At 43.5% G+C, this 72,089-nt stretch overlaps 1 protein-coding gene across 1 annotated transcript; it reads left to right on the top strand.

The window, feature by feature from the left end:
• The first annotated feature begins 48,669 nt into the window (after positions 1-48,669).
• LOC134406607 (uncharacterized) lies at positions 48,670-52,457 on the top strand. The gene is made up of 3 exons (XM_063138114.1): positions 48,670-48,877; positions 50,753-50,899; positions 51,865-52,457. The coding sequence occupies exons 1-3, from the start codon at positions 48,670-48,672 to the stop codon at positions 52,455-52,457; spliced, it is 948 nt and encodes a 315-aa protein (XP_062994184.1).
• Positions 52,458-72,089: the final 19,632 nt, after the last annotated feature.

The raw sequence follows: 72,089 nt of genomic DNA, 5'->3' as shown, positions 1-72,089 counted from the left end.
GCAGGTGGCAATGGTGGGGGTGGGGAGGTTGAGGAAGGAGAGGGAGGTGAGTCCAATGGACTCGTGACTGGCCTTGTGCCAGCTTTTCCAGGCAGGTGGGGGGAGTGGCCCAGTGCTCCTCCGAATTGGCCCAAGGTACCCCAAGGCTTTGGTACCAATCTGCTTCAGCCTCAGGGTGCCTTGGGCTAAACCAGTACCATAGAATCATAGAATCATAGAATAGCAGAGTTGGAATGGGCCTACAAGGCCATCGAGTCCAACCCCCTGCTCAATGCAGGAATCCACCCTAAAGCATCACTGACAGATGGTTGTCCAGCCGCCTCTTGAATGCCTCTAGTGTGGGAGAGCCCACAACCTCCCTAGGTAACTGATTCCACCGTCGCACTGCTCTAACAGTCAGGAATTTCCAATTTGGAACTAGGCCGAGGCAAGCTGAACTGGCCCACTTCGCTTTGGTTTTGGGGATTCAGCCCAAGGTTGTGCATCGCCCTAGCAGTAACGTTTGCCCTTCGAGATCCAGCCCTCAGCTTAAAGCCCTCACTTTACCCATGCCACTGTCTGTCCTACTTTACAGAGGACAGATAGTTCTCTATTTGAAGGTGTTCTCTGGTCCAAGTTGGTCTAAAGATAAAGAATCTTAAGAATCTGAGGAAGCAGGGGCCTTGGAGTTGTCCTTCCATAGTTAGCACCTGACCAGTATTCTGAGCAAGATAGCACACAGGTCACCTAGTCACAGGCTTCATTATTAGGGTGAGAGCTATTATATATATTTTTATCAAAATTGTAGTAGCTGTTTCTAAATCTGCACCTTACATATATAAATATATGCAAAGTTTCTGCAAATCTATGTTTGTGTGTTGGCCTGTTCTTTGGTAATGCCTCAGTGGCCACCCTACTAGCAGCTGACATCAGGGACTGATGCTGGGATGGTAACCCACACTCAGGTTGGGGTGGGGGACACACAGCAAGAATATGATTATGTAGTGTTCATCTTCCTTCTTCCTTCTATATACAAAAAAATACAAAAAAAATACAAAAAAATACAAAAAAAAATTATTCTCTATTTCTTCTCTCTGTTACTTGGACTGTGTGTGTGACTGTGTTATTGTGTGAGTGTGCTGTGTGCACTGTTTGTGAAGTGCAACAGCCACAGATTAAGCATTTCAAATCCTGTTTGGGCAAAGCACACACACTTCTTGTCCCATTTCCCTACATAATATTCTTATACATATTCTTATATTCTTATACATATTATTCTTATACATGTTATTATTAGTATTAATATTTTATTCTTATACATATTATTAGTAATATTAGTATATTCTTATAGATATCATTAGTAGTATTAGTATAATATCATCATGAGAAGAGGGAGCAGGCGCATGTCTGTGGTGGGGCGTGCTGAAAGCAGTGTTCAAGGCAAGGCTCAGGCTGGCACCAGTAAGCAGGCTGCCTCTCCTGCTGTGAAAATCAAACGGGCAACTCCTTGGCTGGCTGCTCTGCAACAGAAGCAGGAGAAGCAGCAGGCAGAGCCACTCTCTTCTGCAACTTGTGCCAGGCGTTCTCTTTTTGAGGGTGGGAATGGGAAAAGTGCCCGTTTGCAAGAGGCAGGTGGCAGCAGTGCCATTAGAGGAGGAGGAGGAGTATCCTCAACTCCTTCATTATCATTTGAGCCCACGAGCCCACTGATGGACCTGTCTCCAGACCTCCTAGACGAGGTTCTTCTCAGCACAGTGGAGGGGCAGGAGGAGGAGGAGGAGGCGGTGGGTGCTGAGGAGGAGCAGCAGCAGGCCGAGGCTATCTCCCCAGTCTCATCTCACACCTCTTCCGCTGCAACCCCTGTTTCTGTGGCAACACCAGAGAGCTCAGGCGGGCAACTGGTGGTGTCACCAAGGAAGCAAAAGACAAGTATAGTGTGGACCACTTTGAGTTGGGAGAGGATCTCCGCTTTGCTGTCTGTGCCCACGGCAAACTCACCCTAAGCAGGGGTTCATCTACAGGGCATTATGGAACCAGCAGCATGAAGATGCATCTTCAGAGGCAGTACCAGTCGATCTTGCTGGGGAAAGAGGCGGGCAAGGTGACTGGTTCCAGGGGAAAGCCGAAGGCGGCTGCTGCTGCTGGCACTGCCACTCTAAGCTCTCTATCTCCCATCCCCACAAGGGTTAGGCAGGCAACCCTGCCGGAAATGGGGTGGGGGAAGTATGGACCCACAAGATGGCGTTTTCCAACGCCCACCCAGATCACCACCCGCATCGGTGAGATGGTGGCGTTGGACGACCAGCCATTCAGCCTCGTTGACAACGCAGGCTTCAAGAGGCTGATGGCGCTTGTGGTGCCATACTATAAGCTGCCGTGTCGCACCACCCTGAGCAGGTGGGTGGTGCCTTCCCTGTACCGTTCCTGCAGGGAGTTAGTGCTGGGTCATCTGTGCCAGGCAGAGGCACGGATGGTGCACTTCACCTCGGACATTTGGTCCAGCGAGGGCGGAGTGCACGCTTACCTGTCCCTGACGGCTCACTGGTGGGCAAGCGTGGGGCAGGAAGCATCCAGCACTAGAGGGACTGGCAAGGAGGGCTACTGCTGGGCCCTCCTCCATACGCAAGTGATGGACCAGTCCCACACGGCAGGGGAGATTACGGAGGCTATGAACCGCATGGTGGATGGGTGGCTAGCTGGGCAGAAGCTCGCCCACGGTTACACGGTCATGGACGGGGGAGCCAACATGGTGAAGGTGGTGCGCGACAGCGGATTCGAGGGCGTCCGCTGCATCGCGCACATCTTGAACCTGGTGGTGAAGGATGGCCTTGGGATGGGCAGCAAGGCCAACCTGGGTCCCCTGTCCGGTATCCGTAACCTCCTGGAGAGCTGCAGAAAGGTGGCAGGGCATTTCCACCACAGCGTCAAGGGCAGTCGATTGCTGCGGGAGAAGCAGGAGGAGTTGAATCTCCCGCAGCACAGGCTAGTGCAAGACGTGGTGACACGCTGGAACGCCACCTACCTCATGCTGGAGCGTATGGTGGAGCAACAGCGTGCCATCCACGAGTTGTTCAGGGTCAGGGACATGGGCGTCCACCCAGCCCTGGGCAAGCAGCAGTGGGACGCCATGTCCCAGCTGGTGGTGGTCCTCAAGCCGTTCCTTGAGGCCACCGAGACCCTGAGCGCTAGCTCTGCCCTCCTCAGCCAGGTGATCCCTGTATGCAGGCATCTCCAGAAAAAGATGGGTGAGTTTCTGGAGTACAAGGATCCCGTCACCGGCAGGCGCTTCGAGCCCGAGGTACGCGAAGCGGTGACTAGGCTGAGGGATGGCCTGATGCGGAGGCTGGAGCCCATCCAAACAGACAGGGTCTACATGTTGGCAGCCATGTGCGACCCTCGTGTGAAGGATGGGCTTTGTGGGCCAAATACCAGGCAGCACTGGGTGGAAATGCTGGTGGGTGAAGTGCGGGTGGCACGGGCCAAGAGGGTGGGGCAGAGTGAGGCAGAGGAGCAGGCCACCACTCCCTGCAGCGTCAGCAGCAGCAGCACCAGCAGCAGCCTCACCTGCATCCCTCCCAGCAGGAGCACAGGCCAGGGGTTTTGGGCAGAGGCTCTGCACGCTGTGGTTGGGCAGAGACCCTCCCCAGCCACCGGCCAGGATGATGCTGCAACCGCCGTGCAGCGTTACCTGGCAGAGCCCATGGAGGACTGCTCCATGGACCCCCTGGCCTACTGGTCATCCCGCTGCCAGATTTGGCCGGACCTGGCGCGGGTGGCCATGGATCGACTCAGCTGCCCACCCACCAGTGTTCCAAGCGAGAGGGTGTTCTCTATGGCGGGCGACATAGTGACCCCTCACCGCTCTCGCTTGGAGCCGGACTTGGTGGAGCAGCTGGACTTTCTCAAGGGCAATCTGCCCCTGCTGGGATACCCCACCCTCAAGCCCTCGTGGGAGTGACAGGCAGGCTCCCCTCCCTTTAATTCCACCCCTCCTTCGGTTGGCAGGCAGACTACAGTTCAGGCAGGCAGGCAGGCTTTTTATTATTATTATTATTATTATTATTATTATTATTATTATTATTATATTATTATTATTATTATTATTATTATTATTATTATTTAGTGGCTGTGTTTCAGTTCACAACATCAACTCTGAATCATTCGATTCGTCTGTCTCAGTAAGGTCATGCCTTCTTCGTCTTACATACATACAGGCAGGCAGGCTGTAGTCCTTCTACAATTCAGTTCACTCCGTCAAATTCAGGCTATCTCTTCTCTTCCTCACTACCACAGTAGACGACGTAGCAGGCAGCACTGCCAGGCTGGATCTTCCCCTAAAGGAGAATACTTCCTGCCTGGTGGGCATCATGAGCCTCTAAAAGCTGTAGGCAGAGTTCGTCAGCGTCCGTGTGTGTGTGTGTGACTGTGTGAGGGCAAAGCACCACACTTGATTTCATTTCATTTCTGTGGCGTCTGGTACAGCTTAGTCAACTCATCCGGATAGTTTTCCACCCAGTTCCAAAAGACTCCATGATTGACTGCACGTGTTTGGGTGAGGTGCAAGCAGGGGGCAAGGCAATGCCTGGCACCACCACCACTAGCCAGGCTGCCTCTCTCGCTGTGGAAATGAAACGGGCTAGTCCTCGCCTCACTCACCACAATGAGTTAGTGTTGGCTTTGAGAAGCGAACGGACACTGCAACTCATGGAAGTCTCATCCAAGCCCTCTTCCTCGGTAACGTTCATGGCTTTGAGAAGCAAGCTGACACTTCAAGTCATTCACTTCCCCAATTGAGGGAGGTAAACTCCAGCAGTCCACGGGTCGCCCTTTGGAGTGCCCTGGGAGTGGAAGACGTACTCCCTGATCCAGAAGTATGGTTTTGAGAAGCAAGCTGTCACTTCAACTCATGAGCCTCTGTGCAAAAGCTGTCATTGTGTGTGTGGTTGTGTGTGTGACTGTGGCTGCCTGTCTCACTGTGAAAATGAAACAGGAGAGTCCTCGCCTTTGAGAAGCTCACTCACACTGCAACTCATGGAAGTCATTGACTTCAGCACAGCCACTACTGTGGAGGCGGTGGTCCTCCAGGATGTGGGTGATGAGGAGCAGCAGCTGGCCAAGGCTCTCTCTGCAGTCTCATCCAACCCCCTCTTCCTCGGTAACGTTCATGGCTTTGAAGCAACCTGACACTTAAAGTCATTCACTTCCCCAATTGAGGGAGGGTCCACGGGTCGCCCTTTGGAGAGTTCTGGGATCAGATGCACTATTCGTGATCCAGTCTGGTGATTTTGAGAAGCAAGCTGTCACTTCAACTCATGGACTTCAACTCTCACAGCATACTGTGGCCTTGGCCGTACTCTGAGAAGCCACTTTTTGAAATGCGCACTGTGTTTTTTTCCCCTTTCTTCAAAGTCAGTCCTGCACATCTTAGCTAAAGTCTTAGTTATTGGTATAACATTGATTAGCATAGAATCAAACTTCAAGGTCTTCATGTCCGTGGCTCAGGAGTCTGAAATATACTTCTGGGGCTATTTCAGATATGAGTCTGGGGTCTTTTTAGGGGTTCTTCTTGTAAATCTTCCCAAAACCCTCACTCAAGCCACCCCATTCCAGATCAGATCATCCATATCTCACTTGAAGTAGCCTTCTTCTTGCAGCATAATTTAACCCTTTTAGCACCAGATTAACACCGCCCAATAGCCGAAGCTCTCTGGGCAGTTCACAAAATTCTAAATCCAAGGTGATGGTCTTCAGTAAGAGGAAGGCAAAATTCATCTGGTCTATGGGGGGCGGGGAGAATCTCCCAGGTTGACTCCTATAAATACCTGGGGATTTGGTTCCTGGAAACCCTAAGCTGGGGCACCCATGTTAAGCACGTAAAGACCAAGGCCGAGCAGGCAGCTGGTGCGCTTGCTCAGTTTCACTACACAAAGGGTGGAAAATTTCTACCAGCGACCATCCGGGTTTTTCAAGCCAAAATGGTGTCCCAGACTTTGTTTGGGTCACCAATCTGGCTACCTTATTGCAAAGGATCTTTTGAAAGTATCCAACACCTCTTTCTAAGGTTAATATTTGGTGCCCCAAGAAGTGTTTCTGGCGCTGTTTTAAATTTGGAAGCAGGACTTAATTCGCTTAATTGTCTAGCGTGGACCTACACTATATACTTTTGGCTTCGATGCCACTTAGCCACTACTTCCAATTCTCTACTCTCACTGATCCCGCTGGACACTGGTAAATCCCACTGGGCAAAAACGATTGAAGAAAAAACCTGCACTAGCGGGCTCTCGCCTCCTCATCTGCTAGTAATGGACCTAGCAAAGGCTAAATCGATTGTTAAACAGCGATTAGCGGATATTGACCGGCAGGAACTACAGGGAGCTGCCTGTGGCCCATGCTCCCCATACTCATTAGGCCTAACTAGACACACCAATAAAGATGGTCCTCCATATTTATGCTGGTTGACTATTCCCAAGTATAGGAGGGAATTTACCTTGGCCAGATTTAATGCCCTTCCTTCCAGGTCAGATATAAAAAAATATCTGGAAGGCAGATAAAAAAAAAATTTTTTTTGCAAAAGATGCTGCCCTTATAACGAAACTGAAGTAGAAACCATTATCCACGTCTTTTTTTTTTTGTAGCTTCTATGATGATATCAGAAAAGAGCTGATACGCCCTTTTATACAGGCTTTGCCTGGCCGCTCCCCAGAGACCCTGATGGTGAGCCTCCTCCAGGGCCAAAATCAATCAATCACTATACAGGTTTCCAAGTTTCTGAATCTGGCCATTCTCACCAGACCACGTATGATTGCTTGAATTTTTCTCCTATGTTCTGTTAACACATGTCCCATCCTTGCTCTGATCTTACTCCCTTTTACCCTTGATTTTTATGTATTAAAATGTATTATTAATGATATGCTTAGGTTATCTTATTGACCTTTCACTTGGAATGACTGTACCTTTCTTTTTCTGGTCCATTGACTGTAAATAAAGGATTGATTGATTGATAAGAGTTCGCTAGGTGGGGATCTTGGCCTGGCTTAGGAATGGTTATTAAGCGCGTGCGTTTCCAGGATTCTGGAATCTCCCCACCTTCTAAAATAAAATTAAATAATCTCACTAAATAGGGAGTAAGGGTGACTTTAAAAGCTTTATAATGTTGGAAAGTAACTCCTCTCCAGAATAAGCAGAGTTCTGTTAGAAGTTCTCTCAGTAGAAACGCAGCAAAGACTCAAATAAGCTCAAACACTTTGGGCTTTGCTAGACCTGCCGGCTTACACCGGCAGGGAGGTGGGGCCAAGGCACGCTAATGTTAGCACGCCTCGCCCAGGCTTCCAGACGGCGGAGCCGCAGGGAGGACACAAGCCCTGCAGCATCCGCCATTTTTTTTGTTTGTTTAAAGGGGCTACGGGTGGCTCGAAGACTCTGGGAAGGTAAGTGGCTTTTTTATTTTTTTTAAAAAAATGGGGGGGCGAAGGATGGGAGGGTGGGTGGCATGGGGGGAGGGCGGGTGCGATCGCACTGCCGTCGCCCGAGCAAGCAGCCGAGCAGCGCTTGCCCAGGCAATGCCCGGGATGGGGCGGCATTGCCCGGGGAAGCGCCGCTCGGCTGCTTGCTCGGGCGGCGGTGGCGTGATCGCACCCGCCCTCCCCCCATGCCACCCACCCTCTCATCCTTCGCCCTCCCCTCTCTTCCCCCCCGCCGATGGGCACAGCGCTCCTATGAGCGCTGTGCCAGGTCCGCAGCTTTTCACGGCTCCCCGTAAGCGAGGAGCCGCGAAAAGCCGCGGAAGTCTCCACACTTCCCCCAGCCCCGGCCTGAGGCCAGAGCTGGGGAAAAAGCACGCCATAAGCGCATTCGCTTATGGCGCGCTAGACCAGGCCTCACTGCGGCCTGCCGCCGGATTCCCCTGTGCGTCATCTGGACGCACAGCAGGGAAACTGGGTTGGAAGGCGCACTAAGGCCTGGTCTAGCAAGGCCCTTTGTTAAGATAAAACAGAGCTTCTTTTTACTGGCATAAAAGTTGGTTGAATAAATTAGTTACAGCACACACATACAGCACTCACAACAATCACATCAGATAAACAGCAGTAGCAGTAGGTAGGATAAATGATACAATACAGAGCCATATATAGAGAGCAAAAACTGTACAGTCATCCCAGCCACTAATTGACTAATTGAATAATCATCCCATGCCAATAATTCAATAATTGCATTGTGCAGTTGGTGGCCTTGACATTTAGAAATATTTCTTCATGTTTCTTCATATCTTCTGCCACTGGGCATCCTAAAGCTAAGGAATAAAGTAAAACCTGATCCATTCCAGGATCTAACACCCCTTCTTTTACTTTATGAGACAGCTTTATGCAAATACATTGTACAGTTATTTACATTTACTCCTGCCTGAAACCTAACGTTTCACATAGCTCTCTGTGTCTTGTAATCCCTAACGGCTTTGTGAACAAGTCAGCAATGTTTTCCTTTGACTCACAATAAACAAGCCTTAGAGTTTTATTATTTATGTGTTCCTTCACGTTTTGGTATTTAATTGCAATATGCTTGGACCTAGCTTTAAACATGTCTGCATTTGCTAAAGCTATACAGGACTGTGAATCACAAAAAACAAGAATTGGTGTTTCAAAAAGAATTTTGAAATCTTTCAGTAACTGCACAAACCAACTGATTTCACCACACAATTCTGATAATGCTCCATACTCCACTTCACAGGATGAAATGGACACGTATGCTTGCTTTTTGGACTTCCAGGAGATTAAAGCTTTGCCAAACATTAACACAAGTCCTGATGTCGATTTTCGATCTTCCAGGCACCCTGCCCAATCTGAGTCGACGTAGCCCAAAAACTGTTTGTCCTGTTCTACTGACAGCTTTAGACAAAAATCTAAAGTCCCCTTTAAATACCTTAGAACATGTTTTGTTGCTTGCCAAGCTGGGACTGTTGGCGAAGCAACGAACCTGCTGAGAATAGCAGCTGAAGCAGCAAGATCTGGCCTAGACCACAACACCAGATAAAGTAATGTGCCCACCACTGAATGATACAGACTTGGGTCACAAAAACTTTCCCTTTGCAAATTCTTGCGTACATCAACTTCTAAAGGACTTTTGACCCCTTTGCAGTCTTGCATTCCACAAGCTTCTAGCAAGTTCAAAATTCTGACTGAGCATAAAGCTTCTGTCCTTGGCTATTTTGACTTCTACACCCAAGTAATTTTTTACTGGACCTAGAGCCTTTAAACTATACCTTTTTTCAAGTTGTTTTGCAACTTCCTGGACTTCTTTAACAGTGCTACATACAATCAAAAGATCATCAACGTAAACAATCATGGCTTTATAATTCTTTCCACTTCCTTGTGTATACAGACAAGGATCTGCCAGGCTCCTGTCAAATCCCATTTCATTAACCAAAGTAGAATTTAAAATGGGATTCCAGCATCTGGCACTTTGTTTAAGCCCATAGATTGCCTTTTTCAGAAACCAAACTCTATTTCATAACCTTCTGGCTCCTTTATGTAAATCCTTTCGTTCAGTGGAGCATTCAGGTAGGCTGTTTGGAAATCGTATTGGTAAACTACTAATTTTTCTTTTCCTGCAATAGTTAAAAGCAACCTTAATGTCTCTGCTTTACAGATGGGAGAAAAAGTTTGGTCATAATCAACATTTTTAATCTGATTAAAGCCCCTAGCAACCAGTCTGGCTTTGAACTTTTCACCACCAGATTCAAGCCTCTTCCGTTTTAAAACCCAAGGACAAGATACAGCCTTTTGTCCTTCAGGCAAATCTGTCTGCTCAAACACATTATTGTCCTTAAGACTTTGCATTTCACTTTCCATTGCTGATTTCCACTTTTGTTTCTCTAAGGGACCTAACGTCTGGAAATCTGCATAAGACGGTGGCTCGTATCCTACATAGAAAACCTTTGAAGCAAACCTTTCAGGTGGAATTCCTTTGTTCACCCTCTGAGCGATTGTGGAACAAACATCTCCTCCTCCTGAGCTGTTTCAAATAAGCTCAAACACTTATTATTATTATTATTATTATTATTATTATTTATTTATTTATATAGCACCATCAATGTACATGGTGCTGTACAGAGTAAAACAGTAAATAGCAAGACTCTGCCGCATAGGCTTACATTCTAATAAAATCATAATGAAACAATAAGGAGGGGAAGAGAATGCAAACTTTGTTAAGATAAAACAGAGCTTCTTTTTACTGGCATAAAAGTTGGTTGAATAAATTGGTTACAACACACACATACAGCACTCACATTCGCTTATGGCGCGCTAGACCAGGCCTCACTGCGGCCTGCCGCCGGATTCCCCTGTGCGTCATCTGGACGCACAGCAGGGAAACTGGGTTGGAAGGCGCACTAAGGCCTGGTCTAGCAAGGCCCTTTGTTAAGATAAAACAGAGCTTCTTTTTACTGGCATAAAAGTTGGTTGAATAAATTAGTTACAGCACACACATACAGCACTCACAACAATCACATCAGATAAACAGCAGTAGCAGTAGGTAGGATAAATGACACGATACAGAGCCATATAGAGAGAGCAAAAACTGTACAGTCATCCCAGCCACTAATTGACTAATTGAATAATCATCCCATGCCAATAATTCAATAATTGCATTGTGCAGATGGTGGCCTTGACATTTAGAAATATTTCTTAATGTTTCTTCATATCTTCTGCCACTGGGCATCCTAAAGCTAAGGAATAAAGTAAAACCTGATCCATTCCAGGATCCAACAGACCAGACCATCCCCCCCAGACCATCTATGGCTGGTGAGTTCCCATTTTTAAAACATTTTTTTAAGCATTGATTACCAAACTCCATTTTATGAAATAAGTGGAAAATAAAAGGCCATTCCAGACGGTCAAACATTTTATGGTCTCTTCTGTCTCCTCAGCTCTTATAGGTTTTATGTTCTATAAAAAGAGTTTTATGTTCTACTTTTAATTTGGGGATAGTCAACCTGTTTAAGAACGTGTCTATCTTGGCCATGTCAGGGTTGTCCGTAGTATATAATTTTTTGGTAGAAATTTTCAAATGCCTTACAAATTTCCTCATTCTTATAAAGAAGGTCCCCCTGAAGTGACTTGATATGTGAGAACTGAAATTTAGCCATTTTTCTGCATAAGGCTTTGGCTAAAAGCCTAGAGCTTTTGTTGCCAAATTTGTGATAATAACAATTAAGAAATGTCAAGGATCTATGTACAGTACGTGTGTCTAAAGCAGAAAGTTCACCACGTTTACCCATCAGTTGTCTGTATGTCCTTTGACTGCCGGTGTGTTTATGAAGCGCTTCGAGAAGAGAAATGTCGTACAACAGCCTGGTGGGTGCTGCCTCTCTCTTCTTCTTTATCTGTGAAGCCTCTTTGATGCACGATCCTCGAAGAACTGCTTTCATAGAATCCCATAAGATATCGGTTGAGATTTCTGGCAGGTCATTGAATTGGAAGTATTCAGAGAGATCTTTTTGCAGTTGTTCTCAAACTGATTGTTTAGTTAAAAGATGAGGGTCAGAAATAAGAGTTGGTGCAATCTTCTGAAAGTGTCAAGTCAATCCAAATTGGGGAATTATTATTATAATTTTGAGCGTGACAAAGCAGGCTGTCTGATTCATGGTGAGATTAATTCCAAATAGATTAATTCCAAATTCCACCCACTAACCCTTCACAAGGCAGCATCTGTGCCAGTCTACTTGTGCATATTCTGTGAGGGTGTGAGAAGGAGGTGTAAGGACAGCCCCACTGTCCAGATGCTCTGTGCTCCATAGAAAGGGGTGTATATTTATAAAATGTATTTCTTTTTCAACCAAAATCATACTCAAACCACCATAAAGCCACTTGAAGAGCATGGTATAAAACTGCAGCAGAGAATTACAGACATAAAACAGCCTGATATGCTCAGCAGAAACCAGCAAAAGCCAATTTAAATATTTCAACTTGCTGGTGGAAGATAAATAGAGAAGGAACAAGCCTGATTTCTTTGGAGCAGGTGTTCAACAATGTCAGTACCACAACAGTTCAGATGACACGCTAATCAACAGTTGTTTCCCATTCTGTTCCTATTACCCCCACCCCAAGTTTATTAGCGTGTCGTCTGAACTCAGCCAGTATCTCCTCATTGGAAGCCCCACCCTGCATGACCAACGATGAGAGATGACAGAAGTTCTAGTCCAGCAACACCCGGAAGGCCACAGGTTCACAACCCCGGCTGCAAATGGTGGAATGCTAGGGAACATGGCTTCTCCCAAAGACCTTAGTGAATGGAGTACATACAGGAGAAGGTATTCTCCAAGATATACAGGACTCAGGCCATTCGAGGAGGTTTAAGGTAAGCACTATTTAGCCAATACGATTGTGGCAGTGTTGCAAAAATACAGGTTCTACTCATGGTGAGTGCCCAATCTCCACCAAGAATGAGGGGATTTGAGACGTGAGGTATAAACCAATATATTCTGCAGAATAGAGATGGCGTGTGAGCAATTGCCCCAAAAGACACATCGCCTGCCCTAAAGCAGGCCTTGAGCGTTTATATACACAGTCTTCGGATGGAGGCTTACGCCTGCGCTCTAACAAGGTCTTTGTCTAGCTAGAATGGAAAAATACTGACAGTCAAGATAATGCCTCTAACAGAGAGTCAAGCATACACAAGGTGGGTGAAAGGTTATACAAAGATGGTTCATCCAGCTACTTCTATATACGGATCTGGCTTTTGCTGATGTGGCACGTCAGAGTCAGGAAGTGAGCAAATAACAGATATCTAAGGAATGTCTCAAGTCATGAAGATGCCTGGTCCTAAAACAAACAGGGCAAGAATGAAGGGGCCTCTTTTGGGTATCAGCAGCATTGCAGTTGCATCAAACAGCATCCTAGTTTATCTATTCCAGCCAGCTGCTATGCAAGATAGCAATCTTAGGGCCAAAAGACTTGTTGTGCTAATCCTGTAGCATGTAGCTGAGCCTAATTGTTTTATTTACTCACTGTCAATTAACACTCCCCCCATTTCCCCTTTAATTCTCCCCCAATGGGGTAATTTTTTAAAATGACAAAAGTTTCCATTGACTGCAATATTTTCTTTTATACCATATGTTTTTAACAGTCTATGCTATGTTTTAAATCAGTATTTTGTGTATTGTATGCTTGTTGTTGTTCCCCCCCCCTCAACCCAATTGGAGAGGCGGGTAAGAATTATTATTATTATTATTATTATTATTATTATTATTATTATTATTATTTCATTTGGCCATGTCTTCTAGAAGATTTGGCCATGCTGAATGTGAATATTGTGGAAGACTCAAGCTAACTTGATGTCACAATTATCTCAGAGCCTGGGGAGGTGTACAGTGCCCCATCTGGTCATGTTTCTTGGGATCAGTTCCAGTTGTTGCAGCCTGATGATGTGGACAAGACGCTTGATCAGTCCATCCTACCACATGTAAGCTTGACCTTTGCCCATCCTGGCTAATTCGATCTAGCAGAGGTGAATTGGTTGGGTGAGTCCAGGGGTGGTAAATGCCTCCCTCTTTCAGGGAGTGGTGACGGCTTCCTTGAAAGAGGCTGTAGTGCACCCTCTCCTGAAGAGGCCCTCCCTGACCCAGAGGTATGTGAGAACTACCGCCCCATCGCTATTATCCCCTTTTTGGGCAAGGTGCTTGAACATGTGGTGGCCGGGCAACTTCAGACGTTCTTGGAAGAAATGGATTATCTGGACCCATTTCAGTCTGGTTTCAGGCCAGGGCACGGCACTGAAACAGCCTTGGTGGTTCTGACTGACAACCTACCCCGGGTGAAAGACAGGGGGAGTGCTACCCTGTTGATCTTCCTGGATCTCTCAGAGGCTTTTGATACCATTGATCATGGTATCTTACTGGACCGGCTCTGCCAGATGGGAGTAGGAGGCACTGTGTTACAGTGGTTCCGTTCCTACTTGTAGACTGATTCCTAAGTACTTGGCCAGTTTTGCACAAGCTAAGCCTTCTCTCTGCTCACTTCGAACCTATCTACTGTACAATTGACAACTCTTCCTTGATAATCACCAGGTCAATAGCTCCATGGGAAAATGAACCAGGATGTTATCCATGCAAGAAATCAATATCTCTGATGTTCAGTTTTCATTTCCCCTCACATAGATGTCACTTAGGTATGGAAAATTTCTGGGGACAAATTGAACCCTTGTGGAATTTGGATGAATTAATACTTGCTGTCCGTGGTACATGAACTCAAATTTGTACCAGCAGGACAGATGCAAAGGCACGCTAAAGTACGCATTAGCTAAGTCAATGACTTAGTACCAGTGGAATCCTGCAGAGACCACTGTCACAATTTTATTATACTTAGCCACCGCAGTTCTTCCTGAGGGGTGGCTGCATTTAAGGCACAGTAGTCTACCATTATCCTATAAGTTACATAGTGGCTGTTGAGGGTGAGCCAATTGGGAGCATTGCAAACTAATTGCATGGGCACTAAAACTCCTTGCTCTAGTAAGCCATCAATTGTCTTTCCTATTATTTCCTCTGAATCAGAGGGTTCTGGGAAGGTGGATCTTCACCCTCTATGAGGACTTCTCCTTCCACCTTGCCAAAATATGAGAGGTTAGATACAGTTCTAAAGTCATTTAAATTGGAAAGATGGAAAGCTTCTTTTAAAATGCACACACAAAATTCCATAACCCGCTTCAAAATGGTTGGCCTTGCCTTCTGTTGCAAAATGAAATTTATGATGATTAACAGTGATTGCCGTGACCTAGTCACTTCTCAAATCTTTCATTAATGCACACAGTACTCAATAGTAGATGAAAGAGGCAAATTTGCAATCTTGATAACAGAATTTCTTTATTCTATGGACTTTATAAACAAAAGCAATTTATATTTAATTATAACAATTAATGAACAAAAACACAAATGAACCAGACTTCAAACCACTGTTGGTTATGTGACAATGGCATCAGTTATCCACCACTAACTTTATAACAGTCTCTGGCCTGTTCAGACAACACACTAAGCTATGATGGTTAAGCATTTGGAGCTAACCCTGACAGTTTAGCATGTCACCTGAATGGTTTTTCCTAACTGTGGTGGCTACATAACAACAGTTGAACCATGTTCACTAACCACTTGCTGCAAAAGGGTTAGTGGTCCTAACATAGCTTAGTGTGTTTATGAACAGGCCCTCTGTCACAGAAAATTCCTTTCACTCTGCAGTTGGGTTGCACTATCCTATCTTCTTCTTTTTAGTATAGCTGGAGTAACCAGATACAAAAGAGATCATGGCTCCTGGAGGTTTAACTGTTGCAATGAAGAGGGAATTTCACCAGCTGCTGCTGTGATGTTCAGCTGCCTTATATGTTATAAATGTAAATATATACACTATACAAAGTTATTGTTTATATTATGTATAAGTAGGCCTCAAGGTACTTACAATTAGTAGAGGGGGTTTGAATGCATGTGTGTTGATTGGATGTTTGAGGGGGAGTGCAAATTGGCTGAGTAAAAGTGGGAGGAACTATATAGTTAAGTGAGTGAGAGGAGGGGTTCGATGAGTCAGTGTGAGATGAGTCAGTAGAATATGAGAGCTTGAGTGTTATGAGATACAGAGCTTCATCCCACCAGCGTTATACTGTGCAGTCACTGTGAATTGCGTACAAAGGATTCCAAAGTTTTCCAGCTTATAATCTGCTTTTATTGTGAAGTACTCCTATGCATCCTGCTTTAATTGTGCTTCTTAGCCAAAAGAAGTGAAATATTTTGGTGTGCAGAAAGTACGGTTCTTCCAGTCATGCGAAAGCACATCCCTCAAATTTTAACATGTGTTTTCATCCATCGTTTTCAATGTGGTGTACTGTGGGCGTGTTTTCAAGGGGCATTATGCCAATTCCAATCCTTTCCTCCTCCTGCTTCCAAACTCCCCGCTCCCTCCTGGCAGGGAAACAGGAGCGGCTAATCCCAGAGTTGAACAAACAAAAAGTAGCAGTAACAACCCTCACCCACATATATACAAATCAAGTGAGACAGACAGCAAGGGAGGAAAGGAAGGTGGGGGGAGGGACTCTTTAGCTCTCTGTGTGTTTTTAACTCTTCAAAGCATGTGGAAGTCACAGTGGGCAGCACCCCCCCCCCAAAAAAAACCCTTTAAAAACCCCAACACGCAGGTTTCTGGAACCTTAAACCATTTTGCACAGCAGGCCGCTCAGGAGCAAGCAGTCCCAGGCATCCAAGGGGGGAAGCCGCAGAGGTTTCCCTTCCTGCATACCCTACTGGCTCCCGGTCATTCTTTGTATTGATTTCTTGTCTGTTTTGGGAGTCCACTGCTATACAAGCCACTCAACTCTTTTTCACCATCGTCAAAATGAATTCTCTTTTGCAATCCCAGAGAATGAGCCCACATTGTATTAACAACAGAAGAATGGCTTCCTCCTGAGTAGGCACTTTCAGCTTAAAAGAAATGTGGAAAAACCACCCTACTTGCCAGCAGCACCCTCATTTTTAAAGTTAAAGAGATCCAAATTGGCACAGTGGTAGCTCTTAAATAGGTCTTCCAGCATACCCAATTTAAATCAGATTGGGTCATCTGTTGATTTGTTATGATTTTTCCAATTTCCTCCCTCAAGCCCTTCTGAGCTTATAGCCCAGTAGTATGAAGGAGCGGTGTTCCACCCTTTTGATAGTTCAAAAGTTTTATTCTGAAACAAAGCTTGTGAACTTTTTAAAATAAATTTTAATTATTTTGTTTTAACTACCACAAAAATCCCACGTGTCTGTTTGGCATTTATCATCTGAAGTTTATACATTTAGCACCCACTCCTGACAATAATTCACCTCAGCACATATAACTCACAGCACATTATTTTATTATTGAAATCCTTCTCCATTTTAAACCCCTTTCTCCACATAGTTTGGAGGAAGGTGGTTTTTATCCCTTGCCTCAGGCGTATCAAGCGGTGGGGCTTGGCTTGAGCAGGGAGTAGCTGCGGCCGGGTCTGTTGTTCAGAGCCTGTGTTGTGGCAGGGCCATGTTGTGGACATCAATGATTCACCTTGTGACGTCTGTTCCATTTGTAGCAACTAGTTCACTCATCCTTAAGACCTCCAAAATCATAAGGGTGAAGGCCGCCCTGCATCATTTCACCTTGAACTGTAACCAACCTAACTTAGCAGTGATCTGGCCCCACTAAGCCAGCAGAGTAACATTGTAGGCCTCCCCCATTGGGTGTTGTTGATCACCTCCCACACAAGCCTTCTACTGACCTTCCAGCCCCTAAATAGGTTCAGGGGTCGGGCTCACTATGAATGTTACAGAAAGGTAAAATGAGTTGCTCCTTGGATGTACAAGGTTTGAAGTGTGCCCTGGTTCTACACGCTGTGAATACTGAAATACCATCAGTTCTGGTGGGCACCAGATGCTTGGTCGCATTGGTTTTTTTGGTGGTGCCCACAGGCCATCTGGGGAAGGGGTCTGGGCTGACTTCTAGTGTCCCAGAATGGAAAATCTCTCCTCTTGGAGGTGAGAGAGGGCTTCTGCTATATTATTATTTACATCTGGAACATATTGTGCTGAAAATCTTGTGTGAGCCAACAACACTCTACTCCTGTCATCCTGGAAGTGAAAGGGGCTTCTGCCTGGTGTTTGAGCCAATCCCAATACGGTAGCATATAATAGTTTCCAGTACTTATGTATTATCTTACCTTTTCCTGCTTGCTAGGAACCCAAGGTGGCTTACATGTTGCTCCTCCTTTTCCTTTTATTCTCACAACAATCCTGTGAGGCAGGTTAAAAATCTACATGGGGTTCCCAGGTAGTCACCCTTCCAAACACTGACCAGGACTAGACCCAATTAGCTTCATCATGGTTGCAGCATCCCATGCCTTTACACCATGCCCAGGGACAACGAAAAGTCAACAACTGGCCCAAAGTCCCATGGCCATGTGGGGGACTATGTCCTAGATGTCACTCTAACCAGTATACCACACTGGATTCAGGGCGCGTGCTAAGTCAGCTGCGATCCCTTATCCCATAGTGGTCACTGGATTCTTGGGGGCCCTTAAAGGCCCCTGCCCTGTAAACCAGCAGACATGAAGCCTGAAGATATGGTCCCAGGCCACTCTCACCACCATGGGAAACTTTGCAATGTGCCCCTGAGCACTTTTCCTTGATTGAAATTGCAGCATACCCTACACAGAGTATCCCACTCAAACTGAGGCCTGATCGATCAAGAAGGACTCTGGCCTGTGCTTTTTGTGGGGCCATACTGTGAACAGCCATGATCAGTGGTCCAATATATTTTGCATTCCACCACCCTGGAGTGTAGAACCCACCCCTGCAGACTGGGGAAGTGAGCCTCCATTGACCTTGGCTGGTGTTAGGGATCCCTCCTCCATGAAGAGTGCCCACCTGATGTTCTTTCGCTATCTGTCCCCCTCTGTGTTTCTCTCTTGATTTTCTGGCTCTTCCTGACCCTTTTGGCCTGAGCCTTCTGGACATTTCTTACTTGCTCAGTTCTATGGCTGATATGTGGGATTCTGTTGCCCAACAGCACAGAGGGCTGTACTGCCTATGCGGGCTGATTGCCTGAGCATTCAGAGAAGTCATGGATGGGAGATGGATATATCTATCTATCTAAAGAAGGTTAGACAGAGTGTCAGCAACTGGCCGAAGAAACCTTGTTCTTCCTTTGTGACACAAATTATCAACAGGTGCAGCCTTCTGCTATCTCTTACTCTTATTGCAGAATGTCAGAGTTGGCTCAGGGACCTACTGCATGGAAGGCTGGTGCTGTGCCTATTCACTTGCCCTTGCCTCCTCATCTGAGGTGGACTTTGTACTGAGCCTGTGTCGGGGTCTGGATTCTCTGAAGCTTATACCCCTTTGACCCATACCTATAATGTTTGCATAAGAACATGCGAAGAGCTGTGCTGGATCAGTCCAAGATCCATCCAGTCCAGCATTCTACTCACATACTAACCAAGCAGCTGCCTGCAGGGCTAGAAGCCAGAAGACCAGTCTGGCAATAACTAAATAAGGTTGTTTATAACCACCATAACTCAATAGGTTATGGGCCCAGCCCCCCCCAAAACAACCAGCAAGTATAGTGGCTACAGCAAGTACAGTAGGACTGAAGAATTAAGCCGTGGTTGATTAAATTCCTGAGCGTCTTTGTTGAAAGTCGTAGAAACAGACAGCCAGTAAGCTATTTCATATAGCAGGTGTCTGAAAAATCACACGGAGAGAACTGGCAAGAGTGGTTTGAATTTAAGGGGGCGCTGAGGAAGCTGAAACTGTATAGCTGGTCAGGCCCTAAAAGAAATTAAACCACTGAAGGGGTTGTATATCAGAAACAACCTGTTAAATTGAAAGTATGGCACTAAACGTTGGGAACACTGTCCCTATTGAATTACTTACAGACGAAAATTACATGTCATGGTCATTTAAAATAGAAATGAGCCTGAGAAATCTTGGTCTGTGGGAAGTTGTAACAGATGCCCCAGCAGAAGATTTGAATGCAGCAAATTTACAGGAGTGGAGACGTCGCACTGAGCGGGCGAAAGCCCACATTGTTTTGTCCATAAGGAATGACCAACTGTCGTATATAAGCAGAGAAGACACAGTTGATGTTATCTGGACTAAACTAAGAGCTGTTTATGTTAGAGATACCGCAGGAGCTAGAATAAGTTTAACCAGAAAGCTCTACCGTACACTTATGAAAGAGGGAGAAGATGTAAAAGCCCATTTGCAGAAATTAAGAGACTGTTTTGAAAGTCTAAATGCAGCAGGCTTACCTCTGAGTAACGAAATGAAAGTGTATGTGGTTTTGTCGAGCTTACCACCGTCTTGGGACGTGCTGGTGACAACTTTAGAAGCAATGCGGATCCAGGACATGACTTTAAATTTGATATCGGGCAGATTGATAGAAGAATGTCAAAAGAGGACTTTGAGAAAGTCAGCCCAAAGCAGTTCAGGCGACAAACCAGACACATTTTCAAAATGGTCTGGGTATGAAGGGGTTAAGGCTTTGGTGAAGAAGGAGGAAGATGAGTCAGCGTTTTCAACTTCGAGAAAGCCCAAACCTAAAAAAACTCTACGGTGCTTCAGGTGCCAGAAATTGGGGCATATTCAAAAGGATTGTAGAGTTAAATTACAATCAGAGCCCAACAAAGAGGAAAAAGGGAAGAATAAATCAGTGCAGCTAGTGACGGCAAGGAGTCAGCTCTGCAAGCAAGCGGAAGAAAAGAGCTTCCAGTGGCTCATAGACTCTGGTTCTTCTACGGTGATTTCGAATAGACCTGAGTTCTTCCGGGACTTCAGGGACTCTTCTGAAAAATCTATCACGCTGGCTGATGGCCAAAAAGTCCAAGTGTCTGGTGCAGACTACCTTTTTTGAAGGAATGCTTTGATAATGCATTGTTTGTTCCCAGTTTAAATTATTCCCTTCTAGGAGTGTCAAGTTTAACAGAAAAAGGTTTCTGTGTGTCTTTTGAAAAAGACAAATGCTTTATTCGGAAGCATGGACTCCTAAGAGGAACTGCAAAGCTGCAGAATGGATTGTATTTTATACAGGACAATCCAAATGAGGAAGAAACTCCAGAGGTGCAAGCAGGTTGTATGGAAACCTATGAAAATGTTCCTAACCATGACAATTGCATCCATGTTTTACATAGGAGACTTGGACATTCAAGTTTTAAAGTTCTGAACAAAACTCTGAGTTTTTCAGAGGGTATGAAAGTTCAGAAGTGCAACAAATACCTAGATTGTGCGATATGCAAAGTTGCCAAGTCTAAAGTAAGGAATATTCCACGTGTCAGAGACTGGCGGAGTCAACACGTTCTGGGACTGGTCCACATGGATCTGACCGGCCTGTTTCCAGAGAGCTATGGAGGAGCCAGATATGCTTTAGTCATTCTGGATGATAAAACCCGTTTTTCGTGGGTATATTTGTTAAAACACAAATCTGAATGTTTAGGCACGGTGAAGGAATGGGTTAAATTCATAGAGAGAAAACTCCAGAAGCAAATCCGGGAGATTTTGACGGATCGTGGAGGTGAATTTCAATCGAATGACTTCAAGCAGTTTTGTAAAAAGACTGGTATAAGTCATAAATTATGCAGCCCGAGGACACCTCATCAAAACGGCAATGTTGAGAGGCGCATCGGTGTGCTGAAAGAAAAAATGGAATGCCTGTTGAAAGACGCAGAGGCAGAGCCACAATTGTGGGGAGAAGCATTTGTGACAGCTAATTACCTTTGCAACAGGACTTGGACTAAAACCATAAATAACATTCCTTTCTTTTTGCTTTACAGCAGAAAACCAAATCTACAGCACTTGAGAACTTGGGGGAGTTTTGCTATTGTAAATGTTCCAATTTCACAGAGACGTACTTTTTCTCCGAAGGGAATCAGGTTAAGATTCGTAGGATATTGCCACAACAACTGGCGGTTCCTGTGCGAAGGGGGAAGGATAGTGGTCTCTAGGTCAGCTAACTTTAGTGAGGCGAATTGGAAAAGTGTGCACGACAACCTGGAAGTGCTGGTAGAACTAGAAAGCAGGCAGGAGCCTGAGTTATTGGTTAACCGTCAGAGTATAGAGGCTCAAGAGTTAGAAAAGCAGGAAAAGCAGCAGGAAGAAGCTCCTAGATGCAATCAAAGAGTTAATAAAGGCGTACCACCTAAACGGTACGGCTTTGAAGCTTGCTGTGTGAATGATGAACCTAATTCTTACTCTGAAGTAAAGAAGTTGAATTCTTTAGAGAGGCAGCAGTGGGAAAGTGCCGAGCAGAGGAAGCGAAACAGTCTTAAAGAGACAGGAGTCTTTAAGGAAGAGACGAGTTTGCCAGCAGGGCAAAAATCTCTAAGCTGCAGGAAGATATTTAAACGCAAGCAGTTTGAGAAGGGGTGAAGAAATTCAAGCCTCGGCTGGTCGCCAGAAAAGTTAAGGAGGCAGTTTGAAATTGAATTTTCTTCCAAATGTTTAAATCTTTTGTTGTTGGAAAGAGTTTTTCCTAGGATTGAAAAAGGATCAAGCAGGTGAAAGAAGTTTTTGCTAAGCAATGTGAATGCAGGATTGCAAAGGGAAAAAGCCCCATGGAAATGAATATGAGAAGCAACCTGCAAAAGAAACAGCTTTAGCAACTTCAGGCTTGTATCATTTGGTGGTGAGAAAATGTTATGTTCAGTGAACAATTTGTTTGTCTGTTTTTGTTACTATTCTCAGTGATGACGTTTGAAAAGATAGGAAGCAAGAGTTTGTGACGTTTTTCCTATGAGGCTAAGTATTGTGCTGGTGTATGGTAAGGTTACTTGGCTAATCCAGTTAAATAAAGGACTTTTAGGTCTCGGTGGAGAAGCCAGTGACAGTTAAAGTTAAAGCACATAGCCACAAATTTTCAAAACATGAAAGAACACAAAACAAGTGGAGTTTATTGTGTAGTTTATTGTGAGTCTAAAGAAAACCTTGCTGACATGTTCACAAAACCACTAGGTCCCACCAAACACAGGGAAGTTTGTGAAACTTTAGGTTTCAGGGAGGAAAAATGTAAATAACTGTACAATGTGTTGTTAAATCTTGTGTAAACATAAGAAGGGGTGTTGGAATCCTGGATTAGGATTCTGGTTATGTTTCCATGGATTTACTAATTGCTGAGGAGCTGGAAGAATCAGAAGACTCAGCAGAAAACTTAAAGGTCAACGTTGCACCTGGACATTGATGTCATGATTGAATAATTGGTAAATTGATTGTTTCAATTAAGGGATTGCAAGCAGTTGCATCACTGTACAGTTAGCCTATAAAAGCAAATGTATTCCCATGTACATGTATCAATCAGAAATGATCAGAACCACTCAGAGATGTATCAGAGCTGTATTGACTGACCGTATGTAAGTATTTGTATTTGTGATCAGGAGGGCTTTAAACTGAAGGCAGTCTTTCAAGTAACTTGGTCCCAAACCATTTAGGGCTTTAAAGGTCAAAGCCAGCAATCTGAATTGGACTCTGAAACACCAGAGCAGTGCAGCTGGTGCAATATAGGTATTATGTAGTCAAATCGCCTTGCCCCTATCAGTACTCACTGCGGCCGCATTCTGCATCAAAGGCAGCCCCACGTACAATGTGTTACAGTAGTCCAGCCTGGACGTGACTAGTGCATGGATAAGCAAGACCAGGTCTGTCCTCTCCAGATAGGGCCGCAACTGGCAAACCAGCCTAAGTTGATAGAATACACTCCTGGACACCACAGCCACCTGGGCTTCCCCAGTTAGCTCAAAATCATAGAATCATAGAATCATAGAATAGCAGAGTTGGAAGGGGCCTACAAGGCCATCGAGTCCAACCTCCTGCTCAATGCAGGAATCCACCCTAAAGCATCCCCGATAGATGCCTGTCCAGCTGCCTCTTTAAGGCCTCTAGTGTGGGAGAGCCCACAAGCTCCCTAGGTAGCTGATTCCATTGTAGGCACTGCTCTAACAGTCAGGAAGTTTTTCCTGATGTCCAGCTGGAATCTGGCTTCTTTAACTTGAGCCCGTTATTCCGTGTCCTGCACTCTGGGAGGATCGAGAAGAGATCCTGGCCCTCCTCTGTGTGACAACCTTTAAGTCTTTGAAGAGTGCTATCATGTCTCCCCTCAATCTTCTCTTCTCCAGGCTAAACATACCCAGTTTTTTCAGTCTCTCTTCATAGGGCTTTGTTTCCAGACCCCTGATCATCCTGGTTGCCCTCCTCTGAACACGCTCCAGCTTGTCTGCGTCCTTCTTGAATTGTGGAGCCCAGAACTGGATGCAATACTCTAGATGAGGCCTAACCAGGGCCGAATAGAGAGGAACCAGTACCTCACGTGATTGGGAAGCTATACTTCTATTAATGCAGCCCAAAATAGCATTTGCCTTTCTTGCAGCCATATCGCACTGTTGGCTCATATTCAGCTTGCGATCTACAACAATTCCAAGATCCTTCTTGTTTGTAGTATTGCTGAGCCAAGTATCCCCCATCTTGTAACTGTGCCTTTGGTTTCTATTTCCTAAATGTAGAACTTGGCATTTATCCCTATTAAATTTCATCCTGTTGTTTTCAGCCCAGCACTCCAGCCTATCCAGATCACTTTGAAATTAGTTTCTGTCTTCCAGGGTATTAGCTATCCCACCCAATTTGGTGTCATCTGCAAATTTGATCAGCGTTCCCTCCACCTCCTCGTCCAAATCATTAATAAAAATGTTGAAGAGCACTGGGCCCAGGACTGAGCCCTGCGGCACCCCTCTCGTTGCCTCTCCCCAGTTTGAAAAGGTTCCATTGATAAGTACTCTTTGAGTCCGATTCTGTAGCCAACTGTGAATCCACCTAATAGTTGTTCCATCTAGCCCACTTTGAGCTAGTTTGTTAATCAGAATGTCATGTGGTACTTTGTCAAAAGCTTTGCTGAAGTCAAGATATATGACGTCCACAGCATTCCCACGGTCCACAAGGGAGGTTACCTTATCAAAAAATAAGATCAAATTTGTCTGACAGGACTTGTTCTTGACAAATCCATGTTGGCTTCTAGTGATCACCGCATTGATTTCTTTTTTTTATTTTTATTTTTTTTATTTTTATTTTTTATAATTTTTTTTATTTTCTACAATACTTAAACATACACATTTACATTCACATAAAAACAACAACAACAACAACATACTACATAATGTTCAATTGAATACACAATCTTATCTTAATAACATAATCAAAATAACCTACAAGTGCACCCCCCACCTCGGGATCTCATTCCTGATTCCAGAATCTCATACTTTCTTCTGCTGGTGGTTTCCCACTTCCTTTTGAAAACACAAATATTAGGAACTGTTTCCAAATTCCTTCAAAATCATTTGATTTAGCTATACCTCTGCATTGATTTCAAGGTGTTTACAGATTGACTTCTTTATAATCTGCTCCAGAATTTTCCCAGGGATGGATGTCAGACTGATTCAAGGAAATTAGGCGTTCTTTGACCATTTGTTTATCAATCTCAAACTGTAATCCTGCCCCCTCAACTTCTGCTTCACTTTTTCCAGGGGGGTCATAGACCCGCTTTTGGGAGAAGACTGAGGCAAAGTAGAAATTGAGCACTTCAGCCTTTTCTTTGTCATCTGTTATCAATTTGCCATCCTCATTAAGCAGTTGAACCACCATTTCTTTCCTCTGTCTTTTACTACTCACATATCTGAAGAAAGCCTTTTTATTGCTTTTAGCATTCCTCGCTAATCTCAGCTCATTCTGAGCTTTAGCCTTCCTGATGCCATTTTGGCACTTCTGCTCCACTTGTCTGTACTCTTCTTTTGTAGCCTGGCCTTCCTTCCACTTCCTATATGTATCCCTTTTTGTTTTCAGGTCATCTCTAAGCTTTTTGTGGAGCCACATTGGTTTCCTCTGTTGTCTTCTATCTTTTCTCCTTGTTGGAATTGTTTGTAACTGTGCCTTTAAAATTTCCTTTTTTAAATACTCCCACCCATCCTGCACTCCTTTTCTCATTAGGCTCATTTGCCATGGGACCTTACTTATCATAGTTCTGAGTTTATTAAAATCAGCCTTGCTAAAATCCAGAGTACGTGTATGGCTACACTCAACTTTTGTCTCCTTCATAATCAAGAATTCAAGTATGACGTAGTCACTTTCCCCCAGAGTTCCCGTAACTGCCACTTTATCCACTAAGTCATCCCTATTGGTCAATATCAAGACAAGGATTGCCGATCCTCTATTTCCTTCCTTCACTTTCTGTAGGAGAAAGTTATCACCCACACATGTCAGGAATTTCTTGGAAGGGCCACTTTTGGCAGTATTGGTCTCCCAGCAGATATCAGGGTAATTGAAGTCTCCCATCACTACTACATCACACTTCCTTGAAACACTGGCAATTTGTTTCTCAAAAGTTTCATCCTCGTCTTCTCCTTGATTGGGTGGTTGGTAGTAGACTCCGATTATCATGTTCTTTTTATTCCTTGCCCCATTTATTTTAATCCTGATGCTCTCGATGGGGCTCCCAGTCTGATCTGCCTGTATTTCTGTGCAGGGATAGGTATTTTTAACATATAGTGCAACTCCACCTCCCTTTCTATTTCTTCTGTTCTTTTTGAACAAGTTATATCCTTCAATTGCTATATTCCAGTCATGGGAGTCATCCCACCAAGTTTCAGTTATACCTATCAAGTCGTATTTGCCTTCATGTAATAAGAGTTCAAGTTCATTCTGTTTGTTTCCCATGCTCTGGGCATTAGTATATAGACATCGAAGACCATGTGTTTTATAGTCTGCCTTTGTTCCTACATTGTTGCGGACACTATTTTGGGGCACTATTGGAGCTATTCTCTGTACTGTAGTGCCTTGGCCTTCATCCATTGTTGCCTCGAGGTTTACGTCTCCCGCCCCCATAAGATTCAGTTTAAAGCCCTCCTGATCAAGTTCTTCATGCTGTGGCCGAACACATTCTTTCCAGCCATTGTGAGGTGCAACCCATCCCTTGCCAGCAGTCCACATTCCAAGTAGCGTAGCCCCTGGTCCCAGAATCCAAAATTCTCACGTCGGCACCACCTTCGTAGCTAGTCGTTCATCCAGAGTATTTTTTTCCCCTTTCTAATCCTCTTCCAAGATCCGGGAGGATGGTTGAGAAAACTACCTCGGCTCCAAAGTTCTTCAATTTCCTTCCCAGAGCTTCATAGTCTGAAATGATTTCTTCGTAGTTCTGCTTGGCGACATCATTTGTTCCCACATGGATGAGAAGAAAGGGGCATGTTTCCGTGGGCTTTATGAGTTTCGGTAACCCTTCAGTCACATCTCTAATCTGTGCTCCAGGGAGACAGCACACCTGGCGAGTCCATGGGTCTTCACGACATATTTGGATTTCAATCCCACGCAGCAGGGAGTCTCCCACAACGACTACTCTTCTCTTCTTCTTGGTTGACCTACATTCTGCCTCTTGTTCATTGTTGCACTGTGTCTCCTGTACTTCTTCCTCTGCAAACTGTCCTTCAGACCCATCCTCCAGAAGCTGAAAGCGGTTGCTTAACTCTAATGGTTCCACTGGTGCAGAATGCCTTCTAGTTCTTCTGCTCCTAACTGTCACTCTTTTCCAGAGAGTTCCCTCTTCATTGGCTTTCCTCCCCTCAGCATACTCCACTTCCGCTTCAGCTGGCTGTTGCTCTTCAATCTCGTGTGCTTCTTGTTGCTGTTGCAGTTCCACCGTTCAGTCTAAGAACTCCTCGTCTTCTCTTATTCTTTGGAGGGTATACACTCGCCACTCAAGTCCTCTCACTTTTTCTTCCAAAAGTGCCACCAGCCTGCACTTGTTGCAGGTATACGCCATGTTGAGCTCAGGCAGAAACACGAACATTGCACACCCTTTGCAGGTCACCACCTCTAGGGACTCCTTTCCATCCATATTGTCTATTCCTGCTTTTTTTCCTTTCTCTTTATAGTGGAATTGCCTTTACTTTGTCCTGTTCTCTCTGAAGGTACACAACAGGAGTTACACAACAGGAGGACTCCCAAACTGCGTACTTGGACTTTTAGGGGGACTGTAAAGCTCCATCCAAAGTAGTTGGTTTCCCAACCCACAATACCTCCACCTTGTCTGGATTAAGTTTCAACTTGTTCACCCTCATCCATCCCAAAACAGCCTCCAGATACTAGTTCATGAGTTCCACAGCCTCCCTGGGATGTGCAGCTGGAAATGAGAGGTAAGAGCACATAATGATGACACTTCAGCCCAAACCTCCTGATGACTTCCCCCAGCAGTTTCATGTAGATGTTAAAAAGCATGGGGGGAAAGATAGAACCTTGCAGCACCCCACAGGCTAACAGCCATGGGATGGAATTGAAGTCCCCCAGCACCAACTTCTGAGACTGCTCCTCCTGAAAGGACCGGAACCACTTTAAAACCGTGCTTCCCAAGCCCAATCCAGATAAATGATCCAAAAGGATACTATGGCCAATGCTATCAAAAGCCTGTGTCCTTTAGCCTTATTCACAAGCCCAGGAGACAGTGAATGAATAGGGATCCTCCAGGCATGCAATAAGGTGGATGGTAGGTGGCAGCAACCGGAACTGGGGTGCGCTGCAAAGAGAGCTGATTCGGCAGGCCCAAACCAGGAACCACCTCCAACACTAACAATGTCAAAGTTCAGCTCCTCCTTCTGCAGCCAGAGACTGTTGCCACAACACTGTATGCAAATGAGCTCCTTCATGTTAGGGCATGTTTTCCCTGCTCCCCCCCCACCGGGTGGCGTGTACTCATTTCTCTACTGCTTTACATGTAGTTGTTAACCTCCTCCGGGTCCAGATTAGGCTTCTTCAGGAGTGGTCTAATTACCGCCTCTTTTAAAGAGGCCGGCACCACTCCCTCTCTCAAGGAGGCATTTACAACCTCCTGGACCCAGCCGGCGATCCCCTCCTTATTTGATGTAATGAGCCAAGAGGGGCAAGGGGCAAGCACACAGGGCCTGTTTAGCGTGGAGAAGAGAAGATTGAGGGGAGACATGATAGCACTCTTCAAATACTTAAAAGGTTGTCACACAGAGGAGGGCCAGGATCTCTTCTCGATCCTCCCAGAGTGCAGGACACGGAAGAATGGGCTCAAGTTAAAGGAAGCCAGATTCCAGCTGGACCTCAGGAAAAACTTCCTGCCTGTTAGAGCAGTACAACAATGGAGTCAGCTACCTAGGGAGGTTGTGGGCTCTCCCGCACTAGAGGCCTTCAAGAGGCAGCTGGACAACCATCTGTCAGGGATGCTTTAGGGTGGATTCCTGCATTGAGCAGGGGGTTGGACTCGATGGCCTTGTAGGCCCCTTCCAACTCTGCTATTCTATGATTCTTTGATTCTATGTTTTTAGGGAGATGAATCAATAACGGAAGAGACACACAGCCTGTGTGTGATGTTGGGAGGAGCCCCACCCCCATGGAGAGCAAGGAGAATGGGGCAGAGGAATGGGGAATGGGGCAGAGTAGGATGGAAAAGGACACACAGAGATTCAGAAGCAGCCAAAGGACTTTGCTTGAAACTGACAAGACATCTGGGTGAAACTGACGAGCCTTGTATTGCTTTGAAAAGCGCTCTTACAGATCTATGAACCAGTGGAAAACTATAAACTATAAGGGTTTAATTGAGGAATTTTAAAAAAAATCATATATAATAAATGGATGAAACAATCTGATTAAAATTTGGTTCCCCTTCACACACTCAAATCCAACAGCCAATCAGCATTCACTGCAACATTCCATTCACTCACTCTCCCTCCCAACAGACTTAACTACTTACCAGCCTTATCAGACGAAATCTAAACAGCATTTACATAATAGATAAATGGCATAAAGCAGTGAAACATCATAGTCCCTCTCAACCAATCAGAAGCCAATTCATCTGGCCACAAAGAGAGATTGAGAGAGAATGACAGTGCTAGAAAGGGAGTGCAAGAAAGAAAGAAAGAAAGAAAGAGCCACAAAGAGGGAGAGACAGACAGAGAGGTGCCAGAAAAAGAGAGAGGGAAGGGAGAGAGAAGAGGTGGCCCCATCCACCCATAGGTTACTGACACCCTCCAGGGGAAAAGGTTCCCCACTCATAAGGATAATCAACTTGTTCACAATGGTTTTTATTTTATTTTGTTACACTACCCATGTTCCTGGAGTGATCTTTATCCTGGCCCTGGGCAGGAGCAAGATTGGCTAGAACAGGGAGTTTAGTGTGCATTACTTGTCTTATTTTATCTCCGCTTCACCCCCCCCCCCCAAATTATCTGGAAGAATGAACATGGGTAATTGAGGTCTAATTAATTCCTCTTGCTACATCAGCTGTCTCATCTCATTAGGTCTGCAATTTAGGACACAGGGAGATGGGAATGCAAAGTGTCCAAAGGAGAGGCTTCACAAAACAGAGAGATGCCAAATTTAACCCCATAGTTTAGCCCTGCATTTACCACATTAACACTGGCATGAGTTATAGCTGCTATATTTTAGATTCTGAAATGACTTTTGTATTTAAATGCTCCATAGAGGGCAATTCTTAGAGCAATTTTTACATAAAAAATAAAATAAAAATCAAACACCTTGAACACAGAAGGATTGTAATCTCTCTCTTTTTAACATATGGAAGATTTAGATCCTAGATCAGGAATACAAAACTTTTGGGGTTCATAGGTACATTTGGCAATTTGAAAAACTGCCCTGGGAGCCACAACAAAAGGGAGTGCTGCATAGGAAAGTATGAGAAAGAATCTGAGGGCTACCTTTGAGGGCTGGGGAGCAGCTTTTGAGGATTACCTCCCTCTGGAGATTTGCTGGCACGAATGTTTAAACTGTCAGCTTCCTTCTAAGCTCGCCTTATACATTAGTGAATAAACTTAAATATCACAAGTTGTCTTACATCTCCAGTGATCCTTCTTTCCAAAGGCAACCAACACTCCTGGAATGGAACGCATGTAAGTGGGGTATGAGATGCTTCTACAGAAAGCTTTGATCGTGTCACCACCCTGCCTCATTCACAGAAAGTGGTGGGTGTGGGTGTGTCCAGACGATGTCATCTTCCACTCGTAACTCTCCTGTGTTTTCCTAACACTTCTGTCTTTTTTTACTTAATGCAGAAAATCTGTTAAGTAGAAAAAGGACTGTATAGCTGCACATTTCTAATTGGTAGCAGTAGGAGCTCCTTCTAGAAGCATCCACAATCCAAAATTAATTTGTTAGTCTCTAAATTGAAACAAGGCGCTTTAGGTTTTGGGTTTTTTTTTTTTTTTTTTTGCAACAATATATATGTATTTTTAAATGCAGATAATTTTGCCATTTGTACATTTTCATCAGTGAAGGCACATTTTAACTGATGGGTGTTATGGTGTATGCTGTAATTTACAATGACGACAGCCTTTCCCAGCAAAGTATTATGTAGATGGGTGCCAGATTTAATATTAGATACTTCCTAACAAAGCTGGGAGAGTCAGAGTGCTTAGTTAGAAAGGAGAACTTACATATTGACCTGTTTCACATAGAAGGCTAATCCATGGTACGAATTGTTGAATTCTTGGTTGTTGTGATGTGTGAATCCAGCCATGCTAATAAGAAATACTTTGTTAACCACAAATAATCCAGAAGGAGAAAATCCATGATTTGTTATTGGGTTATGAAATCTGTGTTGTTTAAACTATGTCTTGTTATGTATAGATCCAGAACTATGGGGTGTTCATGGGTTGTTTCAGCAGGCTACAGAATGACAGTAAAGAGTGGTAAAAACAAACAAAAATACCACCCACTCTACGTGCCCCACAAAGTGCCACAAATGCTTTTGGGATACAGGAAGGGAGTGGGCAAAGCCTGAGGGAAAGGTTGAGAAATTGAGCCATGGTTTGTTCAATCATCTGGCATATAAGACCTAGTTAGGGCAACCATTTCTGGGTTAACTTTTACTTTTAAAACGGGGGGGGGGGAATTTCCAAAGCAATTTGTGATGGTCTAGTGTTTAAGGGGATGTCAATCATTTTGCCGGGGATGTACAAAGCCTTGGGTTTAGTTCTTTGGGTCCCTAATGTGGCTTTGACATAGGTTGAATACAGATAACCAACTTACCATATGGACAGGCAGGTGTGTCTGTGTTTCTATGTGGTTACTTCAAACTTTTTTTGAAGTTTGATCTTTTTTCTGCTGCAATTGTGTGCTAAAGATTGGTGACATTTCCACATTTCTGAAAAGTCGGTGATCTATTGCTAGCAACGTTCAATGAGAAAGCTACAGAGTTTCATGGCAAGATTAATCTTTTAAGAAACAGCTTGTTGTTTGTCTTGGAAAAAGTTAAATACCTGCAGTTTTTGTGTGTTGTTGTTTTAAGTTATCAGTTATGCTTAGGTTGTTTCAAGATAATTTTTATTGTTGAGAAACTGTACTGCGAACTGTACTTTGAAATCATGTTACTTTGTGTGTTGCATGATGATGACACTGAACCGCCCAGAGAGCTTCGGCTATTGGGCGGTATAAAAATGTAATAAATAAATAAATAAAAATAAATAGAGTGATTATCTAATTCATCTTGATTTTATTGTGCGAAGTGAACCTTCTGGTGGTGGTGGTGGTGGTGGTAGTTCTCCTGTAAATCCTCCACTCTCATTTCACAAGGAAATGTGCTTGAGTGAGCAACAAAGGTGCCGCCCCTCAATAAGCAAAATTTATTTGAGTAGTGGGAAATAGTGTTTTCAAAAATTTCTGTACACCATTATCACTATGACTTAGGTTTTAAGACTGACGGAACAAAATAAAGTATGAGTATTGGTAAATTCAAAACTAGACAGGAGTGACAAAACAGTACTGCATGTCACTGACTTCCTCTGGTAGTTTTTTTGCCATTACCACCCCCACCACCCCTGCCATCCACTGTATCAAATCGGGGATGATCCACCTCTAAAAGATTATTTTCTTACCCCTCTGACTCATTCCACCAAGAAGACTTGGCTCACTTCTTTTACCAGTGTGCTCTAACCTCCTAAAGTAAGAGGTCAGGGAGGTCATACACTTTGAAGGTGACAGTATTTCTCAGCCGTGTCCAAAGTGTGGGAAGGAGGAATGTTTGGTTGAAAGAGTTTAGGCTTCACCAGAAATAACTGATGACAGTAACCTTCTGAAGAGATGTCAAAGAGAGTCATTTGTGGAACTAGATACCGCAATGAGGTCCACATATCTAACATCTTTATGGTTTTAAGTATAGCCACACAAAAATGGTATATGCTTGCTTAGAAAGTCGCCCACTGTGCAGTAGCCAGCTGAAGCAAACATAAAGAAAATATCAAAAGTATTTTTTTAATTCTTCCCCTAACCATCTGTTGAGTTGACAGTACTGTTTCCACAAATAGACCTAAGCTGGGGAGGGAATAAAATAACATCTGAGTTATTTCAGGCTGTCTTGGTTATACTATGTAGCTATTTTGTAGGCTGCAGTTCTAAACTGGCTTAACTGTATAGTGAGCCTGCAACATTTTGTCCACACAAGTGGATATGAAATAGCCATGTGGATGAGGATTTAAAATTCACCTGAGCAGCCATTTTCAATCATTTCCCCCCAACTGATCTTTTTTTAAAAAACAAAAACTAACTATTTAATTTGCATTAAAGTACTTATTTATTTAGGCATGACTGTTCAATTGCCTTTATTACTTGTAAAATAAATGACTTTTAAAGAGTATTCTAGAGGGTTTTATTTTAGAATTGTTCTAGATTAGAAGTGTTTTCATCAAGTGTTTCTTTTCTGTACACAGCCATAGCAGAGACTCTGATAAAGGATCCTGTAGGTAGAGAAATTGGAGTTAGGGATGTGTGCCTGAAAGACCACATCCCTGACCCCACTTTCTCCCTCCTCTGAGCTATAGTCTAAAGGAGAAGGGGCACAACTTGTGGTTCCCATGTGTCCCCCCCTCCAAATTCCCTACCACCACTGACCAGCATCACTGTTTCACACTAATGGCAGTGTGAAAACTAGGGATGTGCTCCGCTCCGCTTAGAATCGGAGAATCAGAAGCGAATTGGCCTGATCCGCCTTGCACAAAAGCGGAGTAGAAGCGAACCAGGGTCCTGGAGAAGCATGGCGAAGAGAAGCGGCCATAGGAGAAGTGCTTCTCTTTTCGTGGAACGATCTGCCCGCCATTTTGGATAATTTCGCCCATAAAATTGCATTGCGGAAAACATTAGGGGATAACTGTGTTGTTTTTAAAGCTATCTTTCTGAAAGTTCGTGTGCTTAGAGAGTCGTGGCTGGGGGTCATTTTGAGCCTACTCTCAGCACTCTGCATGGTGCGGTTCGTTTGCTATATTTTTTAAAAAAGCGGGTAAAAAAAGTGGGTGAGGGTAAGTGGAGGTGGTTTTTTTTATCGATGACAGGCACATTCAACTCCCAATCCTGATGAGAATTGATGACCTCATAAAGCATCCTCCAATCCCAGCATTCAATGGGGGGACTAAGGCAGAGCCACCCTGAGACCTTTCTCCTTTCTGTCTCTTTGTGGGTTGGCGTTCATGGAGAGAGGTGTTAGTTTATAGGTGCTGCTGCTGTGTTTGGAGTTGGAAGAGATTAGATTAGGATTTAGCTTGGGATGTGTGTGTGTTTGTTTGCTTGTTTCTGACTGTTTGCTTAGTTTGCTCTGTGTTTTTCCCTTACTTTGATTTTATATAAACTTTATTTTTAATTTTTTGAGTGGTTGGTTGGTTGGTTCCCCCCCTTCCCCCTCTTAAAGCCTGACTGTGTTTCATCTTCCTTCTTTCTTCTATATAAAAAAAACACAAAAAAAATACAAAAAAAAAATCTCTATTTCTTCTCTCTCTCTCTCTCTCTCTGTGTGTGTGTTACTTGGACTGTGTGTTATTGTGTGAGTGTGCTGTGTGCACTGCTTGTGAAGTGCAAAAAAAGCCAATACAGTTTGAGCATTTCAAATCCAGTTTGGGCAAAGCATACACACTTGTCCCATTTCCCCAAATATATATTATTAGTAGTATTAGTAGTAGTATTATATTATTATTATCATGAGAAGAAGGAGCAAGTGCACGTCTGTGGCTAGGCGTGCTGAAAGCAGTGGTGGTCAAGGGAAGGCTCAGGCTGGCACCAGTAAGCAGGCTGCCTCTCCTGCTGTGAAAATCAAATGGGCAAGTCCGTGGTGGGGCATCTGCTGGGACTGACTCCCCCATACTAGATCTATGGCGTATCTCTGCCTGGCTCTCTGCCCACCTGCCCTCCTCCTCTGTGACCACCTCACAGGGATGGTTTGCAATGCATGACTTACTGCTGGCTTTGAAACAAACCATCCTTGCCTCACTTCCTTATGCCCCCAGAAATGCCTGCTGCCTGTCTGCCTGCCTGCCTTCCCCCCCCCCCCCCCGGGTGCTGCTGTGGTGGGGCATCTGCCGGGACTGATTCCCCCATACTAGATCTATGGCATATCTCTGCCTGGCTCTCTGCCCACCTGTCCTCCTCCCCTGCCCGCCTCGCAGGGATGGTTTGTGTGTGTGTTGCTTTGTCTCGGGACAAGTCCTTCCTGCACTCACTTAGACTTTTTGAAGTTCCAAATCAATTTTTCAAGTGTGGAAGAAGATTCATATTTAGGGTTATCTACTCCCCTATTCATGGCATGTTGGGATTTCCTTTGAAATGGCCCCATTGAGGTGTCTGCAGCTTTAAATCCCTGAGATACTGGGGTGTCCGGGAATTTTCAAAAATTCCCCAAAAATCAGGGGAGGCTTGGATTGGCTTGAGTCTTGGCATGCATGTGTGCTGAACTTGAGGTTTCTAACATGAAAATTGATGGAGATATACAAAGGGGTGTGTGAATTGGGGTTAGGGGTGCTGCATTAGAGTTAGAGCCCCCCCAAAATCAGGGGATGATGGAATCAGCTTGAAACTTGCCATGAATGTGGATGTGCCTGCTTCCAAGTTTGTATCTGTCAAAATGTCGGAGAACAGTCCATGTCTGAAAATGGGGTGTCCGATTTTCAAAAATTCCCCAAAAATCAGGGGAGGCTTGGACTGTCTTGAGTCTTGGCATGCATGTGTATACGTGCATGAGGTGTCATGGTGCCGAATTTGAGGTTTCTAACCTTAACAGAAAAAAAAGTTGTAGGCTTTTTTGGATTTCAATGCAAGCCTATGGGGGGAAAAGCAGAGCTCCGATCCGGATCTGGAGCTTTGCAGCGAACTGGAGCAGACTATAGGCGGACCCGATCCAGAAGTTGTGGATCTGGAACAGAAGCGGATTGGGGGGTCCGTGCACACCCCTAGTGAAAACAGTAAGGCCGGTTGGGTTTCTGCATTCCAACCACTCAGAAAGGTGGGCCATCTTCAATGTTCCTAGTAGGGATGTGCTCAGCTTCTAATTGGACCGGCGAATTAGAAGCGGAGCAGGGTGCTTCGCCTTCCCTTAAGGCGGAGGCGAAGAGGATTGGGGGGCCGGCGGAGCGTGGCGAAGAGGATCGAGGTGAAGGCGGATCCTTCGCCTCGATCCGGAGCTCCCCCGGAAAGGTAAGTGGGGTTTCCTGGGCCCTGCCGTTGTTGCTGTCGCCCATGCGGCGACAGCGGCAGGGCCCGGTAAACCCCCCTCCTCTCCCTTACCTGCCTCCGTCCGTGGTCCATCGGCTTCTTCAATTGAGCCCGTGGTTCTTCCTGGCTGAACCGCGGGCTCAATTGAAGAAGCCGACGGACCGCGGACAGAGGCAGGTAAGGCCCCCCTCCCCCTTGGTCCCTTACTGAGCTCTGCCGCCGTTGCTGCACGGGCGGCGACGGCAGCAGGGCCCGGTAACTCCCCCACCCTCCTCTCCCAGCCTTACCTGGCACCACTCCCCTCCACTGCAGAGCTCCGATTCAGAGCCAGAGCTCCGCGGCGAAGAGGAGCGGAGTATGAGCGGAGTGGCGCGGAGCGGAGCAGGCCGATCCGAAATTTTCGGATCGGCCCGCGGGGCGGAGCGGGGGGTCTGTGCACACCCCTAATTTCCATATCCTGGAAGTCTTGAGAGATTTGAGACTGCAACAAGGAAGGTGGGGGGGGGTGCTTTCATGCCAGTCTAGCATGTGCCACAGATGTGAGGAGGAGGAGGAGGCTTTGGAGAGGAGGAGGAGGCTTTGATAGGGTGACCAGATGACCCAGAAAGCTCTGGAGACCTCCAGAAAAATGGAGATCTCTGGGGCAACTGGAACTGGGCCCCAAATTACCAGGGAAAAGGGCCAAAGGATGCATTCCCACACTTCCGGGAACGCGTCCTCCAGCCCCCCCTCCCCGGGGCTGATCTAGCTTTCTCTTAGGCTGGTGCAATCATGCTAGCCCAGGAGAAGGCCGAAGACAAGGCTGAGATCAGCCCAGGGGAGGGGCTGGAGGACATGTTCCCAGACTTCCAGGAATGTGTCCTCCAGCCCCAGCCCCCAGCCGATCTAGCCTTCTCCTAGGCTGGCATGATCACCAGCCAAGCAGCAGCAGCAGCAGGAGAAGGAAGTAGCAGCAGTAGTAAGACTAAGGTGTGTGGGAGAGAGTGTATGGGTGAATAGGGTGCCTAGTTGTTTGAGTGAATGGATGTGTGTGTGCATGTGTTTTGGAGTTGGTGATCCTGAGTGTGTGTGCGTGTGCTGGCAGTGTGTGAGTATATTGATGTGATGATGTCTGAATGGGATGCCTTGCTTTGAGTGAATGGATGCATGTGCATGTTTGCAGTGTGTGTGTGTGTGGGAGGGCTGTAGTTTTCTGTGTGTGAATTGGGGGGATGATTTGGAGGTGATATTCCTATTAAATACTGTAATGCATTTTGACCCATAGACCTTCCTCTCCAATTTGTTTGATATAATTGGCATGACATATGTTTTCTAAAAAATGGCTGACAATTGTTCATCCCTCTTAAAAATATTTTTTTAAATTAACAGGGTTGCCATTATCACCATCATCATCATTTATCTCTCTTTTCTTGCTCATGGTGATTTTTCTAGATGAACATGATGGGCTTTGCCAAGTCATACTGTCTTTTACTGATTCAGATATTTCCTGACTATTGAACATGTTTTAACACTGACTGCACAGGACAGCTGTTCAAGGAGAGAGGTCTTCCGCCAAAGTGACTGATTTTTTTGTGAAAACAGGAAGCAAATCAGAGGATGAAGTCGCTGCAGTGGAGGGTATGGTGGCCTTCCACACTGTGATGCATCACAGCACATTTAGCTCAATGGATTGTACCTCTGGCTTGTTCAAGATGATATTCCCTGACTCAAATGTAGCCCGGAATTGCACCAAGAAAGAAGCAATTGTGAACTCTGTGCTTGCACCACAGTCTGTGGAAAGCGCCCTGCAAGCAACGAAAGACTACAACATACCATACTGTGGAGTCTCAATGGATGGAAGCAACCACGGTGCAGTGAAAATATTTCCAGTTGTAGTCCAATATTTTGACTGGTGGTTTGCAGTTCAAGCTCATCAAAGTGAGCAACACACCTAATGAGTTTGTGGACATTGAATATAGAAAGGTGCTTTCCCACAGCAGGACACTGTGGCTGTCTTTATTCCCTGGAATCACAAGGTTACTGCAGATGTTTCCAGCCTAGAAGTCCTTCTTTCCCTCTCAAAACCATCCACCTCCTGTGCTCAAGAACTTCTTTGAGGATGAGTTGAGTGAGATCTACCTCTGACATATGCACACACTCATAGGCATGTTCCAAGCACACATTGAAGAGCTTGAATGTGAAAACAACTCTATGGTGGAAGTACTGAAATGCTTGGCCTCTGTAATCAACATCCTCTGTGAATGGAAGGCCCACAATTTCATGTCTCTTAACATCAGGGAACTCCTGGGGAAAAGCCGCAAGGAGGTACTTGCTGCACAGTGTGACTCATTCTGTGCCCAAGTGGAATGTCAGTACACCACATGCACTGAATATCTGCAGAAGTGGATGAGACACCTGGAAGAGTTCTTGATATTCACATGGATTGTCCAGACTGAGACACCAAAATGGCCTGATGTGGAGCCTACCATTCAGTACTTGAGAGAGAGGGGAGGGCTGGATGATGGGAAGGGCTTCGATCAAGTTGCAAATCTGAAAAAAAATGTCGAAAGTATCTGCAACAATGAAGTCTTCAAAAAGTTAATGGCACACCAAAAGTGGACTAAATATTTTGAGAGCTCCAAAAGTGCAGACTTCCACTCAGAACTGCTGCAGATTGCACAGTTCTTTTTTGTGCTTCCCTCCTACAATGCCAACGTGGAATATATTTTCTCGATGATGCAAATGCAGTGGACAAAAGAAAGAAGCCAGATGTCTGTGGAGACACTGAAAGGGATTTTACAGCTGCAATATAATTACAATATTATATTTTAAATAAATTACAATATTTTTACCATTTCCTGTTGAACATCCCACACCTTTTTTAAAAAATAAGATCCAGTGAAAAATATTCCAGGGCACATCAGGAGGAAGAACAGTCTTAAAATTTGTACAGCAACTAAAAATAAATGTTAATTTCTGATACGTTGAATATCTCACTTGTTCTTTATTTCAGTGATTTTAATATTAACATACTATGTAGAACAGTTTTGTCTTAATTGTAAGGTGTAGAATTAGGCAGGTGATGAAGGCCATGCCCCCTTTGGGGGCAGACATGTCAAGATGGCCCAGCCTTGGATTGGGGCATGTTGGGGTGAGCACGTCTCCTTGAGGGTGGCCATGTTGTTCTCATTTTTGGTTTCCAAAATATGGTCAGCCTAAGGCTGTCACACAGAGGAGGGCCAGGATCTCTTCTCAATCATCCCAGAGTGCAGGAAACGGAATAATGGGCTCAAGTTACAGGAAGCCGTATGTTACAGGAAGTAACATAGTTACAGGAAGTTACAGGAAGCTGGACATCGGGGGAAATGTCCTGAACTTTTAGAGCACTACGACAATGGAACCAGTTACCTAGGGAGGTTGTGGGCTCTCCCACACTAGAGGTGTTCAAGAGGCAGCTGGACAGCCATCTGTCCGGTATGCTTTGAGGTGGATTCCTGCACTGAGCAGGGGGTTGGACTCGATGGCCTTGTAAGCCCCTTCCAACTCATCTTTTCTATTATTCTATGCCCATGGAACTTCTTCTGTTCCCCTTGAGGAGTTTCTTCTAGAACTCTTTATCTCTCCCACCCATAGACCTCCATTGCCAAACTCCTGTTTGCTCTCCTTGTTTGCTTGCTTGATGAGATGAGAAAAAACAAATTCAGAAGCCCTCCCCACACCCACCCCACACACTTGGGCACATGAAACTGATTACACCGTTCTTTGGATCCTGCCTTGTATATTGTGACATCTGTTTATTCAGCTGTATATTTATCTCATATTAAATTACTTCAAGGAGGTCCCTATCTAGAGGAGATGGTGGTAATATGCAAACTGATTTCAATGTGAAGTGTTTTAAGAACTGCTGTTAACACCAACTTTGAATATTTATTCAGCCTTATCTGGGGCTGGATTTTAGAGAACCAGTTTTGAGTCTCAGTGTTTTAAGATATGGCTCTTCCCATTTCACTATAGCTTAAATTTACAGCTATGTCTCAACATTTGAACAACATCCTTTGAATTATAATTACTATGGTAATGATGAGCCAAACTAGATTGCTATGGTAACTTGATTTTTTTTAATGTTTGTACTGGGGTAATTTTAAAAAATCTTCTAATTCAGCCCCCCCCCCTCCTTTTTTATTATTTGCTCTCCACTCTCTTTGCAGCCTGGAATTGTGCAACTGAGATGAACTATTTCTAAAATAAGACCAACAGACTGGTAGAGGTCAGTGAGTGGGATTGAATGACACCATTTTTGACACAGATTAGATTATTTTTTAATAATCTTAGCAATGTATGTGCTTTGGAATGTTTAAATTATTTCATATATATTGTCTTGTAATCCTTCCACCACACCTGTAAGGTCAGTCACTATTATTACTGCACCAATATTGTAAATGGAGTGGAGGATTGAAGTGGAGAGATAGTGAATTACCTGAGACTACTTAGTAAATTCATATTTTACACTAGGAACATCCTATTTCCTGATTTGTAGCTCAGTCTCTTTGCAACTATGAAGCCACTAAAGGTAACGTTGGTGATCACCCACTTTTATGCCAATGGTCAATATCACATTTTGGAAAGCCTTTTCAAGTATAATATCAGGCTAGAGGTGGTGGATCATAATAATCTTGCCATACATTAAATGCCAGATGCTATATCCATATATAGGCAGCTGGACAAGCATCTGTCGGGGATGCTTTAGGGTGGATTCCTGCATTGAGCAGGGGGTTGGACTCGATGGCCTTGTAGCCCCCTTCCAACTCTGCTATTCTATGATTCTATGATTCTACCCCCCCTTTAGGGTTAATAAATCATGGGTGAGGTTAGCCACCTCTGGGGAAGTATAAGGGGGAAACAATAAATGTGGGGTGGAGAGGGGGAGGGGAGGGAGGGAAGGGGGAAGGGGAAAAGGGGGGAGTATATGTCTGTTTAGAGCTTCGGCTATTGGGCGGTATAGACATGCAATAAATAAATAAATAAATAAATGTTTGTTTTTCACTGAGGGACCATAAGAAGAGAAGAATAGTAACAATATGGAGAATAAATTGAGAATATCAACGCTAAACGTGAAAGGGTTGGGATCAGTTTTGAAGAGATGCAGAATTGAGGCTTTATTGAATAAGGACAAAGCAGACATTATATTTTTGCAAGAAATGCAAAACTAAGGATGGAGTTAATGAACTTAGGTTAAGATGGGCAACCACCTATGAGAAATCGTTTGGATCATTCAAGGCAAGGGGCATGGCGATACTTATATCGACCAAATGTGGTTTTAATGTACTACAGGTTAGAAAAGATTTAAAGGGGAGATTTATAATGATTCAAGGGGCAGTGGAACAAGAAAGATACACCTGGGTAAATATATATGCTCCGAATGAGAACCAGGTGGGATTTTTTTTAGCAAGGATTTAAAGAGTTTGAAACAAGAAGTTATGAGTAAATTAGAAAAATATAAAAGGATGAATTTGTCTTTGTTTGGAAGAATAGCCCTTATAAAAATGAGGATGTTACCAAAAGTATTTTTATTTAGAATGATGCTAATAAGAATATCAGAAAAAGAATTAAAACGTTGGCAAAGTATAGCAAATAACTTTTGTAATGGAGATAGAAAGGCGAGACTGAATAAAAAAAGTTGGTATGTAATGCAGAAAAAAGGAGGGCTATGGCTCCCAAACCTAAAGCTATATTACGTAGCTAATAGGTTGAGACATGTAGTAGAAAGTATGATAGGAATAGGAGATTTAAGTTGGTTGGAGGATAGAAAGGAAGAGGATATAGAATGGAAATTAGAAAATATATATTTTTAGAGATTATGCAAAGAAATGGGGGGGGAGAAATAGAGATCCCCCTTTTAAAAAATCACTGGGAAATTTGGTGATTATATAAAAAAGACTTACTTCCGAGTATTTCCCCAATATCACCAGTGATAATGATGAGGAACTTTCCGGAAAACTTAAAAAAAAGAGTTGGGAAAAAGTTTAAAAGAAGGAAAGGTAATGAAGTTAAAAGATTGGTTAGAAAGGATGAAAATGAGGGAAGAAATAAAAGAGAGATTAAAAGAGGGAAATATATCATGGTTAAACTATATTCAATTAAAACAGTGGACAAAGAAATGGTTAAATGATAATGGAGTGTGTAGAGGAATTACGAAGTCTGAGGAGTTGATTTTAAAAAAAGAAAATGAGAAAAGGGAAAACAAATCAATAAAAGGTTTAACGAGCGAAATATATAGAATATTAGTGGAAAAGGGAGAGTTGGAAAGTGTAGGCAAGATGGTATGGGAAACTGATTTGAAGGAACAAATAGGGCAACAGAGTTGGAAAGGGATATGGAAACAACGAGTGTTGAGAAATATGTCTGTGAGGATAAAAGAAAATTATTACAAGCTTGTCTGGAGGTGGTACCTAACCCCCGTGAAACGAAATAAAATAAATAACATGAATTCAGCAATATGTTGGAGAGGTTGTCAAGAGAAAGGATCGTATTTACATATGTGGTGGGAATGTGAATTTGTACAAAAATTATGGAAAATGGTGTTTAAAGAGATAAAGAAATTATAGGAATGGAGATTCAAGAGACACCTATTGTAGCATTATTATCAGTTTATGGAGAATTGAATTGTAATCAAGAGACAAAAGAATTGATAACGAACTTGTTAACAGCCGCAAGACTAATGATATCCAGGTTCAAGGAGATTATCATATAGAAGATTGGTATAAAGATTGGTATTACCTAGGAAGGTTGTGGGCTCTCCCACACTAGAGGCCTTCAAGAGGCAGCTGGGCAAGCATCTGTCGGGATGCTTTAGGGTGGATTCCTGCATTGAGCAGGGGGTTGGACTCGATGGCCTTGTAGGCCCCTTCCAACTCTGCTATTCTATGATTCTATGATTCTATGAAAGAAATATGGGATATTGGTATTAATGATAAATTAACATGTAACATGAAAGTTAGATGATAAAAATGAATGATTTTGAAGGAATATGGAAACAGGTCTCGGAATTTGTACTATTAAAGGGGAGAGGGAAAACACCTCCAGAGAAAGTAATGAGATTTGGGAAATATGAATAAGATCCCGTGGTTGGGGGGAGCACACTTTTTATGATTATGTTAAATGGAATTAAGTTAGAATATATGTTTATTAAATTGTTTACTTTATATTATTGTGTATTATGGGGCATTGTTTTATATTGTATTGTTGTATTGTTTGGATGTTTAAAAAAATAAAAATAAAAACTTAGGTTAAGATGGGCAACCACCTATGAGAAATCGTTTGGATCATTCAAGGCAAGGGGCGTGGTGATACTTATATCGAAGAAATGTGGTTTTAATGTACTACAGGTTAGAAAAGATGTAAAGGGGAGATTTATAATGATTCAAGGGGCAGTGGGACAAGAAAGATACACCTTGGTAAATATATATGCTCTGAATGAGAACCAGGTGGGATTTTTTTTAGCAAGGATTTAAAGAGATGAGGGGAATACAAAATGGATCAACAATTATTGCTGGGGATTTTAATATGGTTTTAGATAAATCAAAAGATGAATCAAAACCTACAGCACAAGAAAGACGATAAATATTACAGAGTTATATAGAATTATGAAAAGAAATGAAATGGTTGATCTATGGAGATGGATTATGGGGCATGAACAAAGGTACACATATTTCTCACCAGTGCATAAAAACTATTCCAGAATAGACTACATTTTTGTATCAAAAAATTTAGTGTCGAAGTTATTAAATACTGAAATAGGGTTAATTAAAATTATGGACCATGCCTTAGTTAGTGTAGATATCAAAAGACAGAGAGACGATAGAGTTGCTAGAAGATGGAGATTGGATACTAGATTGCTTAATTATAGAGAGAAAGTTGGAAAATTGAGAAAGAAATGAAAGAGATTTGGGCAATTAATGATACGGGACAATGTACTCAAGCAACATTATGGGACACGATGAAGGCAGTTATGAGGGGGATTTTCATACGGAGACAGGCCCAATGAAGAAGCAACAACTTGGAGAAAGAGATTAAAGAATTGGAGGAGAAGTATATTAAAAATAGAGACAAGCAAAGTTACAGCAATTACAGGCAAAGAGGAAGGAATGGGATGAAAAAAGTATTGAGGAAGTACAGAGGAATCTAATATATTTAAAACGAAATTTTAAGAATTCTAAGTGGCTGGCTAGATCTGCGCAATCAAAAAAGAGAAGAAATTTAATAGGGGCGATTAAAGACCTACTGAATTGCAATATTTTTGTGTGTTCTGAAAATTGCCTTTGGCCTAATGGAACACTTGAAGTGCTTTTACCCCAAACAGGCCCTTTTTGTCCTGCTGCAAGATGAATCTCCAATGCGAGAAAGCAATGAAGACATGCTGATCTCAGAAGTGGATCCTGATGTATGAGACGATGCTGGGGCAGCCTGAGCCCTAAATGCAACTACAATTGAAATCTGGAAGCACTCCTGTGTCCTTGTGTCAGTACCCTTTGAAGTTAGAGGCCAGAAGAGGACTGCAGCTACTGCAGAAGACTGCAGAAGAGGACTGCAGCTACTGCAGAAGACTGCAGAAGAGGACTGCAGCTACAATGGATAAAGCATTTGAAGAACTCAAGCTTGCCACCAGCACTAGCCTTACCTGATGGAAGAAAACCTTACTGACTGTACGTCCATGAGAGGAAAGGAATAGCCTCAGGTGTGCTGTGCCAAAAAGCCAGGTCCCACCTGGAGACCAGTGGAATATTATTCAAAAGTCCTGGATCCTGTAGCCAAAGGCTGGGCCAGCCTGCTTACGTGCTGTAGCAGCAACAGCATTCCTAGTCGCTGATACAGACAAATTAGTGATGGGAGGTGTCATGGAAGTACTGGTACCTCATGGAGTCCCACAGATATTAGGAAGTGGTAGAGGAAGCCGACACCTGGACCCAAGGCTCACCTTCAAAGCCATTGCCTCATTGAATCCTGCCACACTGATGCCTGAACCTCAAGGAAAAGAAGACGTTCCAGAGCATGATTGTCTTGAAGCCTTGCAATTTGACACCAAACCCCGCCCAGACCTGTATGATGAAGCTTTAGCAGATGCAGACCTCGAGTTGTTTACCGATGGATCCAGCTATAATTAAAGCTTCCTAGCAATTTTCCTGCACAAGCTGCTGAACTCGTAGCATGCACAGAGGCCCTGAAACTTGCTCCAAAAGACTAAATTTGTTTACTGATTCACATGGACAGATTTGGAAAGAAAGAGGATTTGTGACTACCCTGTTTAAGGAGCTACATTCCCACGATGGACATTCATCAGCCTCTTCAATGGTTGAAGGACTTTTGAGAACCATGATCAGTCAAGGAATATAGATCGATGCTCAACGAATTGTTTCTACTTGCCTCATTTGTCAAAAAGTAAATGTATCAAGAAAAGCCCCTGCAGACATGGGAGGGAGGACATGGGCTTGTTATCCTTTTTAAAGAATCCAGATTGACTTTGCTGAAATGCCCCCATAAAAAGGCTTTTTAAATACCTACTTGTTTTTTGTTGACCAACTGACTAGTTGGGTGGAGGCTTTTCCCTGCCCAAAACCATAGAATCGGATCTAGATAGCCATTTTACTTCTCAGGTAGTGCAGAACATGGCAAAAGCTCTACAAATAGACTGGAGACCCCAGTCTAGTAGACAGAGAGAGAGAGAGTGAATAGGACCCTGAAAGAAACCCCAGCAAAAATTCAATTAGAAACCTCCTTGAAATGGGTGGATGCACTTCCAATTGCATTATCAAAAGTTAGAAAAGGTCTTGTCTCCTTTTGAACTAATGTTTGGTTTTCCCCCTCGGGTTTTAGTGGGGGAACAAGAAGAAATTAAGTGGGAATTGGGGAATGATTTACTCCAAGAATATGTAATTGCCCTGCAGTTTGTTCTCTTGCAGCTCCATGGTTACGTTGCACCTTTCCAGAGACTTGAAGGACCCATCCATCTGTTCCAGCCTGGTGATAAAGTCCTGCTCAGAGGTGGAAACCTGGAAGTGGGAAGGTCCTTACTGCATTGTACTTGTAAGTCATTCTGCTGTGAAGTTATTAGAGAGAGATAACTGGACACATTGTTCTAGAATAAAACCTCTGCCTCCCCTGAGTACCGGAAACTCAGAGGACACAGGCGAAGCTGAGAGCAACAGCCCTCTGCCTTCTGGCGCACCGGAGGCCGCCAGAAGCACAGGCGAAGAAACCAGAACGGAGCAACCTAAGTACTCAGCCCAACATTTAGGGGGCACTAAAGTTAAATTTTATAAGCAAAACCAATGAACTTACATTTGTGTGAAGATTGTGTAGCTGTAATTTTGATAATTCTTATCCTGCTCATAAGTTTCTTACTTTGGTGGTTCCAAGTTCTTCTTTAATTGCCATGGCAAATGTCTTTAAGATAGAATTTTGCCTATATTTGTGCCTTATACCACTCATAAGTAACTTAACTTCACTCCACTAGTGCCAAACGTTCCTTGCAAACCCTCATAATCACCCTCATCTTCCTGCCCTGCTAAAGCTTGTGACAACCACACAAGCCAAAAACTGTTGGATTTGTGAACAACTAGGGAAGAAAGATGTAGATAATAAATTACTTCCTGTGCCCCTAACCTATTGGACCTCAAAAGTAAACACAGGATGGGCAGCTGACTGGGTTTTAAAAATGAATTACACACATGCTACCAGAGGCTTGTGGGTGCGAGATCCATGTTCAAAAGGACTCGTAGCCTACCAAGTAATACCTAACCAAATAAAATGCTCAATATGCATAGAATCAGAGAATTCAACTGGCCAAGATGTAGGATGGTTAAAGGTTCAAAATTGTGCACACATGTTATGGTTTGATTCTACCCAAGGACTTTTAGAGCCCTACGTTATTGATGAAAAGAAAGTTAACAAAGAAAAATCTACATGCAGTGGCACATATAGTTTTAGTGACATGCCCTCCTATAGTCTTACCAATCCTACACTCTATGGTTTAAATTTCACAGATGTCATTTGGAAAAATAAATCAGTGGCCTTATTAAACAACTCTGTGTTCTTTTTCAGTGAAAATGGAGCAATTGCCAAAGCTTTACTTAATAATTCCTGCCCAAGAACAAACCAAACCAGTAAAGTTTCACCTGACCTCATTCCAAGAAGCCTTTTAGAAGTCTTGACTACTTCCATCTTTTGTGGATTTAAACACACCATGAGATGGGAAGAGCAGACTAAACAATGGCACAAGAATACTAACCATCGCAAAAGATGCACATACCACTACATTGACGGTGTAAATATTGGAATGAAGATTACATCAAAAGATAACAAATTAACTCCTGTAAAGGGTCAAATCCTTTCTCTCACTCTCATTGAGCAAGGAGTATACTTTTTATGTGGAGAAAACCTGTACAAAGTTCTCCCTCCAAAATGGAGAGGAAGATGCACTGTATCATTCGCTGTGCCACATTTACAAATTGTTAAGAACCTCACTTCTGATCAGATGACTAATTTTGGTAGCTTTGCACACAGAATTGTACAAACCTTTAGCTAAACGGAACACCGGATTTCATTCTACTATCCAATGGTTATTCCCTTGGTTAGGAGTATCTGAAATAGAAAAAACTGTTAAGAACATTTCATTAGAGTTAGAAAAAGCTTTTAATAGTACACTGGATGCTATAGAAAACTTGCAAACTGAAGTTTCTTCTCTCAGCAATGTTGTTGTGCAAAATCGAATGGCTTCAGTTTTATTATTAGCTCAACAAAATGGTGTGTGCGCCATACTTAACCAATCTTGTTGTTTTTATGTAAATGAACAGAGTAAAATCGAAACAGATGTAAAGAAAATAAAAGAAGCAGTACAAGTCTTTCATAAAACAGGACAACCACCCACCAATGATCTATTTGGATGGCTCACTAGTTGGTTACCCAATATGGGGTGGTTAAAAGAGGGATTTATTGCATTATGTCTTATTGTAGTGATTTTGCTTATCCTTGCTTTTTGTCTTCCCTGTATTTTGTCTCTTGTGAAAAATCTTGCAAAATCTGTAATCCACCAGCAAATGTATTTGCATTATGAAGCCTTAGCTATAGATGACCTAGAAGAAGCTAGCATGCTTGAATTTTAAATTGCTTTAAAGGGGGGAAATGTTAGCATAAGTGACTCCATTTTAAAAAGGAAACTATGAAGCAGCCATTATGCAGCAAGCGAGGCGTCACGTACCCGCGGGTGTCTCCTTGTGTCTGTCTTATCTAACAAAAACAAGAGCCATGGCTCCAGCACAAAAGTTAGTTTACAGTGGAGCAAAGGGGTTGTTTAACAAAGATTAGAAAGACCGTTATGCCCCAGTGTTACGTTCTGATTGGTTCATGCTGCTACTGGGCACTGCCATTTGCAGGCTTCAAATGCTGTACTGAATTCCTTGCTTCTCTGTCTGACTGCTCACTTTCAAAGAGACCCAGACCTTGATTATAATCAATAAAGCGCTTTTTGAACCCTCTGTCACTGAAGTGTGGAGTTGTGCTTAGGGGCAGACTGGATCCCGTCCCTAGGGCGAAGAACTTGTGCAACAATTACAGACTACTATTTTAAAAGAATATAAATAAATAATAGCTTCTAGAAATGAACTGGTTTTCATCTATTCCGGGAATTAGAGAGCAGCGAAAGGGAGAAAATGTCTGAGAAAGAGCTCGAGCAGCTCAGGAGGCGCAAAGCCGCTCGGACATGGGCCAATTGGCTGCCTGGCTTCCTTATTTATATGGCAGTGCTACAGCAGCGCTTCCCCATGAAAGCCTTTGTGCTGACGAAATACCTCGACATGATATATCGAGCGTATATGGAGTACGAAGGTGGCGCCTGGTTGGCCTATGACGAAGCCTTTCGTAAAAAGGCAGTCTTCGACCATTCGGCACATTGGGACATTAGGGATCACGATCTATGGCTGCAGTTTATGACACCAGCCAGACCGGTTTCAGGCGATAGGGCTGATAGCGGACACGTCCTAGCAAAACATCAACCCGCCACCCCTAAAGGGAGCGCGGGGCGGGGGGTTCAATCACGCCCGCCTTGCTGGGAGTACAATTCCAAGGGAATGTGCTTACGCTCCCCATGTAAGTACAAACATGACTGTATTGCATGTGGGGGCGCACACCCCTCATCTAGTTGCCACAAAGTTAAATCAAACAAGAACCCCTTAAAAGAAGGGCAAGGAGGGCAGTGGCAGGGCAGTCAACAGCAACAGCCTCCGCCTAAAGGGCCCCAGCCCAGTTAAATTAGGCCCCCTCTCATCCCTCCTTTCCACTTATCCCAGCAAACAAGACGCTGAATTGCTGTTATCAGGCTTCACCTACGGTTTCCGTATTCCCTTTATGGGGATCAGGACTGCGACATTTGCCAATAATCATAACTCAGTAAACAGTATGGAAGCCCTAGTAAAAGATAAAATACATAGGGAATTACTCGCTGGTAGGGTCTCGGGTCCTCACAAGGAGCCCCCTTTATCGAACTTAAGAGTTTCGCCTTTAGGCATAGTACCTAAGAAGAACCCGGGCGAATATAGGCTAATCCATAATCTCTCCTTTCCCAAGGGTGACTCCGTTAATGACTATATCCCAGACCAATTGTGTTCAGTGCGTTACGCATCATTCGATTCAGCAGTTAAGATGGTGGGCACATACGGTCACGGAGCACTGATGGGAAAGTGCGACATTAAGTCTGCCTTTCGCATCCTCCCTATTCACCCCTATGACTTCAATCTACTAGGCTTTCACTTTCAAGGCCATTATTTCGTAGACAAAAATCTCCCAATGGGATGTTCGGTCTCGTGCACGTTATTCGAGAAATTCAGCTCATTTCTCGAGTGGGCGTTACAGACAAGAACAGGTTTTACGAACTCTATTCATTATCTTGATGATTTTCTGTTCATTGGGCCATCTGATACAAACCTGTGTTCCCATACTATGAATGAGTTCGCCACCCTTACGGAATATTTGGGAGTTCCTTTAGCTCACAAGAAAACAGAAGGCCCCACTACAACAATAACATTCCTGGGAATCGAACTGGATTCCAACAGCCAATGCTGCAGAATGCCATTGGATAAACTGCACACCCTACGCCATATATTGCACCAAACTTCACAGGCAAATAAGGTTACCTTAGGACAGTTGCAGGAACTGGTCGGCCACCTTAACTTCGCTTGCAGAGTTGTCGCACCTGGCAGAGCGTTCACCCGCCGATTGTGCGATGCCATGAGAGGCCTTAAACGCCCCTCCCACAGGGTCTGAGTGACGGACACGATGCGTGAGGATCTGCATATGTGGCTAACATTTTTATCCGAATTCAATGGTGTTTCATTTTGGAGACAGGATCTGCTGATAGAAGCAGAACTGCAGATTCACTCTGACGCATCTGGCTCATTAGGCTTCGGCGTTATTTGGGGAGACAGATGGTGCGCGGAGAAATGGCTGACTGAATGGCAGCACGCAGCCATTTCCGCTGATTTAACATTTCTAGAATTCTTCCCAATCTATGTTGCTGCTCACATCTGGCAAAAAGAGTTGTCAAATTCGGTCGTCCATTTCTAGTGTGACAACCAAGCAACTGTGCAGGTCATTAATACACTAATATCACGTAACCCCCGCGTCATGAACCTGGTTCATGCATTTACCCTACATTGCCTGCGTAATAACATTTTATTCTGCGCCCGGCACATACCCGGCTTAGATAACTCCATAGCGGACGCTTTATCTCGTCAGCAGGTGCAGCGCTTCCGAGACCTGGCACCTTCGGCGCGACAGCAGCCGGAACCCATGCCCCCATCCCTATGGGCCATTGGCAATGGGAAGTTGAGCGCGCTGTATGGCAATCGGTAGCACCAAGTACTAGAGCATCATACCAGCGCGCAGGTAAGGAATTTTATGCTTTCAGAGCAGCTAGGTGCTTGGCTCTAGCATGGCCCATCCCTGTTGATCACATCCTCCAGTTCTGTGTCTTTTCTCACTCGAAGGGCCTTTCTGCACGAACCATTTCGGGGAAGTTAGCCGCCTTAGCATTCTTGGCCAAGATGCAGGGTGTGCCTGACAACACCAACGACTTTCGAGTCCGACAGACCTTGAAAGGGTGGTCTAAGGCCTCGCCTCAGCCGCAGGATAATCGCCTTCCAATCACTCCAGATATATTGGCCAGGTTAAAAAGCCAATGGCTCTCCTTATGTCATTCGCCTTACGAGGCAGCATTATTTCACGCAGTAGCTGTAACAGCGTTCTTCGGGGCCTTCCGTATATCGGAGATACTTGCGTGTTCTAAGAATGATCGGTCATGCAAAGCTCTGCAATATCGTGACCTAGCTCTATTTGACCATGGCATCACTTGGCGGCTGAGGAGGTCTAAGACCGACCAGGAGGGGAAAGGTGCTGAAATTTCTCTTAACCGCGCTCAAATTACTGACATCTGCCCGGTAAGCGCATTACATACTTTCAGGAACTTGCGGGGCGATCGTGAGGGTTACCTTTTCTGCCACAGCGATTCAGCACCACTAACCAAATATCAATTTTGGTCCATAACCAAAACAGCACTGCAAACGCTGGGACTACATGACACATCATATGGCACACACTCCTTCCGGATTGGGGCAGCATCCACGGCAGCCAGCTTACAGCTCCCCCAGCAAACCATTCAAAGCATAGGCCGATGGAAATCAGCAGCCTTTCGGTCGTATGTCAGGAAAATGTCATAATGCCGTCATTTAACTCAATACCTAACTTCCCTGTTTATTCTAGATCGCAGAAACAGGTGTGCGCCTGTCGCGTTGTCAGAAAATGTCATAATGCAGTCATATAATTCAAATACCTAACTACCCTGTCTATTTTAGATCACGGAAGGAGGTGTGCACCTGTTCGCGTTGTCATATGCGGCCACAGCATGGTCTTTTGGGCCGGCAGAAGGGCAGCGACCTCTTCATTTGGAACCCAGCTGGGCTTCAGCCAATTGGCCAACATCCAATGGTTGGGAAGATGCGGGATGCGGTGGGAACGGCTCCTTCCCACGTTATTTCAAGCTGCGGCCTCGCCACCTCAGGTCCTCATCATTCACCTTGGAGGAAACGACCTGGGGTTACTCAAGGGCAAGGCGTTAATATTACAAGCAATTGCCGACTTCAAGATTATTCGGCAGCGTTGGCCTGGCGTGGTAATAATCTGGTCCTGCATACTGCCCAGGTTTGCGTGGCGATCTGGAGAGATCAAGCCAATGGAGCGGGCGTGCCGCCGTGTCAATGGCGAAATCTTCCGCGATCTAATTAAACATGGGGATGTCAGCATCATGCACCCCGCGATTACACTGGCCCGGAGGGAGCTATATCGACAGGACGGCGTACACCTGTCCGATATTGGTAACGACTTATTTCTGTATGATCTGCAAAGGGGACTTCAGGGCGTTCTAGGTCGATGGGGGGGGAGCGACTAAGCAAGTGGCTTGCCACCCCCTGTGGCAGGTAGAGAAGGCATCCAGAGGGAATATAATGGCGAGATTCCAAGGCACTGTTACAGTGATTGGTGACTCCCGAGGGCTCCCGGTGTTGAGCCCTGTGGCCAGGCCGGGGGATAAGGACCACCTTTGAGGCTGACCTCACTCACCCACCTTGAGCCCGGGGGGGCAGGGGTTGGGGGTGACAAGGGAAGGTCTCCCTACCCCTGGTTGGGGATGGACAGCAGGGTGGCGAAACTGAGCTCCACCGGCTGTACCAGGAAAGCTCGCCCTTTCACTTAGGAAGGCCTGCAAGCAGGCCTGGCTGGATGCCTTGGGAGAACCCCCTTTGCAGATCTTGAATAAAAGTGGCCCAGTTTAATTCCAGCACTTGTGTCGTCTCTCATTTCTTGCGTCCGTCCCACAAATGAACTGGTTTTCATCTGTGACCTGCATATTCCCTGTGTTTGTGTTTTCAAGGAGAAACAATACAAAATAGCAAAAATCACAGAATGAATGATGTAAAAGAGAGAGAGAGAGAAAAGACAAGCAAATCTGCTGGTTGGCATAATTTATACAGATCGCATAATGATTTTTTTTTCTTGGCACAGAATTTGGATTGATTGGTACAGGGTGGGATCTACACTAGTGCTCTAAAACGTTAAGGAAGGGTTGTGATAACTTATTGGGTCACATGATGCGATGGTTCTTACGTTTTATTGTCATTGCATTTTCCTTCTTCCTGTCATTGTATTTCTTCCATTGTGATGTTTAAATAGCGTTGCAAGTGTTCGTATGTGCCCCCTTACGTCAAAATAGTTGCATCTCACTGACTTTTGAATTGTCGATTGTCAGCTAATCGCTTTTCTGGGGGCGTGGATACTTCCTTTTGGCGCCTAAAACTAGTGCACTATAAGCTCCAAAGGGCTTGAGGGAGGTAATTTTAAAAAATCATAACAAATCAACGGATGACCCAATCTGATTAAAATTTGGTATGCTGAAAGCCCTCAATGGCTAGTACTGTGCTGATTTTGAACTCTTTATCTTTAAAACTGATGCAGATGTAAGCATTTGTTTAATTTCCATTAAAAATAATTTAAAAAATCAACCAGGGTGGGTGGGTGGAAGGCATAGCCAGGAGATCAGGAAGTGGACAGAGCAAAGAGACCAGCGACGAAGAGGAAGTACAAGCTACAACTATAAAAGAAATAGTGTGTCCTGCTTTAATCAATGAATACCGGGAAAGAAACATGTCCAGTGGTAGGAAAAAACATAATAAGACTAGTGTAGATCTGCCCCAGGTCTGATTATTGAGCTCTTTTAAAGACAAGGGAATACAAACTGATGTGGAAACCTTATGTGTTACATGCAAAGGTGGTGATAATTCCACTGCTGTCTCTCTCAAATGATCCTTTCTCTCTTTTTTAAAGCTGGAAACACAACACAAGCCCAAATTTCTAATCAGTGCTGTTGACTAGCTATAAATATATATTACAGATGCCCTTTCACATTTATTACACTGTCATCCAATATCTCCAGTTGAGTTATGTCTTTTTTTAATTAAAAAAAGTGCAAAGGGCCTCTAGTCAAGGGTTGTACACAAGCCCCTCTCACTTTAGAAAATAACCTCTTAACAATTAATCTGTTTTATCTCACATTTCCCCTTCATTTGTGTAAGTTAATTCTTTTAAATGTATGTCAATATAAAGTTGCCCATCTGCAAAGACAGGGGGGAAATAGAGAGTCTATATCACTACTCTAACTGGGTATCAGGAATTATTGTTTTTTCAGTCCAGAGTACTGCTAATCCTTGGAAGAATAGCATGTGGCTTGGCTCACTTACTTGAGATATGTGTTCTGCAAAAAGCTTATGACATTAACCACACCCTTTTTTAAAAAGCTTGCTTAAAGTGCTTACTTTGGTTCTGAAGGACAAGCAGCCATGCAGGATCCTATTCTGGGTTCTGCTGGGCTACAAGTCCATTTCTTACTTACCTCCTCCCCCTTGCCCCACAACTGCTATTTGCCCCTACCCACCATATGCACTGTGCACACCCTGCACATACTGCTGGGTGAGGGCCTGGATATGTGCCACAAAGTTCTTCCCTGCTGACACCACTACTTGTAATCCCTTCCAAAGAAGAGGGAGCATTCCAGTTGGAATATGCAGGCACTTGCATTACTGGATGTGAGGTGTGGGTGTAGAACTTGGCTAGAAATGAGGCAAGCCTGCTGGTCCTCTAAGGCTCAGAGACTGGAGAATAAATTGGTGCTTCCTAGGTTCAGTGTTAGAATGGGGGGAAAGGCCCCGGTGGGGATGACAATTGGCAGGTTGGGGGCAGAGCCTGGAGGCTGATAGACAGGGGTTCGAGCTAATAGCAAAAGCCCTCAAGCTAAGCAGCAAAAACGTTTTTAAAGTGTTTTTAAGTGTTTTATCTTATGTGAACTGCCCAGAGAGCTTTGGCTATGGGGCGGTATACAAATGCAATAAATAAATAATAAAATGGAGGTAAAAAAAATGGAGGCAAACCAGGGGGAAAATAGGTGTGATGGAGCCCTGTATAATGTTGATGTCTGAGGAGGCTGATTACATTCTCCAAACAGGAAACAAGCCCACTTGACTTCGTATAATACTCTTCCTCCAAAGAGCAGAGAATGGTGTCCAAATCTTATACATGCCTACTCAAAAGTAAGTCCCATTGATTTGATTCATTTATTTTATTTAGGAATTTATGCTGACATTCAAACCAAGAGTTTTCTCAAGGGTGCTTGAATTTAATTTCAAAGGAGCATTTCAAACTAATTTCTAAAAACATTTAACTTAAAACAGCAGCATAAAACAATTGCCGATCAGACAAGTAAAAACCATATTACAATTTTAAACAGAGAGAAATAACAGTTTAAAAGACAAACTTATCATTTCAATAAAAAGTGTATTGAAATAAATATCTTAAAAACCTCATTTAAAAGCATTAGAGAGGAAGCCAAGCATTCCTCCTTCAGGAAGGAGTACAAATAATGGGCCATCACTGAAAAGGCTCTGTCACATCTGCCTGCCAACCTAACCAAACTTAATGATGACCTGCAAGCATAGCTTCTGTGGCTGATCATAGAATCATAGAATAGCAGAGTTGGAAGGGGCCTACAAGGCCATCGAGTCCAACCCCCTGCTCAACGCAGGAATCCACCCTAAAGCATCCCTGACAGATGGTAGTCCAGCTGCCTCTTGAATGCCTCTAGTGTGGGAGAGCCCACAACCTCCCTAGGTAACTGATTCCATTGTCATACTGCTCTAACAGTCAGGAAGTTTTTCCTGATGTCCAGCTGGAATCTGGCTTCCTTTAACTTGAGCCCGTTATTCTTAAGGCCTGGCCAGGTTTGGCAAGTCACTGGGACTTATTCCTTGGAAAGTGTGTATAGGATTGCAACCTCAGGCTAGTTTCATTATAGCTGAGTCGGGGTTCGAGCTTAGATTTACCATATCCAAATGTCTAGCTCGGGTTTACACTGCCCATAAGCCATGAATTTCTGTGAACCGCCCAGAGAGCCCTGGCTATGGGAGCGGTATATAAGTGTAATAAATAAATAAATAAATAAATAAATAAATAAATAAATAAAATGAAGCATTCAATCAGCTACACAGGGCAGGGATTGACCTGTTTTTGCGGCATGCCTGGGATTGGGGGTGTCAGGGAACAGATGGGACAATCAAGCGCCCCTCAAGCTTCAGTATGTGGCTGGTGGGACTGAGGAATCCTGGGTTCAAATCACCACTCATTCTTAAATGTCATCAGCAAGTTGCTATTTTTCAGCCTAAGCTTAGGTGGATAAAATGGGCCCTACTCTGAGCTTCTTGGACCAATGGCAAAATACAAATCTGAAAAATAAAAGAAAATTGATCTATTTCGTCTTCTTTAGGAGTTCTATGCAGGCTACAAGCCCAAAGAGAAATATTTAATGTTTGCATAATTTGGTGCAATCTTGCTCCATTTATGGCAGTAGAGTTCATCCTTTCCTCAGTTTGAACACCACTTCCTTTGGCTTTAGTGGGATGTGAATTTGCATGTTATTATAACTGCATATAGGGTGTACTGTAGCATCTTTTTCCCAGTTTGGCAAAGGCTTTGTTTAGACCAGGGGTTGGCAACTTGTTGCCCATGGGCTCTGATGACCCTCAGACACTTTTTACGTACCTGCTAAGGTGCCCTACACCTCCCTTTTTTATTAACACATTTTCTTAGTGGCAGCTGGGATTGCCATGAATTTGGTTTCTCTTGGTGCTGAGATATTTAGTGTGTTGGGGCTGACTTCACTTCTCCTTGTACTCCATCTTTTGGGCAGATTACTTGTCCTCTACCATGTGTCCTGTGGCAGCCATTTTGTGGTGGTGCCCAGGACCATTTCCCAAATTGTCAAATAGGGGAAAGGTCCAAAAAGGTTGCCTATCTGGTTTAGATTTTCACTTCCTTTTTCACTACCTACAGCTGCATTCATGTAATAGTTTCCATTCTATACCCACCTGCAAAGAGATAATTTAATTGGAAAAGGGAGGTTAAGACCTTTCCTCCTTTAGTTTGTTTCCGTCAGCTTTTTAGAACATTATAATGGTTAGCAGGCAAAGTGAATTTCTATTTGCAGGAGGTAGACTAATCTTTTTCTGAGATACTTTTGCAGAACCTTCTGTGATTCTCTAGCAGCCTCAGCGGCAGCCGCAACAGCTGGCTCTTAGCAGTTATAGAGCAGACTCCCATTTGTTTGTTGTTGGTTTAATTTCCGCATAACTTTTTTTAATCAAAGGAACAACTTCCAAGATAATTCTTCTTAAACTTCTGAACTAGAGCAACAGATTATCCATATTTGTAAGGAAGAGATAACCCCCTCCCCAGCTTTTAAAAACACTTTTTTTAAAAAAAACTAACATTTCCCCCAGAATTTTCAAAATAATATCTCTGGAGGAATGAACAAAGGATTTCTGTGTATAATTTTTAAAAATAAAATATTTGATTCAGTTTGAGTTGGTTTTTGTTTTTTATATACAGGGTGAAGCCAAGCCTCCTTAATCATGGCACAAAATTTCGTGGGGATGATGACATAATAAAAACAGACCCTGCCAATATACCCAACCCCCAACCCCATACAAACACACATACTGCACACACAAAAAGACTCCAAGCCTGAGTTCCAATGGTGTAACAAAGCATTGGATTACTTATCACTGAGAGACTTAGTGGGCGTCTTTCTCTTGCACACGATCACAAGAGTTTGAGTTATATATCTGCATGTAAACGTTAGGCTCATGTATCAAAAGCTTTGCGTCCAGTCAGCGGTATCCAAGAGAAACAGCATAAAAGACTTGATACCTTCACTTTTTTCTTCTCTTTGCTCATAGACTGTTCATGCAAAATGTATGACATTTCTACATGCAGCATTTGGCAGAAATTTAACTTTGCACAGGTCTTGCTATACGGATATTTCTTTCTCATTTTTTTTTACAGGCAGAGATTTTATACTTTACTATTTGTAACAGATACACAAGGAATATTTCCCATTCTCTCTCTTTTCTTCCCCCTCCCCTTCTTTGTTACTCTATCAGCATGATGCCAGACAGCTCCCATTCTTTAAATCTTTACAACAGAATTCCATACTTGCAGGAGAATTCCACATGTCAACTTCTTTTCTTAATATAGTCCCATAATTGCAATGCCAACATCTTTGGATGGTCGCCGCTCTTTGACCAAAAAGTTGATCATGCTCTCCGATTTGATGAGCAGGTTGCAGCCCAAAAAGAAGACTCCAAAGACTACAGTCAATGAGAGGACACAGAGAACTGCAATCTGGACCACTCGGGTGATAAAGAGATTCCTTTCATCTGGGAGCAGGACTGATGCCCCTCCATCGCTGGCCACCACTGTTCCTGTCCCATTGCAGCAGCCAATCAAAGTGCCGAGATCTTGGGATCGGTTGGAATACACTCCCTCTTCCACTAGTGTTTGATTAAATAAGGTCCCGTTCATTTTATATTTCAATCCACCAGAATTTACAGAGAATAAGAGCAATAAAAGAAAACTGAGCTTCTTTTAGGGATGGCCCTAAAGATATGAAGACTCCCCAGCAAGCAGTCGGTCTGTCTCACCCCTTGATTCCTTTTCACAAAGACATTGCCAGCGTAAGAGAGTGGAGAGAGGATGGAAAGGGTGTACAAGTGCAAGGAAGGGGGGTCCTCATCAGCACTGTGTTCCGCCAAATCTTTAAGGAAAGCAAGGCAATTCCAGGAGCCAAATTCTCGGACACAGGGGAATGTGAGCAGTCTGGCAGACTGGGAACTCAGGAGATGCACGCTGCATTGCAAAGTCTCTAAGCAGCATGATAAAAACAACTCACACAAAAAACTCCACCCCAACTGATCCTAAGCACCACCTTCATCCATCACTACAGGCTGTCTGTAGTGTCTGTTCATATTCCTCCCCCATCCAAAAGAGAACCTGATCAATTCAAATAGCTGATGTGCTAAGAAGATGCAAAGGTAGTACCAAAATATTAGGAAGGCATCTCCTGGAGAGTGGCAAGCAACTGGGAGGAAGGTCCTACCCCAGCACGGAGCTCCCCAGCTCCTGGGGCTGGAAGAGTGAATGAATCCATCTACCTATTCTCAGTATCTGATCCAGTTGTATGGATCAGATACATTATATGCTTTTAGACGCCAGGTGAAGACCTTTTTATTCTCCCAACATTTTAACAATCTATAAATTTTAAATAACATGGTTTTAAATTTGTAATTGCTGCTGTTTTTATCTGGTTGAGCTTTTGTATTGTATTTTATATTATGGTTTTATACTGTTGTTTTATACTTTGAATGGTTTTAATTTTTGTGAACCGCCCAGAGAGCTCCGGCTATTGGGCGGTATAGAAATGTAATAAATAAATAAATAAAAATAAATAATTGTTAATTGCCCACTTGTTCCCTCTCAGGTTTGCAAATGATTTTTCTTTTTGCTGCAGGTCTGATAGGAAACAGCACACATATGACATTTGATCCTGACAAGAGCTTTTCCCCTCACACTTAAGAATTGGAAGGCTCCAAAGATCACCTAGTCCAGCCACAGAACGGTGTTTAGAAAATGTTACAGAGCAGGCTTTGGTCTCCGTGTACCTCCTGGTCATAGTCCCTCATGAGCATTTGCAAGCATTTTCCTTGGAGGAAAACAGGAGTTTCTACACAAGGCTGTTAATCCACTGCATCTACTTTTGATTTTCATGCAGAATTGAGACCTGACTGCTACACGAGTAAGTGCTAAGTTTCACTGTGGTATAGTGGAATAGTACAAACACACAAGTGGAAGCAGCATTTTCTTTCGCCATCAGAAGTAATACCCCATCTAAAATAGACTTGCCAAAAGTGTTATTCACAAACAGAAGCAAAACTGGGGGGGTTTCAGTGTTGTCTAAACAACACATAGGTAGTAAGACACATGTCTTAGCTGCCCTGCTCTGCTGATTTTATCTTTAATTTTAGTACCTTGTTTGGATTCTGCCTTCCTTTTGGCTCTCTCATCTGCTTGTTGTCTTCCCCTTCCTGTTAGGCTTTTGTGCAACAGTTGTTTCCACTTGTTTACTAAACAACCAACAACAACAACAACAACAGTTTATTGCGGTCAATAGACCATTCCAGCAAATAAAATTTTTACATACAAGCAAACTGAACATACCATTAACTATTAACTATTAAAGGTCAGGCGATCATAGAAGATCTAAAAGAAATGGCCAGGTTCAAAAACTTGGCCACTTGCTTAGTGGTTGATTTGTCTATATTACAAAGTAAAAGAGACGTTAAGAATTCAGTTGGGTGACCAGGATAAGATTGTAAAATAGGGTTTAGAAGATCATTTCTAGCCCCTAGATAAAATCTGCAAAACAGTAAAACATGAGATACAGTTTCCACTTCACTATTGTTGCAGGGGCAGCATCTGTTGAGCACTGGAATTTTATTAAATCTGCCCTCCAGAAGTTTGGAGGGAAAGACATTAAGTCTAGCTAATGAAAATGCTCTCCTGTATTTAGGAATAGTCAACCAGCGTAGATAAGGCATCCCGTCTTTACAAAAGGAGGCTGGTAGTCCTAGGGACAGGGGGGAACATGGGCCCCGTGCAGCTCTCTGAAGGACTTGCATATCTATATCAAGCAGCCTCTGTTTCACTACTGATTTGGCACTAGCTAAATCCCTTGATAGTAGCATTTGGGGGGATAGGCCTACTGACTTGATTTTACCAGTCATGGCCTTTGACCAAGGAGATTCAAAGTGGTCTAACAGAATCTTAGATGCTAGAGAATTAGATGGAGGTGTCAACTTACAGCGAAGCCAAAAATGGATAACATGGATCCAGGCCAGGCAATTAACAGAATTCAGACCAACTTCTAGTTTAAGAGCAGCTCCAGAAACACACTTGGGAACACCAAATAACATCCTAAGAAAATAAGACTGAATACCCTCAAGGGAGGATTTAAAGCACGGGAACCAAATTGGAGCTCCATATAAAATCTGAGGGATGATTTTGGCTTTGAAAACCTGGACAGCTGCTGGAATGAATTTCCCGCCCCTTGTAAAAAAGAAGCGAGTAATTGCACCTAGGTGTTGTTCAGCTTTAGTCTTAGAGAGTTTTCCCTGTTCTCTCCAAGAGATGGTTTCATGGAACCATATACCCAAGTATTTATAGGAGCCCACTTGCTCAATCGTGGAGTTCTCCATGGCCCAAGAAAATCTAACCTTGCGTTTGGAAAACACCAAAACCTTAGATTTAGTATAATTAATAGAGAGCAAGTTTTCTGAGCAGTAGTTTGCAAAGCCGCACAGCAATCTCTTGAGGCCCACCCTGGTCTGAGAGATCAGAACTGCATCGTCTGCATACAGAAGCAGAGAAACTTTAGTGTTCTGTATCCTAGGTGGGTGGGACAGTAAGGGCTCCAATGCGTGGGGGAGGTCTGACAAATACAGATTAAATAATAGAGGTGCGAGCACACAGCCTTGTCTAACCCCACATGATGCAGCAATCTCTTTTGTGTAGTGACCTGATGGGCTGCACCGAACCTGAGCAGTGGTGTTATAGTAAAGAGATTGAATCAAAAACAGGAGTCTCTTATCCATAGAAAGCTGTTCCAGTTTGTTCCACAGACGCGGGCGTGATATAGAATCAAAAGCCGATTTTAAATCAATGAAGGCTGCAAAAAGTTTGCCGCCTTTAGGGGCAGAATATTTGTGGGCCAGGTGAGTCAAGACCAGACAGTGGTCAAGGGTTGAGCAGCCGGGTTTAAAACCGATCTGCTCAACACCCAGTATGTCATGCTCAATGGTCCATGCCTTTAGTTCGATGCCTAAATAACTGGCATAGATCTTCCCCACTATCGATAACAAACTAATAGGACGGTAATTAGATGGATCATCTTTGCAGCCTTTTTTATATATTGGAATTATAAAAGCTTTCAGCCAAACAGCAGGAATAATGCCTGATTGGTTAATTAAAGAGAATAAAGAGGCCAACAAGGGGGCCCACCAGCTAATGTTACTTTGGATCAGCTCTGATGGTATACCATCAGGGCCGGGAGCCTTACCAGGCTTAAGCTGATGGATTAAGTCTTCCACAGTGGAAGAGTCAACCGGGGGCCATTCCGGGGCAGCGGAAGATAGATAGGGGTGGGGTTACTAAACAACCAAAGAATTAACCAAGGGAATCCATGCTACGACCTTGAAGGCTACATCTAAGATACAGAAGACAAGTCGTTCACCCCCTACACCAGGATAAGCTACTACTGTATCAACTACTACGAAACAAGGCTAGAAAGAATGCGAGAAGTTTCAAGCCTGCAGCTAACAGCATACACAGAGAGAGAGAGAGAGAGAGAGAGAGAAAGGTGGGGACTGCTTATTAACTAATTTCTGCTCAGCTTCTGTGATTTTTACCTTGTATAAGCACAAAGCAGAGAAGAGTTTTATCCTATGTCTGTGTATTTGTGGGAAGCTGTAAGAATTTGGACTTGAATAGAAGCAGGTTTTGAATGAGTCTTTTATACAGCTAAGACTGAAGCATTACATCAGACTTACCGAGAGGGGTAAGTGTGAAGTAGCAGAGAAGTTTGCTTCAGGCTCGGTTCACCTGTGCTCCCTTGCTAGTTTTGGACAATAGCAGCTATCAAAACTTGCTTCTCCTGTCTGTGTCATCTGAGTTTCCTGCCTCAGCGTGCTTTGCCTCCCCCCTCTTGGCACACCTATGGTAGCAGCCTCAAGGTGCTCCCTAAGGCCTGAAATTTGGGGGTAGGCATCTGCCTTCAGACATCCAGGAAAATGTTGGGCAGGCCTGCCATTCTACCACGAAAGTCGATTATCAACATCAACATAGTTCAATTCAGAGAAAGAAACAACTGCTCACAAAATTATAACCAGGGGCACATCTAAACGGGCTCTTTAAATAGGCTTACCTCCTCATTTTCCTGTTGTTTGTCACATGATGCAGCTGCAAAGTCACTGCAATGCCGATGTATAGCCCCGAAAATGCACATATTTTTACCTTCAATTATACAACGACTTTTCCAAAACCTTCATGTTTACCCTGCTTTATCCTTTATGTGTCGCTGGTGTGTGTGTGTAAATTTGGCTTTTGTGGGCAGAGCTTTGAGGGCAGGACAAAGTGATGTCACATCTTGGCCATTTCCCGCCACACCTCTCCCTTCCCATACCTCTCTCATACCTGCCCGTTTCTGCAAGCAAGATTGTAGTTACGGGCACGAATTTCATTGGAAATAAAAGGGGATTAGGTCAGCAGAGCAGTCTGCCTTTGCATTGTATGGGTAGATGGGACCTCACATCATGTAAAGTCCATTTAAAGAGAGAGCACTTAAGGGCGTAGACTGGGCACTCGATTGTATAAACAATGCTGCACAGATCTGTAGACTGGGCCGTAGATTGGTAGACCAGACCACCGTTTCAGGGAAGAATTGAAGGGTGATGAATTGGTAGATCGGAGCGATCACCATTTTGGGTACCAAGGTATGCACATCCTGCAGGTATTTACCTGCACAGATGCAAAGGATTGTGAGACCATGGTCAAGATTTGGCCATCGGGGGCGTATCTTCCCCAACATTATGGGCAGAACTCTGATGTTACCATTTCATTTTATCTTCCTTAGTTCTTTAATATAAGTAAATCTCGGAATGTAGATTTTAAATTATATGTTTAGCCATCCAGGCATGCAGACTTCTGTACCCTTGTATGTGCATATATGCAGAGGTGTGCATAAAGAATGATACTTTTTAAAAAAAGATTCCTGACCATGTGAAGCAACCTCGCTTCGCAAGGTCTCGTATGACAGGATTTTCCCTCCTTAAATTGAAGGAATAGCGCATTGTAGCTGCTGCAGTATGATGATGAGGGAGGAGAATCGAATCACAGAAAATGCAGTTTAAAAAATAATGAAGTGCAATCCCGGCATTTTATAGAAGACCACCTGGGTGCAAGGAATAGTACAGCCTACCACAAGCAACATGAAGGAAGTTAGAACAGCCAAGAATGCTGACATGGATGAGGAGTTGGAACTACCAACTACCAAGCAAACCAAATTGGATCATTATTTTCTGTCATCTACTAAAAAACACAATCTTTTTAATTTTACAATTCCTGCGGCTAATCGTTTTGAACCATTGCTTTCAATTGACAATGAGGAGACATACTGTGAGCCAAAAACAGAAGGGACAAACAAGGTTAATCTATCTAATGGAAACAAACACACCTTCCACGGAGAAATGGAGCTACTAGATGTGTTAGCAAAGCAAACTATGCTAATTAGTCAGACAGTTCAAAACATTTACAAAAAATAGATTTAATTACTAGGCTCCATGTTCTGGGCCAAGCATCATCTGAAATTACTGCTGGGTGCATCGGTAAGCAACATAGATCTAAAATCAGTGCAGAAAGTTTCAGATATTTCAGTTACTTTCTAAGCAAAGTAACAACCAATGCTTGGACATTTTGGACCAGTTTGATATTATTTTATTACAAGAGACATGGCAAGAGCAACCTATTCAGTTGAACGGATTTAAGTGCCATTGTTTGGCAGCTATGCCGTCTGATAAAGGATTAGCATGTTTTGTTTCTACAAGCATTAAGGAAAATACTATTTTTATGCCCCCTCATAAGCCATTAGCAACTGCTGTGTTAATTAAGTGTGAAGAAATACATCTAATGATAGTTAACATTTATTTTTCTCCCTGTTCAACTAAACTGGCTGTGGATAATATTTGGGGGAGCTTTGAGTATAGAATCTCTGTATCCTGCTGCAGCATTTGTAACAGCAGGGGATTTTAATGCATGAATTGGAACTAATGATCTAAATTTAAATGCCCATTTCCATCATGTCCCAGATTCAGACATATTTGGGGATCAGGATACTTTCTGCGTTTCTAAAGACAACAAGTTTAACTATGCGGGATATAAACTGGTCCAGTTCGTAAGACATAAACAACCATGAGTAGGTATGAGTGCACAATAAATGCCTTATTTAGAAAAGCTCACAGTTCAAGGTACTAAGAACCTTATCAGAATGTGCAGTCATTATTCTGTTGCTGCAAACATCCTTTCCCAACCAGAGCATCAGTTTTGGGGGATCCAGACATCTTACTTACAGCTAAGCATTCCATTGCAGGCAATCAATCCACATCTATTAATTTGTTTAAAGCTACCTGTGGCGTTACACCCCACAAGTCAGCTCCCTAATGTATGTCTAAGATTTGTAAGTCTATTGTGTTTAGAATGTTGACCTGAGTAAGTAGAGATAAGTAAGTAGGAGGGGGAAGGAGGATATCTAAGACAATGACTGAGGTGATATGGGGTGTTTTTAAAATACTTTGGTAGGAGGAAGAATTAGAAGATCAGAGTAAAGAGGGTTGTCTTTTGAGTGTATTGTGCAGATAGTCAGTTGGTGTATATTAACCAATCTCGATAATAAAGAAAGTTCAAGAGTGAAGGTGTGAGAGAAAGGAAAGCGTGTATGAGAAGAGAGAAAAAAATAGATGAGAAGTTTTAACAAGAGTCTAAAAAGTTTTATTATGAAACAAAGTTTGTGAACATTGAAATAAATTTTTATTCAGTTTGTTTTACTACCACAAAAATCCCACGTGTCTCCTTGGCATTTATCATCTGCAGTTATCTACATATAACACCCGTTCTGACATTAATTCACCATCAGCACATGTAATTCACAGCACATTATTTTATTCCTGAAATTATTCCTGTTTAACCCCTTTCTCCACAGAGTTTGTAGAAAGGTGGTGTTTGTCCCTCACCTCAGGCTCATAAAGTGGTGGCGCTTAGCTTGAGCTGGGAGTGCCTGTGGACAGGCCTGTTGTAAAGAGCCTGTGTCATGGCACACCACCCAGTAGCATTGTTCTCTGGGCAGCTTGCAGCATGGATGGTAAGGCTATCAGTGGCCACTAGTCATAATGGCTATATATTATTTCCAGTAGAAAAGGCAGTATGCCTCTGGATACAAGTTGATGGGCTTCACAAGCAGGAGGTGGTACTGTGCTCATGTCCTGCTTGTGGGCTTTACATAGACATCTGGTTATTTATTATTATTATTTATTTAGAATATTTATATACCGCTCCTCATTGAAAAAAATTCGGAGCGGTGTAGAAGGTAAAATGAAAATAAAAACAGAATAAAACAGTTAAAACAAAATTTAAAAAGAAGCAATATATATATATATATATATATATATATATATGGTTGGCCATTTTGTAAAAAGAATGCTGGACTAGATAGGCCTTGTTCTGATCCAGCACAGCTGTTCTTATGTTCTTAAAATTATAAAATACAAAGTACATCATCATCATTTATTATACAGTCACAGACCCAATGAGAAACAGTGGCAAACATCACTAAGACTGTAAAAACACAATTATTGATTTATTATACAGAAGGCTAAGAAATTATTAAAACATACACATGTTTAAAATGTCTTAAAACTCCTGAGACAAAGAAAAAAAATGAAAACAACAACTTGAAATAGAAGTTGTAATTACGATGGGGGAATCGTCTTACAAGTCCTTTGTACAGAGAAAAGGAATCCAGCCACTGCAATGTAAAATAGCAAATTCAGGCATAAAAATTTCTGATGCACATTTTCTTTAGACAAAATAAAGATAATTAACAAATGCACAACACATAAAGTAGTGCAAAGATTTAAAAGACTTTTAAAAGGCTGGGAGATTAAAAAAGAAAAGAAAAATGTTCACATGGTGCTGAAAGGGCCCTAAAGAACTTCTTCAGATAACCCGCTCTGGGGAGTGCATGTGACAAGTTGAATGCCACCACTGAGAAGGCCCTCTCCACGAGAGCCACCCTCTTCACTTGTTAGGGATACACAGAGCAGGGTCTCTTAGGAGGATCTCATGGTTCTTGCAGGCATAAATGGGAGAAGGAGATAATTCATGGTTGCCATGTGTGACTTATGAAAATTTGAGTGTATTGAATGAATTATCCAGAGGCCCTTAAAACCTTTGGTGTAGACACACATCTAGAATACAGGGCTGAAAGATATGTTAGGCAAATAGACATCGATGAAACCCACTGGCAGTGGCATCAGCTTGCCATTTCAGTTCTATTCCATTTTCAGTTCAGTTTCCTCAAGATCAGTCAATAGATTTCTATGAGACTGTGCTCGCCTGTTTTTGAATTTCACCCAGTAGTAAGAGGTCTGTTAGGGTTTTGCTATTGGGCGGTATAAGAAATATAAATAGATAAATCTTGAAATATTAGGATTTGAATATTGCAAGAATAAAGACTGCTTGTTTATGTAAGCATGATTCTTAAACAGATTTTCCAAAACTATGGTGTCAGGGATGCTTTAGGGTGGATTCCTGCCTTGAGCAGGGGGTTGGACTCGATGGCCTTGTAGGCCCCTTCCAACTCTGCTATTCTATGATTCTATGAATAGCTGCAAAAGTATTCAGATTAGGAATTGGATTAGGTAGTGACAGAACAGCCATATCCAACTCAAATTGCCTTAATTTTGGTTGGACAAGGAAAATGTCTTTGTTTGCCTCAGTAACTCATGTGAAGCTTCAAGCTTGAATTTCTGGGCACAAGAGGGCAGTAAAGGAACAGTATGGAAGAACCATTTTAAAAAGACATTTAAAAAGCCTCAACACGTTAGTTTTACATTAGTGTGCCTAATTTGCTTTAAAAAGATGCTGCTTCTTACGTAAACTGTAATTTTTTTTCTAATCTCCCTCCCCCATGTCACTTGCTGATCTCAGCTTAATTATCAGGTATGCTCATATCTGTTAAGCTTTCTAGAGAGAAGCCATCCAACTAAACTTGTCTGAAAACTAAAGAGAATTCAGGACAGCTTCCACAAACTGAGCGACATATTTCACTCTGGAAGGATTAGGTGCTCCTTGATTCTACGCTGTTCCTGGACCGTTAGGTGGCAAGGAGTATGTTTGCAGAATTATTCTTGGTGTGCCATCTGCACCCCTTCTTGAATTGGTTGTTGTTGTTGCATTTATATCCCACCTTGTTCCTCCAAAGAACCCAAGGCAGCATACATAATCCTCCTCCTCTCCATTTTACCCTTACAACAACAACCCTGAGAGTCTGTGACTGGCCCAAAGTCACCCAGTGGGTTTCATGGCCGAGCGGGGACTAGAACCTGGATCTCTTGACTCCCAGTCCAACACTTTAGCCACTACACCACATTGGTCTGACTTGGCCACCCTTATCCATGCCTTGACTGCATCACGTTTTGATTGTTACAACTCACTCTACCTGGGGCTACCCCTGAAGTATGCCAGGAGGCTTCCATTGGTGTAAAATGCAGCAGGTAAGCTGCTAGCATCCACAGTGCATGTGCATGTGTTGAGGCCACATTATGAGCTCCATCATACCTGCACGTTTGCCCTGGTTTACCCTCTAATTATCCGCCCTCGTTTCCATAGCGTGTGAAAGCCTGATCAACTTACACCTTTGCGCTTTTACATTTCATTCATCTTTACACCTCTCCTCTCGTGCGCACCAGCGTATCGTTGTTGTTTGTTGAGATGCACACCCTGCCCCCAGATCTCCTTTGTACCTCCCCCTACAGTTCATTGGTTTGTGGTATAGAATCATAGAATAGCAGAGTTGGAAGGGGCCTACAAGGCCATCGAGTCCAACCCCCTGCTCAATGCAGGAATCCACCCTAAAGCATCTCTGACAGAGGCTTGTCCAGCTGCCTCTTGAAGGCCTCTAGTGTGGGAGAGCCCACAACCTCCCTAGGTAACTGATTCCACCATCGCACTGCTCTAACAGTTAGGAAGTTTTTCCTGATGTCCAGCCGGAATCTGGCTTCCTTTATCTTGAGCCCGTTATTCCGTGTTCTGCACTCTGGGAGGATCGAGAAGAGATCCTGGCCCTCCTCTGTGTGACAACCTTTTAAGTATTTGAAGAGTGCTATCATGTCTCCCCTCAATCTTCTCTTCTCCAGGCTAAACATGCCCAGTTCTTTCAGTCTCTCTTCATAGGGCTTTGTTTCTAGACCTCTGATCATCCTGGTTGCCCTCTTCTGAACACGCTCCAGCTTGTCTGCGTCCATCTTGAATTGTGGAGCCCAGAACTGGACACAATACTCTAGATGAGGCCTAACCAGGGCCGAATAGAGAGGAACCAGTACCTCACGTGATTTGGAAGCTATACTTCTATTAATGCAGCCCAAAATAGCATTGGCCTTTCTTGCAGCCATATTGCACTGTTGGCTCACATTCAGCTTGTGATCTACAACAATTCCAAGAGACTTCTCGTTTGTAGTATTGCTGAGCCAAGTGTCCCCCATCTTGTAACTGTGCATTTGGTTTCTATTTCCTAAATGTAGAACTTGGCATTTATCCCTATTAAATTTCATTCTGTTGTTTTCAGCCCAGCACTCCAGCCTATCAAGATCACTTTGAAGTTTGTTTCTGTCTTCCAGGGTATTAGCTATCCCACCCAATTTGGTGTCATCAGCAAATTTGATCAGCGTTCCCTGCACCTCCTTGTCCAAATCATTAATAAAAATGTTGAAGAGCACTGGGCCCAGGACTGAGCCCTGCGGCACCCCACTCGTTGCCTCTCCCCAGTTTGAGAAGGTTCCATTGATAAGTACTCTTTGAGTCCGATTCTGTAGCCAACTGTGGATCCACCTAATAGTTGTTCCATCTAGCCCACTTTTAGCTAGTTTGTTAATCAGAATGTCATGTGGTACTTTGTCAAAAGCTTTGCTGAAGTCAAGATATATGACCTCTACAGCATTCCCACAGTCCACAAGGGAGGTTATCCTATCAAAAAATGAGATCAAATTAGTCTGACAGGATTTGTTCCTGACAAATCCATGTTGGCTTCTAGTAATCACTGCATTGATTTCAAGGTGTTTACAGATTGACTTCTTTATAATCTGCTCCAGAATTTTCCCAGGGATGGATGTCAGACTGACTGGTCTGTAGTTCCCAGGTTCCTCCTTTTTGCCCTTTTTGAAGATAGGGACAACGTTAGCCCTCCTCCAGTCGTCTGGCACCTCACCCATCTTCTGTGATTTTGCAAAGATAATAGACAAAGGTTCTGAGAGTTCTTCTGCTAGCTCCTTCATTACTCTTGGATGCAGTTCATCGGGCCCTGGAAAATTTAAACTCATTCAAGGAAATTAGGTGTTCTTTGACCATTTGTTTATCAATCTCAAACTGCAATCCTGCCCCTCAACTTCTGCTTCACTTTTTCACTAGTTGGACACCTAGTTGGACACCTCACCTTCCCTCTCTACATGGTTATTCCCTGTTGCCTAGGCTAAGCCCGTTCCTCTCACCCTGACTGGAGGCTTTGGAGCGTGAGCATACTAAAATCAGATGAAGGCTTACCTTTGAGTAAACACCATTGAACAGAGAGAGACTTACTTCTGAGTAAACAGAATTATGACCTCAGAAGTAAGCATGGGGTTGCAGAGCACTTCTTTCCAGTTTGCTGTTTTAAGACTTAAAAAAGAAAGCTGAGTGACCACACTATTAAAAGTCAGTTCTATATGTGTTTACTCAAAAGTAAGTCTCTCCATTCAATGGGGTTTACTCAAAGGTAAACATGCATAAGTACAAGTGGGATGTAAATGCAGTTGAAATCAATGGAATTTACTTTTGAGTAAAGGAACCAGCAGATCTGTAGTTTATGAACTTGAAGATGCACAGCTTCACATGATAAAAGCAATGGAAGATCGATCTTTTGCAATAGTCAACTACCAGGAAAAGGGGTTAAGGTGGGCAAATTTTTAAAAATCATTAAAAAAATCAAGGAATGAACCAACCTGATTCAAACTTAGCTTTCTGAAAGCCCTCCTTAAGAGCTATTACAGAGCCAATTTTGATCTTCTCAACCTTCTCAAACCTTCTCAAACCGGGGAGAGGCAACGAGTGGGGTACCGCAGGGCTCAGTCCTGGGCCCAGTGCTCTTCAACATTTTTATTAATGCTTTGGATGACGAGGTGCAGGGAATGCTTATCAGATTTGCAGATGACACAAAATTGGGTGGGATAGCTAATACCCTGGAAGACAGAAACAAACTTCAAAGTGATCTTGATAGGCTGGAGTGATGGGCTGAAAACAACAGAATGAAATTTAATAGGGATAAATGCCAAGTTCTACATTTAGGAAATAGAAACCAAAGGCACAGTTACAAGTTGAGGGATACTTGGCTCAGCAAAACAACAAACGAGAAGTCTCTTGGAATTGTTGTAGATCACAAGCTGAATGTGAGCCAACAGTGCAATATGGCTGCAAGAAAGGTAAATGCTATTTTGGGCTGCATTAATAGAATTATAGCTTCCAAATCACGTGAGGTACTGGTTCCTCTCTATTCGGCCCTGGTTAGGCCTCATCTAGAGTATTGTGTCCAGTTCTGGGCTCCACAATTCAAGAAGGATGCACACAAGCTGGAGCGTGTTCAGAGGAGGGCAACCAGGATGATCAGAGGTCTAGAAACAAAGCCCTATGAAGAGAGACTGAAAGAACTGGGCATGTTTAGGCTGGAGAAGAGAAGATTGAGGGGAGACTTGATAGCACTCTTCAAATCCTTAAAAGGTTGTCACACAGAGGAGGGCCAGGATCTCTTCTCGATCCTCCCAGAGTGCAGGACACGGAATAACGGGCTCAAGTTAAAGGAAGCCAGATTCCAGCTGGACATCAGGAAAAACTTCCTAACTGTTAGAGCAGTACGACAATGGAATCAGTTACCTAGGGAGGTTGTGGGCTCTCCCACACTAGAGGCCTTCAAGAGGCAGCTGGACAAGCATCTGTCAAGTATGCTTTAGTGTGGATCCCTTCATTGAGCAGGGGGTTGGACTTGATGGCCTTATAGGCCCCTTCCAACTCTACTATTCTATGATTCTATTATCTCTTTATCTTTAAAAGTTATGCAGATGTAAGCATTTGTTTAATTTCCCTTTAAAAATTCCTTAAAATCAAGGGATGGCCCAATCTGATTCAAACTTGGCATGGTTAAAGCCCTCCTTAAGAGCTATCACTGTGTCAATTTTGATCTATTTATCTTTAAAAATGAGGGTGCTGATGGCAAGGAGGGTGCATTTTCCACATT

Source organism: Elgaria multicarinata, chromosome 11 (assembly GCF_023053635.1).
Source record: "Elgaria multicarinata webbii isolate HBS135686 ecotype San Diego chromosome 11, rElgMul1.1.pri, whole genome shotgun sequence".
Lineage (NCBI taxonomy): Eukaryota > Metazoa > Chordata > Lepidosauria > Squamata > Anguidae > Elgaria > Elgaria multicarinata.
This window is presented reverse-complemented; position numbering and strand designations above follow the sequence as displayed.

Excerpts from the sequence above, each read along its gene's own strand:
- LOC134406607 (XM_063138114.1), top strand. The coding sequence starts at position 48,670 with ATGTCTGAGAAAGAGCTCGAGCAGCTCAGGAGGCGCAAAGCCGCTCGG. Across the intron at positions 48,878-50,752 it reads GGCCTATGACGAAGCCTTTC|GTGCAGCGCTTCCGAGACCT; the intron begins GTAAAAAGGCAG and ends TCTCGTCAGCAG. Across the intron at positions 50,900-51,864 it reads AGCATCATACCAGCGCGCAG|ATCACGGAAGGAGGTGTGCA; the intron begins GTAAGGAATTTT and ends TGTCTATTTTAG.